The 71,885-nt window shown below is 39.5% G+C and overlaps 2 protein-coding genes across 3 annotated transcripts in view; one reads left to right on the forward strand and one right to left on the reverse strand.

Annotated features, from left to right (window-relative positions):
* The first annotated feature begins 23,658 nt into the window (after positions 1-23,658).
* Positions 23,659-53,949, forward strand: TNKS2 (tankyrase 2). Of its 2 annotated transcripts, none has more exons than XM_086751660.1 (27): positions 23,659-23,977; positions 27,996-28,220; positions 29,195-29,290; positions 29,606-29,642; positions 29,965-30,040; positions 31,383-31,477; positions 32,669-32,735; positions 34,571-34,757; positions 35,965-36,086; positions 36,608-36,699; positions 36,789-36,867; positions 37,897-38,068; positions 38,773-38,852; positions 39,287-39,432; positions 39,859-40,024; positions 40,303-40,522; positions 40,932-41,041; positions 41,774-41,962; positions 42,746-42,998; positions 43,651-43,733; positions 44,337-44,457; positions 46,940-47,037; positions 47,675-47,749; positions 48,126-48,231; positions 49,825-50,011; positions 51,259-51,415; positions 51,710-53,949. In XM_086751660.1, exons 1-27 carry the CDS (start codon positions 23,776-23,778, stop codon positions 51,770-51,772), a joined length of 3,504 nt encoding a protein of 1,167 aa, XP_086607786.1. In that variant the 5' UTR covers positions 23,659-23,775; the 3' UTR covers positions 51,773-53,949. The 2 variants fall into 2 exon arrangements, with proteins under 2 accessions (XP_086607786.1, XP_086607787.1); XM_086751661.1 differs by lacking the exon at positions 23,659-23,977 and adding an exon at positions 27,125-27,165.
* Positions 53,950-71,004: 17,055 nt separating this feature from the next.
* FGFBP3 (fibroblast growth factor binding protein 3) overlaps positions 71,005-71,885 on the reverse strand; it is a 1,220-nt gene continuing 339 nt past the window's right edge. The window contains exon 2 of the mRNA XM_086752569.1: positions 71,005-71,746. Coding sequence (XP_086608695.1) covers positions 71,134-71,667 — 534 coding nt within the window. The 5' untranslated portion in view covers positions 71,668-71,746 and the 3' untranslated portion in view covers positions 71,005-71,133. The remainder of the gene's footprint in view (positions 71,747-71,885) is intronic.

The following is a 71,885-nucleotide window of genomic DNA, read 5'->3' on the forward strand; positions in this document are numbered from 1 at the left end:
ACAGCCCCTGCTGTAGTTCCCACATTGTATCTATTACCTGCTTCTAGAGCAAAGGGACAAAAAATTGGTAGAATGCGGCCTCCGCAATGTTAGCCATAGCAATGCTGTCTTACTGCTTGTGTCCTGCCTCTCAGAAGGCCCCGCACGCACAATCTGCAAGGCTGACAAGCCCTTGCAGATGCAGAGGGGTGGACAGCCCACCGGTGGCGGTGTGCTGTCTTCTGCAGGCTGCAAGCCACCCATAGAAGGTCTGTCCCCAAGTTACAGCTCTTCAACGACCATGCCCTGGTTGCTAACTGGCTCTGTGGGCCTTCACTGTCACCTTCTTGCTGGCTCATCTGCTCTTTCCCAAGGGCAATAGCTGACTTGCAGTCACCCTATAAGATGTGATACGGAGTCTGTGAATAGTAATTTTCTGAGTTCATAGTTTTTACCAGTAGATGAGACCATATACAAATGAACAGCAGAAAGTCCTGTGCTCCACATGAAGCATGGGGGGCTTGATGAACAGTGATGAACAGATGATAAGTGATTTTTCTGGCTCATGCAAATTATTTTTATGTTCTTAGTTTGTGAGTAAAAAAAAAAAAGAAAAGCTCCACTGTTATGTGTGAGAGTTTATTAGGAGATAATGTGTGAGCATGGCAGGTGGTGACAAGAACACCTCCATTTTGGATTCAAGCTACGTAGAAGCAGAGAGGAAAAAAAACAGTCATAAGAGGGCTGGAGAGGGAAGACTTCTGCTGACTGACACACGGCACACAGATCAGAACACTGTCTCTGTACCTATATTTCAAGGCACAGTAAGAGTTCAGTTTCTTAGCTCGGACCCTTGATGACTGAAGTTCGTGCCTTTCATGCTAGCACGTGACACTAAGTGTCACACAGATGAAGCCTAAAGCACTAACTGGCAATGCAGACAAGGTTTTGGAAAGTACTTCTCTGTTCTCTGGCACCAGTTATTCAGGACAACCTGTCTCGGTCCTCTGCTTCTCCAGTCACGCCCCGCCACTCGCATCCTTTTCCTCTCCTTTTCCCTCTCCATCTTCCTTATCTCTTGGCAACTACCAGCTCCCTCCCAAAGGTAGATGATACCTTCTCATTGATTGCCATGGGAAAGTGCTAGCAAACAGTACCTGTGCTCTGGAAGCCTTGCAAGTTGCAAAGGGTTATTTCTCTTTAGGAAGAGCTACAGATACTACTAGCCCCAGCCGCCTGCCTGGCAGCAGTAAGCAGGGCCCAACATCTCCCATGGGCATGTGGGAGGACTGGGCACATGGCTGGCACTTACTAAATCTCCTCTATTTTGCCATTGCTAAAAAGAGTTCATAACTCTGGAGAAGTTTTATGAGCCTGTGCTACTTGATCTTCTGTCCATGCAGCTTCCCTGGCAGCACCGCTTAGCTGGGCTGCTGCGTTATCAGGGAGCATGTGCAGCAGCTGGGGCTGATATATCGCACTACCTACGTGCCGGGGTTAAATAAGGCCTGGGAGATTATTTTGTTGCATGTTTGAAGCCTGCACGAAAGGAGTCACCTCAAGGCTTTGCTACACATACTTCTGCTACTGTGTAGTAGCTCGTTGCACTGTTTGCCATTATAAAACATTTTGTTCCTGTTGTGTTAAAACATTTGTTTTGCCCAACTTAGAAAACACCATGAGAGATTATTTAAGGTGATATGCTTTGCAAAAAAAAAGTAGTGAGATACAGAGCCTTTCACAGGCAAATCATTGCTCAAGTCAGTAAATATGGACTGGATACAGCAACTTCATGCCTACTTGGTAACCTGGAGCACGTTCACAACCGCGGACTGGTGTCCCAGTTTCCTGCTGCCAATACAAGCAAAGAGTGTTGTGCAGAGCCAGGGTAGCTCTTTCTTCATCTGAGGAGATGTCTCTGCATCGAGGCAAACCGATGGGGTTATCTAAGGTGGCACACCAGTTTGCACTGTCAATGATGGTTCCCTAGCTGCGCTTTTTTTAGAGGAGTCAGGTTTCCAGCTATTTTGGTTCAGCAGTTCTCCTGTCATTGGCAGCTTAAAAATGTAGATCTGTCTTACCTTTCAAATATGGCTGCTAAAATGGGAGCACTAGAGGAAAAAAAATCATTGTCTTCCTGTGCATTTGACAGCACTTTGTGGCATATCAGCTTTCCTACCATTTGTAGGTGCACATAGAAGCAATGGCAGAAATATATATATATATATACAGGAAGAGGCAAGGCTGATTATAAAATCAAGCTGCATCACAGGTGGTTGTACTTCCAACTGCTTCTGTAACAAGTAAACCCAAATTGACCACCTAGACTAGTTTTTCCAAAAGCATTGCACTTTAACTGTAAGAAGATAATTGCAACAAGTTAGCTACAGTAAATATAGTTTTAGTATAGTCACCATAGTTTTGGTAAACTGTAAACGTGTGGTTTCAAAAACAGTTTGCGGCCTAGATGATCTGGAGTCAAGGTAAGGCATGGGCTCACTTTGCAAGGAGCTCACTGAGGTTGCTCTGTGACAAGCAGGCAGTTGGGTTCACACCGTTCTGTTCAAAGACAAATACATCATATTAGCTCCACAATGCATGCTTTTATACACGGACAGCCCTCCAGGTCTTGCTGTTCTTCACCTGTCTGAACTAACCAAGGCTTTTCAATCAGCAGCTCTGAGAGCAGATAATGAGTGTGCCTTTCTGTCAGCTCTCGGGCAGCAACGGGTTGCTTTGTCATTTTTTTGTTGGCTCTGGTCGTTTTATGGCAGGGTAGAATAAAAAAGTTGTGTTTTTTTTTTTCAGTTTGTGTTCTGAAATTGAGTAATTAAACAAGGTTTTTGTAGTTTACTCTGACTTTATTACTTTCAGGTTGCTGTGCTTCTCTGCTGTCCTCCTCCACAGCTCCAGGAGGGAAGAAAGGAGACAAGTTGCAGTTTAGGATATAGAAAGACTTGAACAGCCTTTGGCATTTAATTGAAGCAAAGATAAGTAAGCATTTCCTCAGGGCAAAGTTAAGTCATAATCACATTTATAGGAAACAATGTCCAGAGAGAAAAAAATATAAATCTCCGTTTCACTTGCATAGTCATGCATCCCTTGGAAAATTGTTGCTGTTGGCAGGGTGGGAGAGCAATGCCAGCTCAATGCAATTTAACCAGGAAGGTTTTTCTTTGATTTTGGGCTTCAGACTAAAATCAATGGCTAGGCCAAACGCAAAACACTGGGGTTACCAGAAAACATCCACCTTTGTTTGGCTGGCACATATTTGGTCCTGCAGCATCACTCAAACACCTGGGAATGAAGCAGAGCTTTAATGAAGAGTGTCTGATAGGAGACAGATGTGGCCCATTAGGTCAGGGGATAGTGCTGTCAAACAGCCTTTTCTCTTCTGTTTTTTTTTTTTTTTCTTGAATTGAGCTCTTCTGTTCAATATTCACTCTCTGCTATTAAGACTAATAATTTTAAATGTCTGTTATCTATGAAGTTGGGCAGCAGGTTTCTATGAATGTGACCATGATGCAAATAGTAATTATTCAGGTACATAGCAGGGCTAGTGAAGTACAAACTGAGTTGAGCCTGTGCACTTTTTAAAATTTAAAATCAGTGATTTATCTGATGAAATACAGTGAGCAGAAGTCTTATTTAGTCTTAATAGAAGGTTATTTTCTTTACTTGCTTCTCAGAGCCCTCTGGTGAACTTTGAAAATTCCTAACGGTTTACGAATATATACCAACAAAACTTGTCCTGTGAAACTCCATTGTTGTTTTTGAGATTTCTTCAGCACTGGTGCAGTCTATATGAGGAATAAATAAGTAAGTTTTTGATCTTTTTAGATTTTTTTATTACTCCATTTCTCATGATTCAAAGCGACCTAACATGCTCCAGCCTTTGGTATCCTCTCATTAGTAACTTGTAACCACTTGTTAAGAGATAAATCACAGAAAGTTTGGGGAAAAAAAAAGTATTGCAGTGCCCACAAAACTCCTCACTATCATTATGATACTGCTGTGCTTTAGGAGATTGAGAGCATTTTTTGTTGGTATCATTCAGGATTAAACTACTACTAAACCATGTTTGTTTGGGATATGCTGCTTTTGAAGTAAACTTTTAAGTTGGAATGAAAGAAGGTAAAAAATACAATGAAACATTTCAAAAAGACAAAATGACGTGAAGTTGGAGATGGGAACAGTAGGTTTTCAGAAATGTTGAACTTTTCCAGATATTTCATGATTAGACAATGTTTGAAAACTCAGACTTTGACAGGACAGTAAATCAGTTTCCTACCCAGTTACAGCTTGCTTGCAGAAATCAGGCCTTTTCGCAGATCTGCCCAGCAGAACACACCCATCCCCTGGGAAAAGGGCAAGCAGCATGCAGCCAAACTCACCAAGAAATGATGCAAAGACGGACAGGGTTTATGCTCTCTTACAGCAGCTGTAAGGATAATCAGTCTCACCAGGATACGATGTAGGCAAAACTCTTTAAGCACTGGCAGGGGGTCTAGGTCTGGTTCTTTTTAAATCAATAGCAAAACTCCAGGCCAGTACCGCCTCTCAGAACTTTGTAAGGTTAAATTCAAAGGCATTTAAATTTAAGGCATTTAAATTCCTAGAAACTGAAAGCTTTGGACTGAATTAGAAGGTAGAAATTGATTTAAAATGTCTAATCTTATTAAGACTGATTAATGACAGATTAGTCAATGGTAGATGACTCATCACTTTGGAAATGCATAGTGCAAGAGAAGTGCATTGCTTTCTGAAAAAAAACTGACATAGAAAAAGCAAGAAAATGTATCTCAGACTGCTCAAATGTTTTGTGTAATGTGATTATATTGAAGTCAGCATACTTCAAGTAAGATTCCCTTAAACAGCTTTTATGCAAAACACAGCCTTTAAAAAACAAAAAGTATAATTGCATTAGTTGTATGTAGTAAGCAACAGATGAAATAAAGACAATGTCATGTTATGTATAAATGGCTGCTACTTAGAGTAAAAAGGGAAACAAAAACTGAAAGAAGGAAGAACATTAATGTAACTATTCACTCTTGGAATAATCTGAACTTCCAATAAAGGATTCACGAGTGCAGAAAACAAAACACATACATATATTTTATACATTAGTATAAATCTGGCTTATGAATACAGACTGGTTTTTGAGAATGCAAAGGCCCTCCTAGATGTTTGAAAGAAATGTAGTATTTCACGGGGGGTTTTGAAACTACATTTCTTTTCTCATTTTTTTGTCTTTTTTTTTTTTTTACCACACCCGAGAAGGTTGAACCTTGAGATTCTGTGGCCAAATATTTCACAAATGTGAATCATGTCACTGTGTGTAGATAATCAGTGTTTATTCTCTGTTCTTTCTCCTAGGCCCAGGTGGAGGAATTACCTCTGCTGATCAGTCGACTTTTCCAAAGAAAACAGTAAGTGAAATGCTGCTTTGTGCAATTAGATTTTTGTGTAATTCTGTGTGACCCAGCAAGTGTTGGTTGAGTAGACACTTCTGTCAGTTATTTGGGAAATATTCTCATTCTTTGCAATCTTTTAAGCAAAAAATGTAATTTCTTTACCTATCTGTGAACGATTCCTTCCAGCCTTGCAGAAGCCACATATTTTTTCAATATGATTACCATTCCCATAAGACTTATACTGAATGAAAACCTTCATCCTGAATGAGCATTGCTATATCTGACAGCAGTCCAGCTAATATCCGCAATATGTTCACCCAGAGTGTTCAGAAGCCTTGGAAGGGTTTGAATAATGTTCCTTTTCTTGTTCCGCCATCCAACAGATGTCTATTCCTATATTTTAGGTTCTCTTACGAGGTTCTTTTTGTCTTGTGTATCACAAGGGAAGAACAGGGCTTGGAAATCAGTACAGTGAAATTCTGTGTCAAGTTTTTCTTGGATTTGCTATGTAGGGGGAAAAAAGCTCCCCCATGGCATAGGTCTAAGGGATGAACGAACCTTTTCTCTTTCAGATTTAGTCTTTTTAATCACTTCAGCTGTAAAATTGAAGTTTCCTGGGATCTGAACACATTATCCTTTTTGGATGCACAACATTTTATATATATATATGTACATTTCTTCAGTTTCACAAGGGTCAAATTTAATGCAGAGATTAACTTCATTTTTAGATTTGCTGGAAAGAATGAAGCTTTTAAATCCAAGTGCTGTAACAGTATCAGTCTTGTTTGATTTTGCAGTGGGAGGGGAAGTAGTTAGGGCCTCTGAGTGTAGAAAGATCTGTGGGCTACATAACGTATTTCCAATAAATTTGTTTCCTTGGGCTATTCTTGGATGCTGCTTCCCATAACACAGAGAGTTTACTGTCAAAATGTGCTTGCTCCATATATGCAATAACTCTTACAGTAAGTTTTGCAGTCTTTAAAATGGATTTAATCAGTGAGAAAAATCTTGCATGCTTCTCTGGCGAATCTACAGTCATGGAATAATGGGGGTTGCAAGGGACCTTTTGAAGTCACCTAATCCAGTCTCCTCCTCAAAACAGGACTAGTTCCAAAGTTAGATTTGGCTGCTCAGGTTGCTTGTTCAGCTGAGCTTTTAATACCTCCAAGGACAGAGAATCTACAGCTTCTATAGGCACCCTGTGCAAATGCTTAACCACTCTTGTAATTTTTTCCATTTATCTATCTGTAATTCCTTTGCTGTAACACGTGACCGCTGCCTCTTTTCCCCTTGCTGTACATCTCAGGGGAAAGTCTGGCTCCATCTTCTCTCTACTCCCTCTTTCAGTAACAGGAGGCTGCACTCTGACCCACTGTTACTTAGCCTTTTCTTCTGCAAGCTAAGCAAACTCAGCTCCCTCAACCTCACCTTGTGCAGCACTTTCCAGTCTCCTAGACGTCTTGGTGGCCCTCCACTGCATTCACCCCAGTTAGTTCCATGAGGCTGTCTTATTGAGGGACCCAAAACTGGACACAGTTCTCCAGATGCAACCTCACAAGTGCCCCATGGACAGGAATAATCACTTCCCTTGGCCTTATTTCAGGTTTTTAAACAAAATCCATGTTGTTCTCTCAGAACACAAGCACAACTTCTTTGCTTGCTGTGGCAAAGCATCTGTACAGGTTGGTACGTAGAAATTTGTGCAATTTCTTCAAGGATGTTTGGCTTGTTTAGGAAACAACAGTTATCTGTATTTTGGCATACAATAAGTTACATTTTATTTTTTCATTGAGGGATTCTCTTTTTTAACTCTTTGTTTCCAAATCTGGCAGTTTTGGAAGTAATTTTCTCACTCATATATGATTTCAGTCATCTATGGAAGGGATATTGCACTTCTGTAAACAGGCTATTGCAATCTTTCTCTCAGGCCTTCAGAACTTTTGATTTAACATCTGCCTCCATTTCCAAATGATACCTGTTCACACTTATCTGTAAAACTGAAAAAAAAAAGTTTTCCCCAAAATGCTGATACAGAAACCATTTGTTTTGCTTACTGTCATGGATAGGCCAACTTCCAACCTCTTTGGAGGCTTTTTCTCTGACACTACATCTTAAGATCTTCCACATCTTTATTTCCACACGTGTTGCTGCTTCCATCTTCCCGTCTCTTCTAATTCATTTTGGTTGTGTGACTTCTCATGCTGTCGATTTACGTTTCACCTTCTCATCCCTTCTGGCTCCAAGTCTACTAAACTGTTTCACCACACTTCCATTTTATCTCCCTTAATCTTTTACCCAAGGCTTATTGCCCTATTAGCTTAGCAAACGCCACTAAGATTTTCATTACTACTTTACCTCATCTCACTCAAGCATTTGGGCTGGCAACCTTTCAGTTTTTCTTTCTGAAACCCATTAAAAAGGCATCTAATGCAAAAACTCACAGCTGCTCTTTCACTATGCTATTCCTACACCACACCAATAAAAATTTACTTCAAACCACTGAAGGTTGCTCAAATGCTAATTTAACCCACACACGTTCTTCCTGGCTACTTCTTTTAGCCACTTTGTGTTAACCAGGCAACAGGATGGAATTCATTCATTGAGCAAAACATAGCTCATGCACTAAGTTCATCTAACTTGCACTCTACTGCAAAAGCATAGGTCTCACCTTGGTGACATCGACATACATTTACCAGTCATAATGCATTATTTAAGGGTATAAAGAGTTATTTGAGGACTTTTATCTGAAGGAGAAAGCACTGAGTGTGTTGGAAAGGAAGAGGAATTCTGTTTTCCTTCCCAGACAAGAAAAAGCTTCTCTTAACCAGGGTTAGTTAGAAATTTTTGTTACAAAATAAAAATGTTTAGAGGAATGAGTGTTCATTGGAGTGCTTCTTGGAAATGTAACAGTTTTTAAAAAGAAAAAACCCAACTTTTCCCTTTGCCTCTAGCAAGGAGTTTTACCAGAGACCCTTTCCCAGAGAACAAGATGGGACACAAAAAAAACACATGGCATGGTTGGCATGGCATTCATGTCCTTCTCCTGGGCTAGGGAAAACCCGTCTTAAAGTTGCTGATCCTTTTAAATATGCCTATATATTTTTCTGCAGTATATTTATGTATGCAAAGCTCCGTAGCTCTAACAGGAGAAGCTGAGAGATGGATTCCAGTAAAGGCAGTTCGCAGCCTATTGATAGGGCAGCAGTAGGCTATCTCCTGAGCCAGTGAGTGTCCGGCCATATCAACTGGCTGTTACAGGAGAGGACATCGTGATTCTGTCCTTTGGGAGCAAGGGACGGAATGGAGGGAAGTAAAATATTTACAAGATAAAGCTTAATATCTCTGTTTCCATCCAACCCAGAATGCTAACTTTTTTTAACTCTCCGTCCCCCAAGGGAAAGGAAAGTTGCTTCATTGTAGCTTTTTTTCTCAGGGTAGCCATAAAGACAGTGAGCCTGAGAGAAAATAAATTCTAGCTCTGTATAAAAATGGTAGTATAGAAATGATCTATCCATTTTATTACTGCCATCATGCATTACACATTTGGCTTCTCCAGATAATGGCCATATTCATAATTCATACAGTCTGTATTTGAATATGCCATGAAGAAGGTATTTAAGGAGAAACTTCTCTGCTAGTCATAGCACAGCAATGTTGAAAGCAGGATAGGGTGTTGGTCAATGGAATGTCTCTGTTTTAGAAATGACACCTTTTTATCAGGGCTGCTAACTCCAAAATCAGGTTATGAATGCCCTGCAGGAATAATACCAGAAAATAAAATGGTATACGTGGCACTTTTATGTAACACAACGTAAGTACAGATAGAGGAAGAGAAGTGATGATTCATTATCTGTTCATCCAAAAACCAAGAGTGCTGATTCATACGCTACATCCTAAAGCTTCACAAGTCTAAACGTATTCTTGACTATTGTCAAATCTCTATAAAAAGATGCTGTGCACAGGAGCGTGCCCATAGTTTCTGTCATTGATCTTATTCTAAAGGTCTAGATCAGCCTTAGACTTATGGGTATGTAATGTTTCTTCTAGTATGCCCTACTTCTAGCATCCCTTTTTATTAGCTATACAGGTAAACATAGCATTAGTTTTGTCCTCTGTGTTTTTAAATGGCATGTAAAACCTTAAAAATACATAATTTAGTCCATAGCACACTATAGCTTTTGTAAATTGCATTCCAGGCTCATGCTTGTGCCCTGTTTTTTTATGACAGCCATATACAAAAATGAAGGCAAATCAATCCCTCTTGCAGATAAAGGTCATTCTGTTCAAGGCAGGGAGGTTCCTGGACTCAGACATCTTATTTTTTTCACATCAGTTTATTGAAATTAGCAAAACCTTCTTTCTACCATTTTTATCAAAATAAGGCATTAATCTCTACTTTGTTTAAACTGTATAAACCTATTACAGTTGGATGCAATGTTGATTAAAAACAAGTGTGGCTAATGAAACTACAGATTTTCTGAAAAACATGAGACCTACCCTAGTGTAAGCACATCAAACTGGTGTGAAGTGATGAATAACTTGTTACCATATAAATATAGAAGGTCCCTGCCATGATTCACCAGCTGACATTTCTAATGACAGGTTCTCATCTAAGTCAACAGAGATAATCCTCTTGCTTTCGTGGTTCTTTGGGGTCCTCTGTTCTTAGGATCATTTCTTTCCTTTATCGATATGAATTTGAAAGAGTAATTATACTTCTGAAGATCTTTCCCTGAACAATGTTACCAATGTTACTCAGTGTGTAATCCTTACAATGCAAGTAATAACAAGGGTGGAAACTCCCACTTTAAACTCCTACTACCAGTCTTTCCTTGATGGGGCAAGGAGATGCTTAGGAAGCCATTCAATGGGATGTGCTCCGAGTTTTGAGACAATTCTACTTTCACTGTGCATCATCCCCACGGCCACAATTGTTTGCACAAATTTAACAGAGCACAAGGTTCTTTTGAATAGGTGGGTGTCTGTACTTCAGTGCCAGTATGATTCAATCAGATTGAATGGTGATAACCAACACCAATCTGTTGCAATGCTGAAAAGAAACACCATAAAAAACCTGTAATAGTTTCAATAAGTGTTGCCTAATATTTATTTCATCTGTCTGTACTCTTTATGGAAGAAGAAGTGGTTCAGCAGGCCAGCTGAGCAAATCTGCTACTTTCCCTGCAGATTAATTCTGGTATAAGTTTCACAGCTGAAAGATTATATTCTCATGCCTTATTGAAAGAGTCATATGGTCAAAGATCTGAAACAAGGAACTAGAGCAAGACTTTCTAGCAGGAGGGAAAAGAGACTTTCAGATATATCTGTACTATATACACTCCAACAACCTACAGTCAAACTACTGCAGAGTTCTTTGAGCCACAGTTATGTCATACAATATTTTAACTGTTGAGTCAGCGTACTTTTAGCAGGGTAAGACTACCGGAACATATTATGACTCCAATGCTGATACATAGCATATCTAAAACCAGTTTTCTTCCTTTTTAAGTCTTACGAGTAGATGAGTTCAATTACCTACAGAGACTTCATTCTTGCAGATAATTGACTACTCATCCACCTTAAATTTGTCTTTGGTAGCCTGGTTTGGAAGGCAGGTGATAGGATGGCTGATACAAAAAGTGTATGCATGGATTTAGAATGAGTAAGAGAGACAGAAGCATACAATCCGAGAAAATGCTTGGTTTGCTTTTTCTTTCTAATCTGAAAAATGGGGCACTGATTTCCTGCCAGAAAGCACCATTGAATAGGAATGTCTGGAACTGTCTATTAAATTGAGTCTAACTCAGAAAAGGAAGCAGACAGCTGGAGGAAACGGTGATGGAAAAAATGGATGCCAGTTGAAATAAGTTGAGTTAGAGGCTCTGTATCTTGGAGGCTTTGTTCTGCCTCTGAGCAGTGTCCCAGAATGGGTACTGACGTGGCACTTTGCTATGGTGTCCTATACTTTCCCCAAATGGGAACTGGAAGAGAGCACTGCCAGTTCAAATTGGTTATTTTCTCCCGCCACATATGTCACATATGAAATGTAACCTGTGCTAAGAAAGTACTAGGCAATTTTTATTTATTTAGATACACTGTCTAAATATGAAGGGAAACTTTAAGTCTTCGTAAATTCTGTATTTTCACTGCAGTTAAGTGTATTGTAAGTACATTTGATTTTATCCAAACATCACTACTCTGGCAGAAATTCCCCTTTGGATTTTATTTTAAAAACCCTCTCCGTGTCCTTGAGCAGTGCTAAGCACAAGGGCCCAATTCAGAGGTGATGTTGGCTACTGCCCTTCCTTTGCTCTGTTCCCTTCGCCTTGTGCCCCAAGTGATGCAATACAAATCTTAGGAAAAGGTGAGAGCTAGAACAGTATGTGACATTTTAAGAGGCACATTTTCCTGCCATCTCATTCCTCCTCCTACTGCTTTTTTTTTCTTTTTTGTCCTTGCAATTAGGGTAGCTGTGCCAGTCATGAGCATGTCTAGCTGCTGTGTGTGCCAGCCTCAGGGCTGGGCTCACACATCCACACAGCACACATTCCACAGTGGAAAACTCATCACTGAATTGAGACAGGGCAGGTTGCTGGAGGGAATATAACAGGGGACTCAACCTGCTGTTCTTGCCCTGAGGATATGAGAGAAAGGGATCAGACCCATCCTTGGCAGCCAAGAATTGATTCAGTCAGTCTTTCAAATTCATTTTGGGTCACGTCAAAGATGTTTGCTGAAGTCACAGTAGGACTTCAGATGAACTTTTTTGTCCTGAAAAATGACTAAGAGCAGTCAGATTCTCAGTTACAGCGAGAGACAGCTTTAAAAGTTAGCAGCCTGTCAGCTCCGCAGTGGTGCCTCACCGTAAGCGTGCTATTAGACTTACCATATGCTAACGTGTCAGATGCAAAAACAAGGTTTGATGTCAGTGAGTCTGCTCTGAACAAGCTCCAATTCAGCAACTCAAATGCACAACCACAACCATGAACATATATTTTAAAAGAAAGGGTTTAGATCAAATTCAGAAGCAATTTAAAAATAGGAAAGTGTTAAGTTTCGTATAGATAAACACGAGAGAGTGATAGAAGGCAGTAAAAGGCACATGGCAAAGGAAAAGAATGTACAACTAAGTCCCTGTAGGTCACCGTGGCCTTAGGTTGAATTCCTTCCGAATTCAGCCTGGAACATCACTGCCCTAAGCTGCAAACATAAAAGCCAGTTCCCCTCTCTCTCTCTCATATTTTTCCTTGTTAATCACTTGAGGATTTAAAGCCTGATAGCTGATGGAAAAATTGCTAGTTGGTGAGCTGTTTACAGATCCCTGGATTGAACGGCAGAATGTGAAATGAACACTAGTCAAGATATCAAGAAATTATGGAAGGTCTTTCTCTTCTCTGTGATCAGTCCCTGGAGGAGGTATTATTGTTTGTCTTTTTACAAACATATTTTTTCCTATAAGAGAAGCAACATATATTTTCCTATCAAGCAGCCACAAAGTGCAGATAATTGTCACGCACTGGTGAAAATATTCCTCCCTTTCTTTGAAATTCCAAGACATTTTTAATATATTCACTGTTTTTTGCTGTTTGTGATTCTTAGTTAATATTTATGCTAATGTTTCCATGCATTAATTTCCAATGCCCCAGTTTTTTTTTTTTTTTGCAAAAGATCAAGGTACAAAGCAGCCTGAATGCAGTATTACAAGGTTATTTCTGAGACATGTTTCTAAGGTAGCTGTTATCAAAATGAAGGCACCATTTTGGCCCGAAAAATCAAGGTCTTTCACTGATATTAAATTTTTTGTTTCAAACTTTTTGACACATAATGCACATCATGTTTGTGTTGGTTTCCCTTCATTCAACTTCTTTCTCCCGAACGGTGGGCAGAAGTCAGGCTTTCCAAATGGCACAGACTGTGTTCCAAGATATATCAGAGTACTTGGCATCAGGAGTTAAAAAAGCAGCAGAATTTGCCAGTACTCACAATAACCACATATCTAGCTGCTTTACACAGCTCCTCCCAATATAGATACAGAGGTGCTATATCAAGCTTTTACACAATGTGAGTTTGGAAGCTCTGTCTGGGGAGCATGGAGTCACCTAAGCCTTCCCATTTGTGCTGGGATCAGTTGGAGCAGAAGCAAGAGTTTAAAAGAGGACACTGGCAGTTTGCCTAACAAAAAATAATTGCTAATAAATCTTGTCTAAAGTACTTGGACAAAGCGTAACTTAGAAATTAAAAAAATCAGTAACCAGGCAATTTCAAAATACAAGCATAGACAATCTTGGATTCCTTCTTTCTTTGTAAAAAAGAAATATGTTTCTGAAGTAGTTCAGTAACTAAAGGTCATATCTGGTTCCTTAGGCTTCTGTTTCCTAAAGGATGAGTTTCAGTGTTGTCCCAAGCTGACTTCTGTCCATACGTACAGATCTCTAGCTTGAGTAACACTATGAGCTTGGACTGTGTGGAAGCATAGCTTGGAGTTCATGCATTTCTGATGCTCAGACCAATAATAATAGCAAGGTTATGACTACTCCGTTCTGCCGATACAACTATTTGGGTGGGTTTAATACCACTTCGCAGCACGCCTGCTTTTACTTAACTCCTCTTTCATTTGTGAGTTAACTCTTTTACTGTATCTACAGAGAACTCTTCTACCATCTCTGCAGGTGAAGTACCTCCATAAAAAAGACAAAACAGCTGTATATGTGCTGCTTTAAAGATTCCACACGGCAGTGCCATACTCCCTGTCCATCTTCTGTCCATCCTGCTGCCTCACAAGTTGTTTGCAGCCTGCAGCCTTGGTGGCCTCAGGTGCTGGACTCTCAGCACTGTTGAGGGACCAGCTCACACCATCTCTTAGCCTGTGCTTCCAAGTTGGCAAATGACTGACAAGACTGTTGCTTTAGAGAGTGGTCTCAGGGCAGCCATTAATGCATAACCAAGGTTTACCCAGTATGGTTTCCCATAGCTTTAGTCAGCAACGTAAGCAGCATGAATACTTATTTAATTTCTTACTATACTGAAGCATGATGTCTTAGATTTCATGTAAGAACTGGCTCTTCTCTTCAGGGGTTTATTAAATATGCCTTTTAAGAATGTTACGAGCTCAGCATCAAAGTACATTATAAATCTGTCTACAGCTAAATAAAACAGCATTGAGGAATGTTAGCTAAGGGAATCTATGGTAAGATTTATTTTTCTATCCCTTCTGCCAGTGCAGAATTTCATGCCTCCTGCAGTAGAACTTCCTGGCCCAGAAGCAAAGCCTTCAGTTCCTTTCCTATCCTAAAGGGACTGTCAGTTGGCTGGATTATTTAGCAAAGCATCTAGCTATGTTTCTGAACTGCGTGTATGTGGGTATCTCTGTGTAAGTCAACATGACTATTCAAAATACCATAATACTTTGCTAGACAGATCTTGGCCATCTGGGAAAAAAACACTGATTCAGCTCTTAGCCAAGGTGGCGTACATCTTCAGGACTCAGAGATCTCTCTACTAAAAGCAAAGCAATTCTCCCCCAGAAGCTGGTGCTGCTGTGCTGTCAGACTCAAGGGACGGTTTCTACTTTCTGCTCTCCAGAAGGTGAATCCACCTTTCCAGAGTTGCCTTCTTTATGTTGCCTGATTAACTGACACATGAGAATAGCTCAGAAAAATTATGATTTTATTTGGTTCCAAATTCATTTTGCTAAAAGCTATTTTGGCTAAATTGGAGGACTCCCAAGGCCTTCTGATGTTTCCTTACTCTCAGCATTCTGTCTCCAATAAAATGCTAGTAGCATGAGGACAGGCATGTATCAGTTGTTGTGATGAGAACGGTCTGCACTTTGGTCACTCAAATCTTTGCTAAAGCAAGCAGACTTCTTTCAGATTATTCAGTCTAGCTGTAAAATGGGAAAATGATATTCCTAATAAAATTGTTAGATACTGTTATAGTCTAAAGTGTCTGAATAGAGAAGGAAGTCCCTGAGCCCTTTGTGTACCCTCCTGCCTCTGCTGTCATAAGCTCTAGAGTGCTTTGCACCGCTTTGAATACATGGCTGATGCTAGGGACTTTGCTGGTTGTGTCAAACTAACTCATATTATAAATTGCCTAGAATTAAAGATCCCTAGTAACTAGCATGCATTCCATATATTTTTTTTCAAGGAATATCATTTATCTTGGAACAAATACAAACAAGGCCAACTTCTGTTCAGTGCTTATCTGTTGCAGAGGATTTTTGTTTACAAAAGCCACAAGAATGGCTGGGTGCTATGTCCTCATCTACACTGCAAGGGCTATTCTGGTCCACACTGAAAAGTTTCCATACATGGACAATATCAAGAAAGACAGCAGCAGCTCTGCTGCATGAGCTGTGCAGAAAACAAAGAAAGGATCATCAGTGAAATTATTTCTGAAGAAAAACAGTTACCAACCTACTGGGAGAAAGCTATTTCACTGCTACCTGCCTATGGGACATTTTTGTGTGCATGTATATTGTGTGCAGTGACGGCATTTCAGATGTCTTTAAGGTTTTAAGATCTTAATCGAGCTCACTACCTCCACACCAATCTAATTTTCTATTTAGCTGTTCTCTTTTCAGTTTTGAAATCATCCAGGTTATGGGGTAGATCTGAAAAGTAAAATAGGCTCCCACTGTGCATGTACTGGTGAAATGAGGTAGGAGACTCCTTCAGCTATGTTCTGTGAGATCCCATCTTGAAGATAAAAGGGCCTGGCCAGATGAGAAAAAGAAGTGAAAAGGAAAGAGAGAAGGACGGCCACTCACTCTCCTGGAGGGACTCCCGAGTGATAGAACCTGACATATATTTAGTTTTAACTCCTAGTAACCTTGCTGTTGAAATGGCATCCTATGTAACTTCATCTTAACAGCAATAGCTAGCATTTATATAACTCTGTAAAGTAAAAAGGGCTTATTTTTTAGTTTTATAGAAAATTATTTGGCCACCTCTAAAATGTAAAAGGATATCTTTTAAATACACTCCCCAGATAGCTAGAAAAACCCGTGACATTAAAGATTATCCCATACACTCAAAAATGTTGTCATCTAAAGAGGAATTTATCAGGTGTTAGGCACTGGCTGTACTGGCCAAGTACACAGCGGGTACATGCTATGCAAAATAATCACAGTCCCAGGTGAAATCCAAGCACTACTAGTTACTATTTTTAGGCACCATGTGATCTTGAGAGTGACCATCAGGCCACATTTCAACAATCTAGGTATGTTCAATCCAAGGAAAAAACAGTAATTTTCTGGAATGAATGGAAAAACTATTTTCCATGGATCAAAAAGGCATAGGACACTGTTATAAGGCTTTCTATAACCTATGCAGAAGAAACACTTCAAGTGCTTATAAAGAATTACAGAAAGAAGTAGATCACAGAAATAATCCTAGAATAAACTGTTTGAATGAAGCACTCAAAATTTTCCCTCTCTTGCTATAAAATACAAAATCCAGAAAAATATTTTCTATGTACTTAAATGAATTGTATGTTGCTATTCATGTACATCACTCAACTCTGATAGAAAGCAACAATACTTAATTTGCTAATATTTTCCCATCCTTTAAATGTATAATATTGGCAATAAACAAAGCCTACCAATTTATTTTTCAATTTAAAATAATATATTTTAAAATTGCCTTACATGTGGGTTTTGTGTGTGTGGCACTGATGCCCAAGACATTTTACTTTTAAAATGTCTTAGTGGCTATTTTTAGTAGGCAGTTGAAAGGGAAGTAATTAAATTGTCTACTTGATAATTCTGTGAGCCTGCATGTAAAAGGTAATCCAAGTGAAAATATAAAATTTACAACAGTTAAATAGTTTGAACTTTAAAATGTATCAGCACTTGTAGCTGCTCAGGTCTCTTCCAACATACCATTAATAATCTGTCAGTGAATGAATGGAAAATAAGAATTATTCTTTTCTTGCAGACTACATAGACGTAATAAAAAAAAAAACCTGCTGTAGATAAGGAGTTAGTTGGCTATTATGCTTCAGTGCACATCCTTGTGCTAAATACTCACTGAATCTTTGTAGTAATATACTCTAGTGTAAAAATCCAACAAACTCTTTGCATAGCATCAGTGAAACTGTTGGAAGATGTTTTTCTTGCACATACTTAGCCAAGTAATACATTAAAAAATAGAGACCTACATGTCAGAGTCCCAAAATAAAGCCAAATTAATAACTTTAAATTCAGTTTTGCAATCTATTTGGCTCTTAAGACAGTTCAAACATAGAAAAAATTTAGAACTTTTTGTCCACCCAGGGTTTTCAAAGTTTTGTTAGGCCCAATTATACATTAAATTTAAGGTATAACCAGCTGTTATGTTACTTTGCTTCAATCTGAGAGATCTGATAAACGGATTCTGTCTTCAATTTACTCATGGAACACATAAATTAAATAGAAGATGTCCCTTAAGTGGGGATTAGTCCCTTAAATGCAGGGTGGCTGCCTACCCTACCTTCAGGTAGGAATGCAAATATGTTTACCTCAAAATGTCTGAGTCTTTTGAGATTTATCTGTTACAGTCAAAAATATCTTTGGATGCAGATTTTAAACTTTGTTTGCATGAACAGAAGAATTGCTTTAATGGATCACAGACTTTTTTTTTTTCCCAAGAATATCCCTGGCTAAATGTACTCTACCCTTCTTGAGACACTATTACTGGTTACAATAAGTTATAAGATGTTGGAAAAATCATCCTAAAGGAGAAGTCTCTAGTTGTCATGTGTTGGTTTTGCTCCAGGATAACTTATGCTTAGCAGGACATATACATAACTGTGTTCATGTTTCATAATCCTTTCTTTAAAAAAAATACTATTTATTTTTATTGGGTTTTACTGACAATTTGTGACCATCAGAGTTTGATTTCAATAATCTTTTGAACCTGTTTCCTATATTCTGTCACTCAGTTAAAAATCTGCATAAATATATTCTTCATTTTAAGTCTTAGGATTTTAATGTTTTCATACCTGATTTTAATACACTGTAATGACATTCCTTCTTTTCATCACAATTCCTCTTCCAAATCACTGCCATGGACTACTTTTCAGTAGGAGCCTTCCATTAGAAGTGTTTAGATTCTTTGGATTTGATCATTATTACTTCATGGTGAAACTATAATTGCTTCTTGGATCAAGTAACCATGTTGCTTAGGCTTAAGTCTAGAACAGCCTCTTCTTTCTTTTTTTCTCCAGAGACTGTGGAAGTAGCTGTTCCAAGAAGTCATCATTCGAATTGTTGAGAAATTGCCTCTCAAAGATTTGTCCTCAAATATCATTTTGCCAATCTATGTGCAAGTAGCTGGAGCAGTACTTTAAAAAAAAAAAAAAAATTACATTTAGTTCCTTCTTCACTTTCCTTCACACTGCATACTCTGTATGGTATTTACATTACATACTATAGGCAACCAATCTAGGTATCCAAATTAAAAGTACAGGCTTCAGTGGTATAGTGCGTCAGAGGGCAATTAAGAGTATATCAGTGAGAAACCTGCCTGCTTTAAGTATGTGGAGGACCAGGACACTTCTGTTAAATGCCCAGGATACATTGTGAAGATGCCTGCACCTCCTCAAAGCCTTTTTTTCTTTTTTTTTTCAATTGGGACAGAAAACTAATATTGAAATCTGTTAAAATAATGTCACTTCAACTGCAATTTAAATGCATGGAGATCCTCTCACTAGTTCTTGCTCCTCTGAAACATGCTCCCTTTAAGATGATTCTTCCAAGAGAATTACTACTTCCCACCTCAGTTGGCTCTAGACAGGTTACAACCTAAGCAGCCCACTTTTTTTTTTTCTTTCAGTCAGCTTCAGAAAAGCTGAATATGACACAGTTGGAGAGACATTCTAGTTTGCCTTTATTTGTTTTTCACTTTTACATATTATTGTACCTATTTGAGATATAAATTAGTCTATTTTGCTAACATCTCTAGTCAATGCTGACCTTTGGCCCTACTACTCCTCTGCTACTAGTGTCTTTCTTCCTAACAACAAATAACAATTTCCCATGTCTCTGCCGGGTTCCCATGCTGGCAGCCCACGTAATTCTGTTTTGCATGTGTGGAGTCTATGCTTTTAAAAAAGCTCTCTGTCCGCCCAGACGTGTTCCAGGCACTAGAGAAAAACAAACAGAAGCTCCCTTCAAGCCCTCTAGACATGTGTCTGTCTAGTCATCTTTGACAGCAAAACTGGAATAATTCTAAAGAAATCACAAGGGTCCTGAACTAAAGGCTTTTTTTTTCTGTTGTAATCTAGTTTCCAGGAACTCTCGTACACTTATCTGTGCTTCTGGTGTCAGGATCACAGGCTTCCCTCTACCACTAAAAGGAATCTTCTCTAAAGGTATGATGTGAACTGCCGTCTCCACAGCTGGTCACCAAGCCGCTAAACAGTTCTCTTGGTTGTTGCATACGTGGATACAGCACTTCGATAACTGAATTGCTTATCATTACAGCTTGTCCACATGTCACAATGTATCTCCATCTCCTGGAGGGACCACTTGGCTCTGTGTTTGCTTCTCTCTGCAATGCTCAGTCTCTCCGTGTTTCATTATCTCCAAGGCGCCTTTTATTTTTTTACCACTTCATTATTCCAGAACATTTTACATTTATTCCACTCTACCCCCATCTGCTGGTAAAATAAAGCTGGCACATATAAAATGCCACTAACTACAGATGGGTGACTGGCACAGAAAAGGAACTAGCTCCTGCTTAAAATGAGTAGCCAAAGTACTTGTTAGATGGGATGAGAAGGGCAAGGGAGAAAGTAAGCTCCTTTAAAGATCTGGTTGTACAAACATTCACTGTTTTACAGCCTGTACTGCTTTGATTTTGCAGTGAGCTCTTATTCCTTAAATTGATCAGCCTCTCTTTTCATTTAGGAAAAAAAAGTAGCTTACACTGAGAAAGTTTTATTTATAGTTTCAAAAGTTTAGTAACTAAACAATAGGCCACTTCTGTTTCAAATGGAATAAATTTTCAATCATTCTTCTTTTGGAATAAGATAAATTTCAGAACACTTGAAATATCCTATTAATTCTAGCATTTTACTTTGCTTCCAAGAGCAAGGCAAACCACTGCAGGGACCAGTTAGACAGAGCTGAGAAATCCTCACAAAAAGAAGGGCTGACAACTGAAAATCCTAAATCTGATGGACTGCCTTGCAGATTGGCGTGGACGATGTCTCTGCCCATAAGCAAACTTTAATCTCCTAAGCAGAAGGGAAAGGGATTATTTTTAAGGCTGCCTTAGTCTGACATACCCAACAGTCCCTCTTTTTCTTTTTCTTCTTTTTCTTTTTATTCTTTTTCCTTTTTCTGTTAGTTTTTCTTTTCTTTCTTTTTTTTTTCTTTTCTGCCCTCTAGCGACCAACTAAGCATGTTTCTAAATAAACTAAGCACACTGCAAAAATACTTCCATTTATCTATTATGCCAGGTTGTGCCACTAGCATAAACTTGCTGCAAAGGTAGAGGCTATTGGTATATCGCAAATTACATTTAAAAAAAAAAACAGCAATTGAAGGTTTCTGAGCTGTTAATGGCTGAGCCTCTCAGGCCGTGCTAATAATAGATGCGTTCTAAGTCCTTGCCTCCTCTAGAAAAATCCCTGCCACATCTATTAGGTGGGATTTGGCATATATTTCAGCTATGGTTTTCTAACCATACTATTGTACAGAAGACTGGAGGAAAGCACTGGATTTTACAGATTATTTTCTCATAAAAGAAATAAAGGTATAAATAAAATAAAAAGTAGATTTATTTCACATGATGTGAATCTCAGAAGTCAATGTGAAGGCTATTAATACACCAGTCTTAAAATATGCTGAGAGTCTTCAAGTGACTGAATTCAAGGCTCACTGAATCCTGCTCTTACAGTGTATTTTTCACAATGATTTTCACAGACACTTGCTATAGCTTTACACTCAAGCTATCAGAAAGCCATACTGGAAAAGGAAGTCAGGCTATAGGTAATTTAGAATAATAGTATATTTTTGGTATAATGATGTGGAAAGAATGGGGAGTATGTTTATTTTAGATCATGCTTTTTATAATCCTGCTCTTTTTCTATCTCAGTTATATTTTTTTTCCATTAGCATTCAATAATTGCTTTTGCCAAGGAACAAAACATAGATAGAGTTTAGAGTGAACTAGTGAAAAATTGTTCTAGTTTTAAACGTCTTTAGAAGACCTGGGGAGCAGAATGTGTTTGTATTTACACTTCCACAGACTTTCAGATACACAGTCCCTTCGTCAGCTCTGAAATGGAAGCAGCCAAGTTAATGCATTTGCTACTTCTGCTCTAGGCTTGCAGAAGGGTTTATGAACTCAAAAGCTTGTATATTTTTTCCAGCTATGCCAATGGGGCTAATAAAAGATACAAATGGTAGCACCGCAGATCCTGTTTTCAGTCTGTGGAGCCTGCACGTAGAAAGGGCAGTTTTCATCATGCATGCTTTGGAGATGTTGGAAAGGTCTGAGGTGGCTGCAGGCCTATGAGCCACATTTGATGACAGTTTACACCAAAACATGCAAAGCAGGGATGAATGATGTATGCGTGTCAAAGCTGACAGAGGGACTCAGGTCATAGCCTGGCTTTTCCTGGCCTGCTGAGCACAGGTTGTAATTTAAGTGGTGATGGGAAGAGAAGTCTGTGGGACGACAGAAAATACACATGACCAAGGCATCACATGTTTGTCAAAGCACATGGTTTCTGTCCCTGTGCTGGCTGCATTCTTCTGTCCTGCTGCTACTGTGGCTATGTGTAAATTAGTGAAAATAAACAGTGCCAGGGCATAGACACAGGCATTGGACCTTGACCTCGTACTGTGGCATGGTTTTGGCCTGGGACACCAGGTAATTCCCCCAAAAAAAATTCCTGGGCATAGTTTAGGCACTAGCATGGACCAGGGACAGGCAACATGGATGTAACCACCTTGTTCCAGAGACAAGGATGTTTAACAGAATGGAAGTGACTAGAGTGTGGAAATTACCAGCTGCATCTCTTTCCTGGTTCTTAGGCCATTTAATTTACTAGTATAACAATAGTCTGCAACTGCAATTGAGTTTGGAGGCACGTCTCTTTCCAGCCTTTGGAACAGGAAGCTACTGACTCTACCCAACTACCTTTTCCAACGTGTTTTATTATGGCATGAGTGGAAAAATACATTTCAAAATAACAACATGAATCCTGTAGTTAGTCCCATCTGCGCTCAAGCTTCCCTATCAGGCTTGCTAGGCTTCTAAGAGGGAAAGAGATGTCCTATGTTCTCTTCCAAAACTCTGAATTTGCAAAGTCAACAAACAGCATTTTCTAATGTCTGCTTTCCAAGGTTAAGAAATAAAACTATGTAATTTATATTGTATAATTTGCATTTCATAGTATTATGCACTTCATTTTGAGCAAGGTATTTTGCTATGTAAATAACTATGTAAGGATTTTGATTACGTCGTGGAGTTACTAGCACCAAAATGCCATCTTACACATTTTACAGGAAAATAAAAAAAAAAAAATCCCTCAATAGTTGTCACTTCCTAATCTACATTTAATGACTGCAAGCAGCAAAGGAACAGTTCTCTTCTTCTGGGATGAACTGCTAGCTCTGTATTGGAATTTTTGTGCTACAAATCGTCCCTTTAAAAAGGAGGGGACAGCAGGTTAAAGACAGGCTATGTCAGTGGTATCTTTTAGCTTGTTTTCTCCTGAACCTTGAAAAAAGTTTACAGAAAACTGTTTCGCATTAAGAGGAATCTCCAGTTTCAGATCGTTCCCGCAGCAGTACGGTCGTCCCGGCGGCGAGGAGAGACAGCCCTTCGGGACAGGAGTTTCGTGAAGTGGAAACGGCCGGCAGCCCAGCAGCCCCCTCGGTTCAAGCCCACCTCCCGCAGCCCGTCCCCGCCTCCAGGCCCCAGCGATCAGCGCCCGCCCCGGCAGCGTCCGTCAGAGCGCAGTGGAACCAGGGTCCGCCGAGGTGCGGGCCCAGCAGTGCCCTGCGACCCGCGGCCCCCTCAGCCCCCGGGCCACGCCTGGAGCCGGCGGCAGAGCCCCCCCAGCCCAGGCCGCGCCACGCACCGCCACACGCGACACCACCCAATGGCCCCCGAGGCAGCGGCCCCCCGCCCCCCTGCGCATGCTCGCTGCCACCTCCCACGCGTGCGCGCTTCGCGGGTGCCTAGCCTGCCGCGCCTGCGCAGCGAGGTGGCGGTGCTGCTGCTGCTGTAGCTGCTGCGGCCGCTCCGCCCGGATCTTTCCGCCGCCACGGGCCCGGCGCCCCGCCCAGCGCGGCGTCTGTTGAGGGCGACCGCCGCCGTGCAGGGCCGCCGCCTGAGAGCAGGGCGGCGGGGGCTGCTCGGCCGCCTCCGGCGGGCCCGGCATGGCCGGGCGGCGGTGCGCGGGCGGCGCGGCCGCCTTGGCTGAGGCGCCGGGCTGCGGCGCGGCGGCGGAGCCGGCCCGGGAGCTCTTCGAGGCCTGCAGGAACGGAGACGTGGAGCGGGTCAAGCGGCTGGTGCGGCCCGAGAACGTGAACAGCCGGGACACGGCGGGCAGGAAGTCCAGCCCGCTGCACTTCGCCGCAGGTACCGGCCTGGAGCCGCTGTTACCGGCTCTGTGGGGAAGGGGGAGCCCGGGGGGCAGCCCCGCTGGGCGCCGGGCCCGCTCCCGGGCCGCGCACCTCCGCCCGCCTCTCGGCGCGGGGCCTGGGCAGGGCCGGGCCTGGCCGAGCCGCGGGGGAGCGCTCGGTGCGCTGGTTCCCCGCAGGGCCCGCCGCGGCGGGGAGGCCTGAGCGCAGCGGGGTTCGGAGTGAGCATCCGGAGCCCGTCCCGCGGCTGTGGCCGTCTCTGATGGCTTCTGAGGATTACAGGTGGCGTCTTGTTTCTTTCCTTTTTTTAAAAAAAAAAAGAAAGAAAAACAAACCTCAACTGACGTTAAGGACATCCGGACTAAGGTTTAGACTGTTCATGTTGTAGCATGTGAGCTCAGACAGGTGACACATGTCCTAGGTACTGTTTCCATTGATTTCAGCGGGCCTGCTCATTTTTAGAATTTCAGCCGTTAAGGGTGTCTGTCAGATAACACAGTTTCTAAGATTTTTGCATTCTTATCTTTGGCAAATAGACTTTGCTAATTCAAAACTTAAATATGTAAACAACTGACATCAGAACAACTGCTTTCATTGGCAGTGGGCCAGAAGATTGTATCCCACCTTTTCAGATAAAGACTTGATTGTGACTGTTGTTTTCATGTTGTTTGTCTTGATTTTGTTACAGTTTTAGATGTAGGACCCCAAGTTTGGCAGGCTGCAGAAGACAGCAGCTTCTTTTCAGCTAAACAATATGGATAGTAATAAAGATGTTTGTTTTTGCACGGAATTGTTTTGGAAGAGGTTTCTGCTTAGGTTGTCCTTTTCTCGCATTCAGTAGACTTAACAGGTCTAAGTTCTTGAAAGCCTCTTCAGGACAGCTGCATTTCACAGCTTTAAGAAACGTGATCAACGAGAGAGCCCAGAAGACAACTGAAAATATCCTAGCAGAGGAAAACAGTTTTGCAACTGTCTTTTTATATGCAGTAGCCCTGCCTGTTTGCTAATAAACTCTGAACTTCTAAACAAATGATTACGTTTTACAGCATGTTGGAGAAGTGAGGGACTTTCTGGTTTTTGGTTTTGTTTTTGTTTTTTTTTTTTTTTTAAGGAGTTCCTCGTGCAATATATACTGGTCTGGTTTATCTCTGGACAGGAGTGATCTGTCTTGACTTTAAAAACAGAACTCCTAATCTATAGAAAGCTTTTTCTTTAAAAATTGCATAGCAGTAAGTTCATGTAATTGTTAGACTTCTAATGTTAAACAGATTGGTGTGTAAAGGGGAGAGGCCGTTGCCATGCTTACTTTAGACTCGATACAGAGACATTAATTGCTCCTCTCACAAGACAGCAGGCAATGCTGAAAGTTTCTGGTTAACATGTGACATAAAATACTTGAGTAGTTTCTTGATTTAACACTCTGACGCTGCTTCAGGTAGAACTCTGCTGTTGTCAGCCTCCCTGCAATAGACTCGATGTGAAAAATGGACATAAGTAACTCCTGGATTTAAGGGTTACTGGTTTTGTTTTGGTTTGCTTTTTCTCTGTTATTCATGGTTAGAGTAATACTAGCTTCTTTTGTCTTCTGGCTCTAAAGGAATTACATCCCAGGAAGTAAAAGCAAAAAAGTCTGTTGTATTCTTGCTTTGTGTAGCCTAGGTGGCTAGATGTTCATAGAAAATACATTACAAAACTTCTCTGACTAGTTTCATTCAATTTCTGTGGCTGTCCAGATAAATTAGTTTTGCATGGACTGTCTGATCCAGTTCTCAAGTGTGCTGAGCTCCTGTTGTCTGTTAGAACAGAACAGAAAAGAGTCATTGCAGTTGGAAAAGACCTCTAAGATCAAGTCCAACTGTCAGCCCAAAGGTTGGCAAGGTGCCTTCTGTTGTAAGATGGATAACTGTAATGTTGAGACTCAAAAGTTAGTTGTTTGTACAGTAAGTATGTGGCTCTATCAAAGTCAAGGTGCTAGTAGGCTAAGATTGGTATTATTAATAACATCTTTTGAAAAATTGAAGCATATCACTAGTATAGTCTTGTGACTGTTACTTGAAAATACCTTGGAGTTCATTCTGGGATTAAAAAGTTTCACATAAAATTATTTTTATAATAATCAGACATCTGTGGGGAATGTGGTTCCTTACCAAACTTTTCAGGAAGAGGAGGAAAGATAGAATTTAACAAAGGCTTTTCTCAATACCTTTCCTGGCCTCTTTATCTTTGGCATATACAGCTTGTATATGAGATCTCCTCTCAGCAAGTAGGTCTGGAAATTGCTTAATAATGGCAATGTTTTTTGAGCTCTGAATAGTGAAGGTGAAAGTGCTTCTTGCTTCAGGATTTCAGTTGCTGTCAGTGTGGGAGAAGGATTTACTGAATTGTCAGGTTTAGTGAAGAACATGCTATGAAAAAGTTGAGTTGCAGCTAAACTAGAACTAAAAAGTTCAGTGGTAACGAAGATGTTGACACTTCTCATGCATCTGTGGGTTTGTCCCTGAAATGCTGTGTAGTTATCAGAAAGAAACATTATTTCTAGGTTATTGTTGCAGGGACTTCTACAAACCTACTGACATTCCATGGATGATTTGTAACAAAGTTTAAATTTGCTGCAATCCGAGTATCACTGATGTTGGCAACTGTGTAATGATTCAGTCTGAGGGAAAAAGCTCAAGACTTCATCCCTACCCAGTTCTTCAGGAAAAGGGTTTGCAACTCGGGTATTCAAAGCAAGGAAAGCTAAATCCTGCACACACAGGTTGTTTCCCAGAAGGTACTTGGCACAAATCTGATACATACCAAAATATGGCTCTTACCTGCCCTAATAATCCCTGAGACTGAGAGAGACCTTCATGAAACCTTTGAGGGATTTCTGTAGGCAGTGGCCTTTGGAAGGTAACCAGATGGGCATAATGGCTACAGGCAGAAGTCCTAAGTCATTCAGGCCTCTCCTGAAGATTTTGGAGAAAACATAGATACAGTTGATACGTCTAATGTCCTGGTTTATTTACTGTTATATAAATGTGCAAGATACAGCTGAAATCAAATAATAGTAGCTATAGAATTGGCTTATAGGAGCAATTACCTTATTTATTATGTGTTTCTAGCCCCAAATGTGCAAGTGGGAATTTTTTTTTGCTGTCTACTAACTGAATGACAGGATTGTGAAGAAGTGCCTCAGAATGTGTAAGAGCATTTTTGTGCTTCAGTCATGATCAAGTATTTATAATCACTTTAGGCATCACTGAAAATAGACATTATTAGTATCTTTAAGTTATGATTGTGCATACTCTTGTAATAAATCTCTTAAATAGAGAATGGTTTCAGATAAACTGCTTATGTCCCTAAGCATTTTCTTAAGTGATCATGTCAAAGATGGAAACTGTGTGCATATTATGTTAATTATTCCTTAGAAAGCAAGTAGCCATGCATCTAGTTTTACACTGAGAGTAGTGCTGCTTATTTGCTCTTTTCAAAAAAGAAGCAAAGTGTTTCTGGAAAATACTTTTCCTAGTAAAATGCTTTTCCTATTATATTAAGCTTTTTTTAAAAAAAGCTTAGGATATGAATTGTATGTGCATTGGCTTGTACAATTGCTCCTTACTGCTCCCAGGGCTCGTCTATTGGTCCATCTACAAACTGGCTGTGGGTTGGCAGAATATCGTTCAAAATACTGTTCAGTTCAATAGCCGTATAAAATTACTAAAAAAGAGGTTTTGTTGTCAGTGTTTTGCTCTTCTTTTTGTCTTTTCAAGAAGCTGTTGACTCAAGGAGCCCTATCAATATATTAATTGTTCCAGTAATCTTGAATGTTATTTTTCTACTGATTATAATCTAATTTTTAGGGCTTTCAAAAATAGCCTTAGTGTGTAAGCACTCCTTTAGTAAAGAATGCTAGTTGTAATTGTTATTTAGAGTGTTTACTGTTATTTAAGTTGGTTGGTTTAAGCTGTATATGTGGGACAGAGAATTGTCTTGCCCGACTTTGACACCTTTCCTCCCGTTATCTCTTCCAGGTTTTGGTCGGAAGGACGTAGTTGAGTATTTACTTCAAAGCGGTGCCAATGTCCACGCGCGAGATGATGGAGGCCTTATTCCTCTGCACAACGCTTGCTCCTTTGGTCATGCCGAAGTTGTTAATCTTCTCTTGAGGCATGGTGCAGATCCTAATGCTCGGGATAATTGGAATTACACTCCACTTCATGAAGCTGCTATTAAGGGAAAGACAGATGTCTGCATTGGTAATTTTCTCCCACTCTTCCTGCAACTGACTCATTTCTTTTCACTGTGAAAAATCAAGAACCTTTTAAAGGCCATTTTTACTCTGTGAATCTATGGCTAGTGTAAAGATTGAAACTAAAAATCTTTAATAAACTTAAATTCATATGCCAGTTTTATAAGAAACAAGTTTTTAGATCTGTTTTTGGTAATTGCTTAAGTATAAAGGTTCACATTGACACCATGGGGAAAGAGATTTAGAGTGGCATGATGTAGCTAGATACGCTTCTGCTTCAGCGTAGACTCTTAGACTGCCTTCTGCTGCTACTCACAGTGCAGTGGAAAGAACAAAAATGGGTTTAGTAGTGGATTCATTTTCTCTCTATGTTTAGCAGATGTGTTAAATTAGGTAAGGATAGGAGCCAGACTTCAATTATATTGACCACTTGTTTTGCCCACATAGTTCTTAAGTTAGAAGGAGGTAGAAAGTTAGCTATGTGGTCAAGAAACAAACTTTTTGATTGTGTGATTTGCTCCCGTTTACTTTACTAAGGAGCACATCTGGAGAGTTGTATATATAACATTGCCTGTTTGGCCCCAATGTCAGCACAAGATGCATGGCCTACTGCTGCTGTGTCCAGTTTAAGGCATAGTCACCTGTAGGTTTGAGACAGCATGCTCTGGAGTTGATGGGAAGTAGCTGCTGGTTTTTTGTGATGTGTCAGTCATAGTCTTTCAACTGAGATTGCCTCTGCCAGTCTGTGATTGTTCCATTTCTGTTCTGCTTTTTTCCCTCATAAAATATGTCCAGGTGTGTTTCAGTAGTTAAACCGTTCACAGCTGACATTAAGGAATTCTGACATTAAAAATTTGAGAGGGGAAGTTAGGATAAGTAACTGGCTGTTTCTTTTGTTGCTTGTGGCTTATAGTAATGATGCGTCTTATAAGCCTTGTCTTGCACAGCTGTTTTCTCATGGAAAACTTTGACATTTTGTAGTACTGCTGCAGCATGGTGCTGAACCAACCATCCGGAACACAGATGGAAGAACAGCTTTGGATTTAGCAGACCCGTCTGCAAAAGCAGTGCTAACTGGTAAGTGGTAATCTTTAGATTGCATTGTGACTAATAATAGTAGAATTAATGTAATGCATTATTTTTTGTTTGTTTTTTTCTAATACTACTTTAACTTCTCTCCATTTTATAATTCTAAATAGAAATTCCCATATGGCCTTCATCTCAGTCATGAGATGTGTTCTGGAGAAGTAGTTCATTGTGCTAGTTCAGCAATGGACTGTCAAATTTTTAGCACCTACATTCTCTAAAATTTTGGAAGAGGAGGATAAGTAGTGAACTTTACATGTGTAAATATTTAATTAACAACTGAAGAAACTCCTTTTTGTCTTCCAGGTGAATACAAGAAAGATGAACTCTTAGAAAGCGCCAGGTATGCATGTTTGGAAGATATCTGGAATTTAATTACATTTTCAGAATTGCCTGGGGGTTTGTATGTAATGAATATATTTGTAGACTTTTGAGATGGCATTCCATCTAGGTGTTAAGCTTTGACTGTTTTCTGCAAATAAAGCTACAAAAATAATTAGCTAAATCTATTTTTGCTTTCCTTTTAATGCTGACAATACAGAAGTGAATGTATTACTTCAGAACAGATCTGCTGAACATGATGGCAAGGAGAAATATAAAAACATAATAAGCTACTAAAAACTGGAATAAAAAGAATTCTACCCATTTCATATCTTGTTTTTTAGGAGTGGAAATGAAGAAAAGATGATGTCTCTTCTTACACCATTAAATGTTAACTGTCATGCAAGTGATGGCAGAAAGGTATTTTTGTTTTAGACCTGATTTTAAATTAGTTCACACTCTTGTATGTTTCACAGTTATTGTTTGATCAGCTTTTAAAAATGTTAAACATGGGATCTATCTATTTTCTTTCATTTATGTGGGGAAATAAGATTGTACCGCTCTAGCAGCTAGCTGGGGTTTTTTGTTTGCTTTTTAACCTTAGAAGGACAATGTAGGTATTTCCATCTAGGAGCAATGAACACCTTTTCAGTTTGAACTTCTATTTGACCTTCGTATCTGCAGTGATAAAGAAGGGAGGCCTTTTCATAGATTCTTGTCGCTGTCATGAAGAGACACGCCCAGGCCCCTTATTTGCCATATACCCTAGGCAAGTTATTGCTGCTGTTTCTGGAACAAGCTGTTCGTCTCTACAAGTATTGGTAAAGAACTATGTGAAAAAATGTTCAAAATCTCCATTCTAAAAGTCCTGATAGCCTCCTGGATTCAGCCCCTAGCCTACCGAAGCTTCAGATTACTGAGTATCAAATTTTAGTATCCTTATTTTTCTCATTAAGTGTGTGTACTCATTCACTTAAGTTTTGTTTGAATGAGTTTCCCTGTTTAAGGCTTTCTGGTAAGATATTGGGATCTCCATAATATCTATGCATCTCTGTTTTCTCACCTTCTAGTTATGAGACTCATCCTCCAGGAACTGTACAAACCTAGTTTAGTGGATGGTTTGTAAATGGAGAGGATAAGATTTCTCTTCACTAATCTGTAGCCTGCCCCTGGTGCTGCTGATGGGTGTGCTTGACTCTGCTGGAAAAGATCATTCAGCAGTTATCTGACTGCCCTATGGAGGGTGAGGATTTAGAAGAGAAGATTAAGTTTCCCCTACACGGCACTAACTTACTGCACTCACAGATGTGGATGACAATCTCTGTTGATGATTTCTAAACTTAAACTATTGCATAGTAGGGAGACCTCTCTATAATTTAGCAGTCATTGTTTCTAATGGCCATCTTATTTCCCCTTTCACAAGGGACATCATTTGTCCCTGCAAAGTGTTTATAGCTATCGTAGGCTAAAAGACAAAAATGGACTGCAGGGCTCAAAAATCCATTAAGAGGGCTTTTGTTGTCAGAATGTGTTGATGATGGAGTAAATTCAGGATTTGTGTTTATGACAACTGCAAGAGTAGTCAGTAAACAGTGGGTATACTTATCAAATGTCTGATTCAAGCACTCTGTTTTTTTCAATGTTACAAGTATTTTACTATTACTTCAGTAATTAGTACTGTTAACAAGTTTTGAAAAAAAAGCAATATTAAATCAGTCCTTGATTTTGTGTAACTGATCACTTCTACACTCTGTCGTTTCAGTCTACTCCTTTACATTTAGCAGCTGGGTATAACCGTGTAAAAATAGTACAGCTCTTATTGCAACATGGGGCTGATGTACATGCTAAGGATAAAGGGTAGGTTCATTTTTCCTTTGTTCAGACTAAACAGGATTTGTTAAAAATGTAGATTAAGTAAAGAATAGTAATATTATTTTAACCATTAAGAAGTTCTAACGTGAGACTGTTATACTGTGTTTAACCTTTCTGTTATGGCAGAAATGCAAAGTGTACAGGCTTAAGACTTGTGAATCAGTAGAATACAAATGGAGCTGGCCATAGAACATGCTGCCTTTCAGGTGTCACTACTATCTCCTGTTTAATAAAATATGTTCATACACCACTGTGAAGTCAGTATATATTTCGGTGATTGAATCAATCTTAATTTTCTTTCTACTTTTAAGTTTCTATGCTTCTTCAGTTTTTGTCACATTCTTTGCAAAAAGATCTGTTTTGCAGAGATTTTATTTGGACTGCATTTTCAAGCATTTGGTTGTTATGTCAGTGGTGTAGTGAAATATAGACATGCTAAGTTTATTTAATTACATAAAATATAATGGAAAAACTTATTTTTTGAAATGTGTATTTATGTATATTAAAAATTCTGGAAAGGAAACTCTTTTTTCCTCCTTTTTCCTAGGATTACTTCACAGCTACATAAATAGCTATCTGATCAGGCAGCTTTAATTGTCTCCTTGGGGTTGGAATTCACTTTTGTCATTTCTCCCTTACCAGCCCACAGTGGAATAATTTGGACAATTTCTCACTTGCTCCTAAGGCCACTGGATTTGAGAGAGTATGAAGTTGACTTTAAAACATCTGTAGCTCTGCTGTTACTGTAGAATATTGTACAGATACTTAAACATTAGCTAGTAAGACTACTTTAGTTTCCAAGGGAGAAGATAGTCTTACAGTGATGTTCTTGTGAAAAATGAAATAATAACTGTCACTCCTGAAAATCCCCTGCACATAGTTCTTCCTGCTTAGAGTTCTGAGTCTGAGCAGAACCATTTCATTTGCAGTAAGACAGTGCAATTAATTTCTTATCTTCTGATTATTTTAAATGTTTATTGTCCTGAAAAATACTGATGGGATTTTCTGGTTCTTCTCCAGCTTCTTATTTTCCCTCAACTTCATTTGAACATCTCTGATATTATTTTTGTAAAATGTCCAAGGTGCAACGTAGCACAGTTTGTAAGGTGGTAGATGCATTTGGAATTGAAATATGTGTACCAAGATAATCATCCTCTCCCTTTCTCTCCCATATAGAGATTTGGTGCCACTTCACAATGCCTGTTCCTATGGTCATTATGAAGTAACAGAGCTTCTAGTAAAGGTTAGTGTTTGAAGAGATTAAATTGCATAATATTAAATAAGAAAAATTTGTAATAGACTAATGCAAGTTGCGTGTTTTATTTTGTACTTAGATTTACAAAACTTAAAGAATGATAGATTGCTTTTGCTCTACATGTTAGCGATTTATCTGGAGCTACAGAATCTTCTGCTTGCAAGGAGGCCTTTCCTTTAAATGTGCTTTCTGTTTTTAACTCTCTGCTCTAAATTTGAATGTTTTTGTACCACCCAGTAAGTACTTCTTATCTCAACCTTTCCACCAAAACTAAGCAATATTGAGAGTCTGACAATAGAAGAATATTTCAGAAGACAGAGTATTAAGAGGTTTTTGAAAAAAAATACTGGTAAAGGTCATAAATGTTTTAACATTAGAGTAACCAGTATCTTCATAGTATCACAGAATAGTTAGGGTTGGAAGGGACCTTTAAAGGCCATCTAGTCCAACCCCCCTGCAAGGAGCAGGGACATCAACTAGATCAGATTGCTCAGAGCCCTGTCCAACCTGGCCTTTAGAACGTCAGTTCTGGCCCTGAGTTGTAGCCTTCACCCCAAAGAAAGAAAAATGTGTTAATTTTCCTAACATAAGTTAGAATTGAAGTGGCTTGTCTGGATTATGTTAATCTTGAAGATAAAGTCTGATGTGCATTAAAGTAGTGGCTTGAAGATGTGGCCTGCAAAAATATGAGTGTTGTGCACCATGGGACTTCTGAACTGTGTCCATTCTCAGTTGCTACAGCAAACCATGATCATTATAACAGCTGGGAGTATTCTGTTAGATAACTCTGGGTGTTTGAATGCTCAGGGAATAGCTGTTGTTGTTCTATCCTGTATGTCTCAGTTCTCACTAGTTCCATGTGTCTTTCTACTTGTTTAGCAAAAAATTAAGTAAAAAATTATTGAAATAAGCATATATTTTAGTAAGTATAAACAGTCAAATTTTAGGTAGGGATTTTTTTTGTTTGTTTGTTTTGTGGGGTTTTTTGGAGGTTGGTTGTTTTGTTTTGTTTTGTTTTACTTCAGATGCCAATTGTAAACTGAATGTTTACAGTTGTGGTACTAGGCAAAAAACCCCCCTCTCACCTAGACACTAATGCTTGTCGTTAACTGTTAAGCTAGAGTTGTGTTCCCTGTTGTATTTCTGCTCCAGTGAATCTTGAATTATTTTTTGCAAAGCACTACAGCTTTGACAGGAGCAATGGGAAACAGCATGTTGTATCAGACTTACTTACAGAGAGAACACAAGGTGCATACAGAATGTTACTGGAGAAGAAATACACAGATATTAAACATCCAAGAGTATCACTTGCAGAATCTTGTACTTAAATGTTTTGAATTGAAGTCAACTTTGAGTGCCTATCTCCTTCTAGATGTCTTGGCATTCATACCTTGGGGGATATTCACAGAACATGTATTTATCTTAGCGCAACTGTTCACTCTAGACTTTTTTCTAGAGCTACAAGAAACAGCAGCTTGTTCAAAGGTGATTTGGAGTATATGAATTAGGCTTTTTCTTCGATTTGACCTGTGGCAGAGCCACTCTCCTTTTAGAGATGCTGGAGAAAGCCTGAAGAGACTCACCAGCCTTCAGTTTCTTTGAATGTACGTGTGAAATACTAGAGGATTAAAAACTCTAATGTGCTGAAATGTTGTGTTATACTGAAAATTAATGTCTGGAGAGTGTCTTGGATACAGTTTGTATACAAGCATTGATTTTTTTTTTTTTTTTTAACAGTCTGCTGCATTGAAACTAATGACAGAAGTCTTTTTCTAATGATCTGGTTTTGATATTGCATCTCTTTTACTCCTTTCCCTTTCAAGCATGGAGCATGTGTGAATGCAATGGATCTGTGGCAATTCACTCCTCTGCATGAAGCAGCTTCTAAGAACAGGGTGGAAGTATGTTCTCTCTTGTTAAGTTATGGTGCTGATCCAACACTGTTGAACTGTCACAACAAAAGCACCATTGATTTGGCTCCAACACCCCAATTAAAAGAACGATTAGCATGTGAGTATAAAGTGAGGTCAGTTCTACAGTTATAGATTGTAATGTGTACTTAGGTTCCCTAGACAGTGACCTGCCAGAAGTCAGATTTGGAAAAATGCTTACACTTTCCAAGCAATTGTGCAATGTTGGACAGTACATTTCACTACTTATAATTTGACATGGCTAGATTTTTTTAATGTGGGCATTTAAAATAATTTTACTGTCAGTTTTACAGTCATATGGTTGTGATGGGTCTTGTAGCTTTTCTTCCCTGAGTACACACTTTCCCTCACAACCTTGCTGGTACACTTCCTTTTCCATACTTGCTTCTGTGATTGCATCAAGACTGTTGAAATCCTAATTTTTATTCCACTGTGTTTTGTTTGAAGAAAAGAAAAAACGTAACTGTTTGAAATACTGGATATGTTTGAGTATGCCACAATTGCTGAAAAATCAAAGAAATTGATGAAAGGCATTGATTTTTGTCCAACAAACTTAAGGAGTTGGAAAGAATGCCCTCAGATTCTGTCCTTGACTGGTCAAACAATAACTTTCTGAGATATGTATGAAAATTACCAGTATATACTGCATTATACTTCATGTTAGCATCTAGAAGTGGTTTTGCAAAGAGAGGTCAGAAGCAGAGATTATATGTGCTTGAATTGGTACATATGCGAAGAGTGGAACCTAGAACAGTGGTGAGTGAAACAGATCTTGTTCAGCCAGTTTGGGTGTCTCTGGCTTTCATTTAGAAACAAAGCGCATTCCTGTAGTGTTTTGACTTAGAATCATAGAATGGTTAGGGTTGGAAAGGACCTTTAAAGGCCATCTTAGTCGAAACCCCCTGCAAGAAGCAGGGACATCTTCAACCAGATCAGGTTGCTCAGAACAGGCCCTACTGAAGAGTTTTTCCCCCATCTTTCCTGAAGGGCCCCTTTAGGTACTGTAAGGCTGCTATAAGGTCTCCTCGGAGCCTTCTCTTCTCCAGGCTGAAGAGCCCCAACTGTCTCAGTCTGTCCTCATAGGAGAGGTGCTCCAGCCCTCTGATCATCATTTAGCTGACAAGTTCTGTCAGGTGACATAAAAGCTTAAGTGTGAGTTGGAAATGTCTACACCACGGTCTGCTGAATAAAATTAATATTTTTCTCTAACTGAGAGAAACGATCCTCTTGATCCTTCTTGAGTTAAGGAGTGTAATCATTTGATATGTATTTACTTCTTTTTAAAGATGAATTCAAAGGTCACTCACTGCTACAGGCTGCAAGAGAATCAGATGTAGCTCGTATAAAGAAACATCTTTCTTTGGAGACAGTGAACTTCAAGCATCCTCAGACACATGAGACAGCATTGGTAATATCTCAGGATTTATTAATTGTTTTGCATATATTGTGGCTGACCTAAATATAATAGGTAATAGTTTAGAATTAAAAATTTCAGTGTCAAACAGCATAATTCTGACCAATCTGGAGTATCCAGTGTCTAGTTAAACAAATAACATGGATTAATGTTTTGTTCTTAAGGTTAATGCTAAGATTAATCTAAATTGCCTGTTTAATTTAGGTTGTCTAAATTTCTGGTTTTCTTTAGAATAGTGTAGTTTTAAGCAACAGCAAACTACATGTGTTATCTTTGTTTGTAAAGCTTGAAGGTTTCCAGCAATTATTGGAGAGGGACCTCTGGAAAATACCGGAGTAAATTGAAAAGCCCATGTGGAATCTCCTGAATTAATAAGCTTCTACATATTTGTTGGGTTGGGTTTTTTTTCTGTTGACTTTGCACATAACCAGCTTTTAACTGCCAGCTGATCAGCAAACAATAAAACCTGTATATTGCTAGGTAGTTGTTAATGCTACATTTTTTAATGTTCTCAGCACTGTGCTGCTGCATCTCCCTACCCGAAAAGAAAACAAGTGTGTGAATTGCTGCTGAGGAAAGGAGCCAACATCAATGAAAAAACAAAAGAGTGAGTGGTTACAAATGATTACTTCTAAGTGTTTGTTTAGAAGTTTTTGCAAAATAAATTTTGAATTATTCTTTTTTTTTTTTTTAAAGCTTCTTGACTCCTCTGCATGTGGCATCAGAAAAGGCTCATAACGATGTTGTTGAAGTAGTTGTGAAACATGAAGCCAAGGTATAAGTTATTATTCATACTTTTTTTTTTTTTGTTGACGTTTGCCTACTATATAGGTTTTTAGACTATGAGAGTAGACAGCTGAGTAATCAGACTTTTCTAAAATAATTCATTTTGGAAGGTTGTAGATTTGTATACTTAAGATATAGGCCATCAATCCACCTGTACAGCCCTATATGTTGAAGCATCATCATTGTTTTGGTCCTATTTTATAAGTGTGGATGTAGTTCTTCTCACTGTTAACTGTGTCTTATTTCTTCGTTGTCCAGCAGTAGTTATGAAATGTTTAAGGGAAAAAAAAAAAAGGTGAGAGATGTATACAAACAACAAGAACCTAGACTGAACTGTAAAACAGGTAGACTTTACATGATGTTGTGTGCAGTAAGAATTACAGTGAAGGTAAAATGTTAAATCATAACACAGTGTTTAGTTCAAATTTCCACAAAAAGAAAAAGTGGAAAGGAGATACTCTCTGTAATGCCTGAATCCTCCAAAACTAAGAGTTGAATCCCTCTCTCATGGAAATTTGCTTACAGCCTGACTGCTGTGAAGTTTGCAAAGCAATTATCAAAACCAGAGGAACAGTAGGGAATACAAATAACATTTGGGTGCAGAGTTTTAAATTGTTAAATACACCTTGACTGAAAGACATAGAAAGTCCTCAATCTGAGAGACCGCCAACGCAGGTAAAAGTTGTTTTGTGTGTTGGCATTGAGGATTTGTACTGCCATGAGCAAAATAATGGCCTACTTCTGTATGTGGTAAAATTGCTGTAACTGACTGTTTGCACTGGAGTATTCACATGCCTCTAAAAGGAGGCTATTCTTCCTTAGTAAATGTAGTTGCAACTTTAAGACCTGCTTTTGTTTGAATTTTTATCTTTTGAAATGTCATGACCTTTGGAAATATGCTGAATATGTTCTTTAATTAAAGTAAGAATAATACTTGTGAAACTCTCCCAATCAGCAGTGAAAACAGCTTTAATATTAAGTTTTCATGGTGATATTTCTTGTCTGTGTTTATTTTTAGGTTAATGCATTAGATAATCTTGGCCAGACCTCTCTTCATAGAGCAGCACATTGTGGTCATCTTCAGACATGCAGGTTGCTGTTGAGTTCTGGATGTGATCCTTCCATTGTGTCTCTGCAGGGCTTTACAGCCTTACAAATGGGGACTGAAAGTGTGCAACAGCTACTACAAGGTACAACTGATTTAGGCAAGATCCAGTTCTGAAGTAATATGGTGCTTCATTTTGCTTGCCATTTCAAGTACTGTCAAGAAATAATAGTGAACACAAGCACAAAAAAGAAAGTACCTTCTACAAAAGATTGTACTGGGTTGTGTAGTTCTTATTCTATAACCACGTGAACAAGGAGAGTGCCTGCTCTGGCTGTAGTTAATGGCGTCATTTACTCTCTAGTATTCAGCTACACAGGTTGTCAGAGATGCTCAGAATGTTCCATCATATGGCCAGCTGGAGTAATTTTTTAAAAATCCTGACACAGGGAGGGTGGAATGTTGTAATTGGAAAATGAGTTTCAAAAGCAAAAAATTGCTGCTTTGCATTTGTGAGCAGAAACAGACAGGGTACATGAATTTTTCGCGAGTAAGGTTTGGACATTATACACATAGGTAAGCTTTTTGATATAGTCTGTTTCTGAAACTGAAGGGAGAATGTTTGGTTCCACAGTACTACAAAATGGGTAGGAAGCATGTTGGTAAAGCCACCATCGCAAATACTGTTAAGAGTTAATAGCTACAGTTGTAGATAGTAAGAAAAGGCAAAACTTGTCTATAGTTGATTACCTTTTTTAAGGGAAATCCTTGAAATACTCAAATGATTTCCTGCCTTAACAAATTCCTTTACATACCCTTACCTGTCATGCAACTTCATTTATTTTGCAGAAGGTATCCCATTAGGTAATTCTGATGCGGATCGACAGTTGCTGGAGGCTGCAAAAGCTGGAGATGTGGATACTGTAAAAGTAAGCTTAAACTTGTCCTAAAAATAAGAGGGAATTATATCCCAAACTATAATTTCTCAAAACTAGCAATTGAACAACGCTTCACTGACTACTTTAGAGTTGTGATCCATGTCCTGAAACCTTTGTATTGCACAAATATTACAGATGACAAAATTTAATGCTCACTATCTCCAGAAGTTTGTCTTACATAAAAGGCTTAAATAGAGTCACAGGTGTGTATTTGGGAGGGGGGAATATTTAATTGTTTTTTTTTTCCTTGGGACAGAACCTGTGAAAATAAAAGGTTTTATGTAAAAATAAATGAAGAAATAAACTTTCCTTTTAATGAAAACAATTTTTCAAAATTATGTATGCGTAACAACATTTCATGACTAAATTAAAAATGTGCGAATAGTATATATAGTGATATATGTTTTGTTTTGGGATTTTTCCAGAAACTGTGTACAGTGCAAAGTGTAAACTGCAGAGATATTGAAGGACGTCAGTCTACACCACTTCATTTTGCAGCTGGATATAATAGGGTATCTGTTGTCGAATATCTTCTTCAGCATGGAGCTGATGTACATGCAAAAGATAAGGGGTAAATACTCAAATGTGTATTTTCTTGGCGATTGTAGTTGCTAATATCTGTCAACTTTTCAATATTGATAGCTGATAAGCATCCCATCTTTCTTCAGACATTGAGTTTTTTTAATTTTCATGGCAAGTTATGTCAGAATTAAGCTGCTCAGAATCTCCACAGAAGTATTTTGCGGTACTAGAAATTAGAGCGTCAAGAATTTCTCTGGCTCTGTGTTTTTACTTCTCTTCAGTGACACTGCTGATTGCATTTTTACCACTTCGACAGTACATATTATATTAGACTATTGTGGCAGTTTTATTTTTTTAAAGTTTTTTATTATGGATTGATTGTTGAAGGTGCACTGTCTTTTAAGCTTATATCACTTTGTGAAAAAAGACCAAATTTTTGAAGTTTATTTTTATCTTTTTTTAAAATTGTTTTCAGGGGACTCGTCCCTTTACATAATGCTTGCTCATATGGTCACTATGAAGTTGCAGAACTGCTGGTTAAACATGGTGCAGTTGTCAATGTAGCTGACTTGTGGAAATTCACTCCCTTGCATGAAGCTGCAGCAAAAGGAAAATACGAGATTTGCAAACTCCTGTTACAGGTATTACACATGCTGGAGAGAGGTTACTTTCTTTTCTTTCTTGTTCAGTCTGAAATGTGATTGGACTTCTTTGACAAATTGATTTGTGGTTTGTGGTTTGGACTGTGTGTTTTCAGTAACAGAGATACTATTAGCAACTATGTTGTCCTTTCTCACACGGTAGATGGAAGGCTCTCTGAAGGATTTAAATGCATGTCAGAGTATTTGTTCAATAAGGCATCAGATGCCTAAGATGCAACATGTTTATTCTACTTACCACCTGTTTTTGATGTGCACAGCATGGAGCTGACCCTACAAAGAAAAACAGAGATGGAAATACTCCTCTAGACCTCGTTAAAGATGGTGATACTGATATTCAGGACCTGCTTAGAGGAGATGCAGCTCTACTGGATGCTGCAAAGAAAGGTTGTTTGGCCCGAGTAAAAAAGCTGTGTTCACCTGACAATGTCAATTGTCGGGACACACAAGGACGGCATTCAACACCACTACATTTAGCAGGTCAGTGTTTTAATTAACTGGTTTGATCAGAGTTATTAGTTACTGTGGCAAACTTTCTATGTTAAGCAAGTTTAAAGGGTAGCCTCAAGCTAGAGGATTCCATATTTTCTCTTTAAAAAAAAAAATTGGGATTTTATACATATTAATCTTATGTTCCTCTTCTAAGCTCTTTAATGACTTTAATTTCCTACTCTCTCTAGCCGAAGAGGATCTTTTGTTTATTGACAGAGATTTTAAAACCAAATACTCTTAAACAGGGTGAAGCTGTCTTCACTGATAGATAACACTGTCTTCACTGGAATTGACATCTGAACTTTCAAGTAATTTAAGTGAATTACTACTTCTCTACAGCACGTTGAGGATGTTTTTTAATACGTTCTATTTATTCTGTCTTTTTGCAACCTGCCAGCTGGTTATAACAACTTGGAGGTTGCAGAGTACCTGTTACAGCACGGAGCAGATGTGAATGCACAGGATAAAGGAGGTTTGATTCCTCTGCATAATGCGGCATCATATGGGGTAAATATTTCACATTTTCTGAAGCTTTATTTCTTTTAAAAATAAACAAATAAAAGTGATAACATGTCATTGACAACATTGTGAGCCAATACTCTCTAGAAAGCTTTTGCTATTGAGTTGTAATGTGATTTTATTTGTAAAATGAAAAAAAAAATCATTTTATCATAGTCAGCTCATTGTAGAGGTGAAGACCCTTTTGAATTTTTAAAATCATGGTTGAAGTTTACAGAATTGAGTTTTCTAAACATGAATGCTGAGAAATCCAGCAGCTTGAAAGGTATTCCATAATGCATTTCCTTACCTGTGCCAGTCAAATTTTATTATCAATATCTCATTTTCACTTATTTGTCTGACATCGTGACACTGATTTTCTTTGTGGACTTCCTGGATCTTTGTACTTGGATCAAGTCTTTAATCAAAACAGTTGGAGTACGTTCCAAACTGGAAGTTCAAATCCAGAGTTTTTTTCCTTCAATTCCTCTGGATTTGGGATTCTGTTGTATTCTGTCCTTTTTTCACAAGAGAAAAAAATCTTAACTTTTTACTGATAATTTATAGATGAGGAAGAAAACACCTTATTTTAATACTTTTAAAAATCATAATTAAAAAGTAAATGTATTCTACGAAAATTCAGAATGATGATTACAGAGAGGTGTCAGTAATAGTTCTGAGGTAGTTTAATATACTGTGGTACCTTGGAATTTAACAGATTTTTTTTTTTTAATTTTCCAGCATGTTGATGTAGCAGCTTTACTTATAAAGTATAACGCATGTGTGAATGCTACAGACAAATGGGCTTTCACACCTCTGCATGAAGCAGCACAGAAAGGAAGGACACAGCTTTGTGCCTTGTTACTGGCACATGGGGCTGATCCTACTCTGAAAAACCAGGAAGGACAAACACCATTGGACCTGGTCACTGTAAGTGGTGGGGTTCTTCTTGGGAAATCTGTACTTACCTGGCATTTGTGGCAGCTCTTTTAAAAAAAAAAAAAAAAAAAAAAAAGTAATACAGCAACTTCTGCAAAATTTAAAATACTCTAGTTTCTCTGGTGTTTATACATGCCTGGTAAGGAAAGTCAGTAGAGCCTTTATAAACCTTCTTGAGATATTTTCTTGCCTAAGACTACTTGTTTCAAGATGGAGTGGGGAAAAAAAAACATGCCAACAAAAGTCATTCATGCCTATAATTTGATGCTTTTAATTCAGTACTTATATTTTGACCAATACAAAAATTGTGGCAATAAAATGTAAGCAAACATTGTAGCAATATAAATTTAGGAAACTATCTTGTTAAGTTTTTGGGTGGTTTTTTTCGAGTATTATAGTATAATTTCAGGCTACACTCAGAGTAACTGTTTTGTTTTATGAATTCTGGCTGCCAGTAGAGGCTTTTGTTCATTTTTCCTGGAAGATTAATTCTGTTTAACTGTCCCTAAAGTTTTTTTTGAAATATTGAAGTCTTTACTTTTTATCTTATTACAGTTTTTATCTACAAACATTTCACAGTTTCATGTGGAATGTTCCTATTGGCACAAAGGGCCATTTGTAAACTGCATTGTAAAATACATATTTTTCCAATATGCATTTATTTATTTTGCAGTATACTGAAGAAGTCTAGAATACTGATAATGCATTCCAGGAAAAAAAAAACATTGTGTAAAAGTGTTCCTCCATTTTAATAATTTGTTTTCTACTATTTAGGCAGATGATGTCAGCGCATTATTGACAGCGGCAATGCCTCCTTCCGCCTTACCAACTTGCTACAAACCTCAGGTTATAAGTGTGTCTCAGACTACAGGTTCTGCGGCCGATTCCCTGTCTTCTGTTCCATCCAGTCCATCCAGCTTGTCTGCTGCAAGTAGTCTTGACAACTTGTCTGGTAGTTTTTCTGAACTTCCTTCTGTTGTTGGTACAAACAGTGCAGAGGGAGCTACTGTCCTGGAGAAGAAAGAAGGTGAGAATTTTCTCAGTTAGGAATGAATAACATTTTCTACTGTATGGTAAAAAGTACAACTAAGTGTTAAGTTTCCCAGATGTGCACACAGTTACTGTGACATATGCAGTATCCCTGTTCCTTATGATGTTATTAACAAGGAACAGAAGTCTGAAAGTATTGTAGTATAAGATTTTAGTACTTTCCCCTTACAGAATCTTTAAAATGTTCCCTTTTTTTCGCAGTACAGAAGCAAAGTAGTGAATTGTATTTTGAAAGAGAAGTCAAATAAAATTTTACTCCATACCAAGCAGTATTTTACTACAAATTTTATCTGGTTATGAGAGATCTTATATCAGCTATTTTGAAAAGGTTAATTCTATAATGTTTTAGTCCTCAAAATATTTTCTGTTTGAGCATGCGTTTCTGGTAGCTAGTTAGTTGCTTATTTCGTGGAAGCACGAAGACTGCTCTTGAGGGGGCTAGAAATCTTGGAGTACTAGGGTAGATTAAGTAGTTGTTGCCACTGGTTAGTGATACAGATGTTTATTCCCCATCTTCAGAAGACCAAGAATTTCTTTCTCTTGTTATTGCCACAGACAGTGTGAGATGTGTATACTTTATTTTACTATACATGTATGAATGTTCATTGTGAGTTTTTCTTCTTACTCAGTTTCAGGTGTAGATTTTAGCATAAATCAGTTTGTGCGAAACCTTGGCCTTGAACATCTAATTGACATATTTGAGAGAGAACAGGTAAGGAGCTATATTTATTTCCAGATACTCACCTGGAAAGCCACAGAATAAATACTGTTTGTTTAGAGTAACGTAAGGAGACAGATTTAAAATGAGTGAATGTTAAAATGAGAGGAACGAAGGAAAGGAGTGTAACTGTGGATTTTTTTTAAACTGATATATAGTATAAATATATATATTTATATATTAGAAAACTGGGAACAATAATGTTTGTGTCAGTTTGAGAGTGTAAGCATGTTTCCTTTAAGTAGTGTAAATGGGGGAGTAAATAAGTAGTCAGTGTTGATTAGTAGTTTCTGGTTTTGTTTCTGTTGGCTTGAATACATATAGAAAATTGTATTTCTCAATTGGAAACAAGATCCTTGCAAGCAATGCAAGTTACACAATTGCAGTTTATATCATATTTATTTAAAGACAAAAGTTTGGAAAAAACCATTGAGTAAAAGTAAAGTACATTAATAATATACCAAAGTCTCCAATGTTCGTATTCTTTTCACGTTACTTTTTATATCAGCTATTGTGAGGTGTATTTTCATTGTCATTGGCAGCTGTTCTAGTCTGCTTACGCTATTATACAAACAAATGGTGTTGCTTTCATTATAGATAACACTGGATGTATTGGTTGAAATGGGACACAAAGAATTGAAGGAAATTGGAATTAATGCTTATGGCCATAGGCATAAAATCATTAAGGGAGTTGAAAGACTCATTTCTGGACAGCAAGGTATAAACTTGTTTCAAATTATTATGTAACACTGCCTTTATAGAATCCATTTTTATGAGTGCTTTAGATTATTCCAAATTTTATCTCATTAAAAGAACTGATAATAAAACTTGTCCTAGAAAATGACACTTCAAATAAGAATGTCTTCTGACTTGAATCATGAGTGCTTTTATTTGTGCTGTGAATTTCTATGAATCTTGCCTTTTAGTTCTCTTATTTTTTTTTTCTTCATGATCACTGTTTTGTGTTTGTTTAGGTATAGTGTAGATCTAGTGCAAAATGATTGTAAGCTTTCTGAGGTAAGGAGTATTTGTTTTCATCAGAGCACTCTGGAAAGCAGAGCACGTTCTCTGTTGAGGGGTTAGGACCTGTTATGTACTGTTCCGTTGGGTTATGCGAAAGAATACTGTGTTTGCTATCTCAAAAAGCCAGCTGAAATTCTTTATATATACTTTCTTCAAAAAACCAGTTTTGTTTCCAGTGAACCAAAATTAATATCATTGCTTTGTTTCACAGCTTCAGCTTGTCTTGAAGTTTATGCTAAAGCCTCTTTATTTGTGCAGCACTGTTAATAGCACAATCTTGGAATAGTACGCATCATTTAACTATGACTGCCTAAAAGACAAAAAAACAACAAACTTTTTTTTCTCCTTGTCTCACTGAAACATCACTTACTATTGTTTTGCCATGTTTCATAGAAATGGAATAAATTAATTACCATTAGTAGGATTTTTTTTCCCTCTTGAGACACCATCTGTGAATTCTCAGTCTAGGATCTGCACTCCGTAGTAATCAGTCACTATGCTAAGCTTTAAATTATTTTTTTGCTCCTTAAAACAGTATTAACCAACCCTTAAGGTAATTCTTTTCCCAGTAATGAAGTATTTAAGCAAATCTTCATCATTTTCTTGTAATTGTCAGATAGTTTTTGACAGATTCATGGAGTATTTTGGATAGAAGTTACTTTTAAGGTGTCATTTCAGCATCATGTCCTGTTTGAGTTTTAAGTTTACACAACCAGTAATCATATACTGGTTTTGCCTTCCAAGTAGATCTGATGTATTTTTGAACATATGTATATTTGTACATATTTTAATATGTCTGTATGCAGACAGAATGTCAAATGTCTAAATCCTTCACCATTCCCACCCTACTCTTGCTGTCTTGCCATAAAAGGCCTGACATTTTCATTTGTAACATTAACCGTAGGCATAAGTACTTAAACTGAATCTTTCAACAGCTCTTAATTTTTTTCCAGGATGTATTTTTGGGACAAGGAGGATTGTTGTTATCTAGCTGTTTTGTCAATTTTCTGTATCTTACTGTTATGCTCTTGCACGCAAGTATGTTTGCATTGGTATTCTGGCATCTCTTCCTAAACACAGTATAGCCATTGTTTCGAGGTTAGTAGGGCACCAATTTTCTTTTGGTGCTTTCTTGCCAGAGTTTCTTGCTCCTGAATGCTCTATTCCAGTTGCACACCGCTACATGTGGCTGAACCTGTAATTTCCCTTTTCCCCACATCATTCCTTTCTAGAGAGATTATGACAGACCCAGCATCTAACTCTGGTCACCTGTTAGTTGATGGGCAAAAAGACACCTGATACACATTGCCTTTGTATTCTTATGGCCAGTAATTTCATTCCCATTACTTGCCAGTTGTGACTGAAGTCTGTATGTAAATTGACAATAGATTTTGCATAAAATTCCAATTTAATTTTTTACGTACTTTGAATGATAGAGAAGTTTCCTTTAAGCATTCACTATGCTTTAAGCATTCAATATAAGGCTCCTGCCTTTTACGTTCACAAACTATCTTAGTTCTTTTGTCAGCTCATTCTGCATGATCCGTGGGAAAAATATTCCTACTGAATTAGCACTTCAAGTCACTTCTCTCTTTCATTATGCCATTGCTATCAGTAGTCGTGGATTCTGTACACAGACAGGTTGTTCACTGTTTCACTGTCTAGAGTTGAAATGAACCCTGAAGTAAGCAACTGTTTACATATATTTTCCATCATATATGTTAACATACTGAGCTAAGCACTGAAAAATGGGTTAGTGTGTCTGAAATGTTTGTTCTTGTGAGAGAATGATTGATCAGTATCCACAGATCAATGAAAATTATTGCTGTTGAGCTGCATCCAGACCCAGGTGCTGTGCTTCTCATGGCATTTATTGTGTATGCATGGTAACGTATGGGTAGAGGTTATAAACAGAGATGCTGAAAAAGATTGTTTAACACTAATGAAATTATTTGAGAGATCACACTTTGATATCTGTAAAAATGTGTGTGGCTGATGGAAGGCAATTAAAGTAATTGATAATCTCTGCCCTCTGAGGAGCTAACCTCCTTCATCTTGTAACTGAGTTTTGAGAAAATGATCACTTTAAAAAGAAAAATCTCTTCATGTTTATCATTCCAAATTAGCAGTTTTAAAGCAGTTTCTGAAACTTGTGTTGTGTTTTTTTATATTCACAGGACTTAACCCATACCTTACTCTCAATACTTCTGGTAGTGGAACTATTCTCATAGATCTTTCCACTGAAGATAAGGAATTTCAGTCAGTAGAAGAGGAGGTATGCCTTTCTTTGTATTCTCTCAGTATTTTTGTTATTTTTAATAAAGTAATAGATAAAGAAGTATTGCTAGAGAATTTAACAGTGCAATAAATATCTCTAAGCTGAAGAAAAACTTGCATAAGGATACTTAAAATTTCCAACTTTAACTGCACCATTTATAATCTGTGCTTGTGACATACTTTTTTTTTTTTTTTTACTTATGTTATAACATAACTGCTGTAGTATTTTTAAAACCTCTACTATATAGAAGAGCTCTTTGATATAATGTATAAATTCTATGCCACCAGTTGCCTGTCTGTTACACACGGTTTTAAGTCACTTCCTTCAAAAGTGTCATAATCACACAGGACAAAATTCTGAAGAAACAATATTCTAAATAAATTGTTGACAGTCTTTTTCCATTATAAAACTCAACCATGGACTACTCAAGATACGTTTTTTTTAAAAAATCATTAAAGCTGTTCATATACATCCACAAAATCTGGCATTACTTAACGTACAGTCATTCCCGAAAAATCTCTTGTGAAATTTTTTTAAAACAGAATTAGTTCCTTTGATTATTTTACTGTGTGAAGCTTATGTGTTTTGAATGTGTTCTGAAACAGTGATCTTGCTTAAAATTCTCAATCTTCAGATGCAGAGTACTGTCCGAGAGCATAGAGATGGAGGACATGCTGGAGGAGTCTTCAATAGATACAACATCTTAAAGGTAGATGTTGTATTTTTAGGGTCAATGGTTATGCCATTAGAGTTTTGGCTGAAAATAAAATGTCCATAAAAATGTTCTACGCTTGTTTGTTGGGTTCCATTATCTCATTAGATAAGAACTATTTCTTAACAGATGTTTAAAATTGATTGATTATTAATTAAGCATATAATTATGATTTGCTTAAGTTATGCTACAGCAATCAACTTCTGCAGGATAAGTAGCGAATTTGTGTTTCATTGAGTTCTAAGGAAAGTATTCTTGTGAAGTGGCAGTGTAAGTATACTGTAGTATAGCTGTTACAGGTTAAATATCTGTCAAGTAAAGCAAACAGAAGTTTTCCATTTCAGAGTGGAACTTAACGTTTTGACTGTTTCAGATTCAGAAAGTGTGCAACAAAAAACTATGGGAAAGATATACTCACAGGAGGAAAGAGGTCTCTGAAGAGAATCATAACCATGCTAATGAAAGGATGCTGTTCCATGGTGAGATATTGAAATGCACCTTATGAATTCGTTTCACCATCAACACTCTGTTGAAGGGCTTCTACTGGCTCAAACAAAGTACACTTTTGCAATGGAAATAAGTTCTAGGTTTTCTATGAGTTCTATATGAACAAGTGTTTGTATATGTCACAATAGTGACATACGACGCACTGCTTCTTTCTTCTGAAATTTGCATCTCCTTGTCTCTCCCTAAAAGAGACTTCAAAGTTCTAAGTGAAAACATGTTAGCAATTATGAATGGAGATTAAGGGGTCTGCCTCCTCCTTGGTTAAGTTACTAATTCTGTTTTGTCAGCTGTATGACCAAAATTTTTAAGGATCGAACTTTATTCTGCTACGGGTTGTTTTGGAGTGGGATATTTTTGTGTTCTTGTTTTTATAATTTGGTAAGTTAGTTCTTGTTCATCATTCCAGAAAAGATAGCTTGTAATTAGCAAATTCAAGCCAATTGAAAGCTCTCCTGTGCACAAATACACAGTTTGTCCTGACAAGCAAATTAAGCAAGTACACTGTATGTCCTGCAGTGAAGGCTACATAGTTCCTAACATGATACATTATTGTTGAAAGCAGCAATAACACAACAACTAACTGCTTGCACAGACTTGTAGATATCTAAATTCTGTCTTTTGACTGTGGTCTGTACCCCTGTAAGAGGAAATGGCATCTTAATGCATGCCATTTACAGGAAAAAGATTTAAAGGAAAAGTCTTTTAAATTAGTTACATAATAACAAAATTATCCCTGGAACAAAACAAGCAATGCTTTATGACTGTTCTTTTTTTTTATAAGTCTTTTTATAGGTTTTTTTTTTTTTAAGCATTAAAGTATGTGTTTAACCACATATGTCACTTGCAGAAGATGCCGAGCAATTATTATAAGTTTTTCGTATTTTCATCTGGAATGTTCTTCTGCTTCATATACGGTTTTATTATCTTTAGGCTGAAGGATAAGGCTTTGTATTATTTGCACTGTAATTCCCAATGTAACTCTGAAATGCCATGTTCTCTTAGAACAGCTTTTCTCTGAAGGTACTTTCATATTTGTGTATACTTTTATAAAATCTTTACCAAAATACCTGCACTTTTTTTTGTGAAAATTAATGGGTATCAGGTGTCTTGAGATGCAGAATCCAGCCATTTTGAACAGATTAATTTTTAAGGCTAAATTTTATGACCACTGCATGTAAATAAATATTGGTTTATGTGTATTGCTTTTTAAATGCAATCTGCTTAGTATTAGGACGGGATTTGTGTAGCAATGCATTCAATGAATTTTGGTTAGAATGGAGCTCTGCCAAAGGGAATGCAGATTCATAGAGCCTTGTCTTGCAGCAAGAGTTGTCTCAGATATTATTCTTTGTAAATCTTTGTTAAAAATGTACACTTATTGGCTACTGTCATTTGTATAATACCTCTAGCAAATTGTAAATCTGAGGTCAGAATTTCTGGAGATTGATCTCCTTGTATGTGTAGAAAACTGAACAAAAAAAAAAAGCTGGGAGTGGAGGATGAAATTGTGACACACAAAAAAATCTGTATACTGTATTTTAAACATTTTACTTCCTTTCTCTTAGGCTCCCCATTTGTGAATGCAATCATTCACAAAGGCTTTGATGAGAGACATGCCTATATAGGTGGCATGTTTGGAGCTGGTATTTATTTTGCTGAAAATTCTTCCAAAAGCAATCAATACGTGTATGGAATTGGAGGTGGCACTGGATGTCCAGTTCACAAAGACAGATCCTGTTATGTTTGCCACAGGTAAATCATTCAAAAGAATCTGGTTTTGCCTTTGTATATTGTGTTACAGACCATCAAGACAGCAGAGTCTCTCTCCATGGAAAGATTCGCCTGGTAACCAAACCTTCTCAGCACTCTCTATATGCTGGGCCTAATAGAGAGTTTCAGAAAACTTTGATGTTTAAGTCTTAAAGAACCTTTAACCATTTAGCCAAACCTTTGCTCTTAATTTATTGTATAAATCAGACTTGGGTAGCCAGAGAGTGAAGAGGATCTGCCAGACGCTTGTGAGAGATGTAGCAATATGAGGGTTTAGTCTGTTGCCTGTTACAGAGAAAGGAGAAATTCAGTGACATTCAGATGTTGTGTTTCTTTGAGGAGGATGTACTTTGTAGCAGTCAGCCCCCACGTCACTGCTGCTTCACACACACTAAAATATGGATGTGGATTTGTGGACTCTCTACCACTAATTGAGTTCTTAAATCCATTTTTCTGCAGAACACGTCTTATTGACACCATCAGTTCAGAATAAAGTTATTTTATGGAGTTAATTGTAGTGGCTGTCATTTCAACTAGGAGAATATTTTGTGTGTTTGTGTGCATACTGTTTCACAGGGATAAGGTCATTCTTCCAGTTTCCTTCTTGGAGTCTCTGCCCCTTTTCGTATTGCTTGCTCTTTTCTAACACTCTCAAATAACAAGAATAATCTTGTAGAGTTATATAGGATGACAGAACCTTTTCATGCTTTCTAAAGTTTTGAGTAACAATGGTATTTTTCATTCGTCTTGTGTGAACAGTTAGAAAAGCAAAAGTTTTGGCTGAGCAAAATGTCATATAATATTGGTCTACAAAAATGCTGAGATTCCTTTGCAGTAGTACATGTGTAAAGGAAATAAGTGCCCTTGCGCAGTCTTTTTGTAATGAAAACAGTATGAGCTATTTCGTGTTGACCTAGAAAAAACAAACATGAAAAGGTAGTGACAGTCTTTGAGTACATTGCTAAGCAATGCTGTTTCCAGTAACTAAGGTAATCTTTTTTTTCGATGTTATTACCAACCCTTTCCTCAGGCTAAACAGCTTTTCCAGAGGGAGTGTAGCTGTTGTCCTTCAAAACAGAACTTCAGAATTTTGTGAACTATAAAGAGTGACTAAAGTGGCTTTGAAGTTCCACTGTTCTCCTCAAGCGAAAGTTTCAAATCATGAAGGCAGTCTTCCTGGAGCTCCACAAGCATTTTGTACTCATGGTCTTTTTTCCCTTTTAACGCAGGCAATTACTGTTCTGTCGTGTAACGCTGGGCAAGTCTTTCCTGCAGTTCAGTGCTATGAAAATGGCTCATTCTCCCCCAGGACATCACTCAGTTACTGGGCGACCCAGTGTAAATGGATTGGCATTGGCAGAATATGTCATTTACAGAGGGGAGCAGGTAAATAGCTTTTTCATTTCTCTTTTCAGACTTTTTTTTGAAAGGCATGTAATGTGTTGGGGAAGCTTTTTTTACTTCCAAGCTTCTAGGACTTGCTTTTGTCTTAAAACAAACTCCAGCTGTGGTTGCAGGTGAAAGGATCTGTGTTTCTTTGAATGCTCCAGGCATTTTACCTTTGACATTCTGCCTTTTTTTCTTTGGCATAAATACTTTTTTTTCCCTTCTCTAGCAAACATTCTGAATTTGAAATGAAAAATGAAATCATAATAAAGAATGTATGTGTCACTCTTTCAGGCTTATCCAGAATACTTGATTACTTATCAGATCATGAAACCTGAAGTCACTGCTGAAGCTTAAGACAAATTACTTGTGGGAAACCATCAGACTTTGGATGCGAAGATACCAATGGCTGCCATCCTCTTAATTACGACGAGTTGTTGAAAAACTTTCATCCACAGGTGGTGTGGTAGCAAATGTGAACAAAATACACCATTTTTGACTTGATAAAGCTTTAATAATGTACAGTATGTTTTTCTAAAATTTCAGAAACGTCCTCTTTTTCAGCACTTTAACAGATACCTTTCCAGGCATAAACTGGGGTTTGGCTGTACTAAATTATAAACAAAAAATAACTTGAAACAATGGTTTTATACAATACTGGATTGAAATATATCAGAAATCATAATGCTCTATATGGGAACTCATTTTACTAATATTGTGTTCTTTAAAACACTGCATTTACACTGAAAATGTTTTCATTTGTAAAACTGTAAATAAGAGCTTTTGTACTAGCCTGGTATTTATTTACATTGCTTTGTAATATAAGTGTTTTAGAACTGCGACCTTGTACAAAATGTTTTTTCCAGATGTTGGTTTGTTCATCTGTGTTCTCTCACGCACGATAGATTTGAAAAGCCAATTTTTTCAGGGTTTATCATTTATTTGTGAGGGAGAAAGCAAATTTTATCTGAAGAAGTTTAGAAATATCCAACTTTAGATTGAATATGCAAGTTTTTGTTCTGTATTTTTATTTATGAAATATACATTCCTGAGAATGATGGGCTATGAAACAGAATGTTCCAGCTGAATACTGAAGTGTTTTTCCACCTACTTCCTCGAGTTGCATATTTTATTTCTGTAAAATATCTTCTGAAGTTTTTTTATTTAACTATAGGTATAGTTAACCTGTATCCTCACTTCAAGGCTAGTAGACCTTGCAAGTTACAGTTTTAGTAAATTATTTTCTCTGAATGTAGTTGGGAAATTAACCTCAAGGAGGTCTTTCTTGAGTTCTTCTTGCTTACATTTAAGCCAGGAAGTTAAATAGTTTATTCCTAATACAAGGGCAAGCAACTTGGTCTTTTTTGTATGCTTATTTTGGTAAATTAATCTACCTTTTGGTGCCCTCAGGATATGAGTATTGCGAGGTGGAAATGTTAAAAACCATCCTGTCATCTCCTGTGTTTCTTCTGTGTTAACATTCAAGCTATAGTTGAAGCAGGTGTGTAGAAGTGTGTTTATCTGCAGTGCTTTTGGCTGAGTGGAACTGGTCAGGGTGCAAGGTTCTGCTCCCTGTGCTTAGGCGACTGCGTGAGGAGTGTGTCAGCGGGACGAGCAGCTCTTTCATGGCAGCAGCTGCCTTCAGTAGCCCTGGTAAGACCGTTTGGGTGGAGGAAGAGTACAAAAGGTACAACCCCCTGTTCAAGTCTCATTCGGGGTTACTGAATGCACTGATCAGTTCAGTCAGCCTTATCATAGCTCTCCTGTGTATTCTGCTTCTCTTCCATCTGCAGTTTTTACCTACATATTTCAAAAATATGTAAATACAAATTATAGTTCATTTGGGGTTAAGGTGATTAGGAGTATATTTTAGTTGTTTTATATTTCTACATACAGAACACTGTCCCAGAAGACAATTTGTTTGCAGGGCATGTTGTCATACCATGGTTTTAAATGTAGTAACTGGTCAAGATAATGAAATCGTCTTGCTGATGTAGTGGTTATGTGATTATGCTCTATGTAAAAATGTATTGAACCTTACCCAGTTATGTGGGCAATCTGAATAATAAGATTGAGTAACTATTGCAGAAAGTAATATTGGCTATGAATGAAAACGGCTTGGATTTTTAGGTACTTTTTCCCAGCATGTTGCCTGTTCCTTAAGTATAGTAATGCTGGAATTGGTGTTCATGCAAAATCTGTTAAGTATGTTTAAAACTTTTTTGTTATTGCTAAAATGCTTCATTCTCTATGAATGATCACTTAATGTCTTGTAAAATACTGTGGTATGATAGCATTTTAAGTGGTACCACGATGTTGGTTTTATCTGTTTGGGGATTTTTTTGAGCTGTTTTTTTGCATGACATACCTTGCACTCTGGAGATGGAAGCTGTAATGATTTGATAATACTGACTATTGAGTGAACCTTTAATCTCTTGTGCAATTAGTTCTGCTTTACTCATCTTGAAGTGTCTATACATGTACTGTATAACATTCCATATCCATTTAACACTAAATAAATTTAATTCACTGGTTTTCTGGTAGTATGGGAGTAATTACAGATGTAGTATGTCAGCCCATTCTTTTAAATCTAAGCATGCACAATACTATAACAAACTACATCATTAGAGGGGAAATTAATTGCATTAAGTAGAAAAGCTTGTAATGTGGATGAAAACTTGTAAATACTGTGGAAAATTGTAGTTTGGTATATAGCTGACAGCTTTAGCTATCAGTGAAAATGTTTTAATAATAAATCTAGAAGTAAGCTTCAATTTGTACATTTAAAACTCCATGATATGGTCCAAAACTGAAAAAGAAAATTGCCTTACATTGGCTTTGTAAAATGAAAAGTAACCTGGAAAGTCGTATCTTTCAGGAACTGCATAGGTAGCAGTATGATCCAAACATGAGCAACAACAAAAGTACTGCTTGGATCACTTGTAGTATTGCAGTAAATAAATAATTTTATTTCAATAGGACCACTCGTATGGTAGGAGGTTTCCAAAACCAGACTTGTATAGAAGATTTAAATAGATATGAGCACTAGAGGGCAGGAAAGCAAATGTTTAGCAAGATTGAAGCCGCTGAAAATCTTTAAAGTTATCTTGGGAGTACAACTTCTGATAAAATTGCTTCTGAAAATTCCACCTATCTAGGTTGTAAAAAAAACTAAAATTAACTTTCCATTCTGCTTTTTTTTTTTTAAATAAGTAATTAGTATAAAACCAACTGCCACTAAGCAACTTGAACATGTTAGGATTTTTTCTTAAAAACTTTATTCATAACTTAGATCTTAGATCTTAGAAATTAAAAAATAATTTAGCTAGACTCTTCTGTCATATATAACTGAAAAACTTGAGATTTTTCCATACAGTGCATGTTCAAGAGGTGTGCTGGCACTAATTCTGAATGGAAATAACTGTGTATAAAAGGAGTTGCCACTGCCTTTTCTACCCTGAACTTGCTCATGAAACACCATGCTCTGTGTGTGTACATATGTGTATATATGAGTTCACACACCCTCACTCACTCTCACTTCATTCACCAAGAATCTGAGAAAAAGTGAAAAAAGTGACTTCTCCAGCAGACTGCCATTGTTAGTGAGAGTGCTGCAGCCTGGGAGCCATTTCCCCTTCTTCTGCCCATCTCCTGAACTTAATGTAATAAAATAGTTTTTCTCTTTTGCTGGAAACAATTCCATGGGTGGCTTGTGCTCTGCCTTCCAGTAAAAAAAGTATAAAGGCTTGATTTCTATGCATCTAATGCAATAATACAGCAAAGACTGATTTTTTTTTTTTTTTTCTTTTTCTTCTCCTTCAGTGAAGTAGAAAATCAGACTGCCTGAGGTCTGCCCCTCTGTGGTTCTTGGAGTTGTGCTTTTCCTGCACCCGCTGAAGTAGGTGGAGATAGTGTCAGCAAGGGAAGTGCTACAGTTGAGGGTGTGGAGGGAGGTGTGTGCCTCTCTTTGCCCCTCTCCAGCAAGATAAGCAATGGTACTTCTGGGAGTATCAAGGGGTTTCTTCCCTCTGCCTGTGGCTCACTGGATCAGAAGAAGCTGCAGGCAGCCAGAACAGAACGCAAGATAACAAGAAAAAGCATGTAGATGACTGGCTTGAAGTTAACATGTTCTGCCCTAAAAATGGGCAAGGTTGGTAACAGAGAGAAGACAGACTGGAGGGGAGCGATAAAGAGAACTAATAACAACCTATAAAGAAAGAAGGGCAAGTTCTACAAGCACTGAAAAATTATGGTAGGAATAACTAATTTAATTATTAGGAATGGCCAAGATAATTGTCGTACATCAACTTCCCAACCTATGTCAGGAATAATTTCTGCCCATTTTGAGTTAAAACGGCAAACAAGCATTGACGTGTAGACATTACAGGGATTTCAGAATAGCTTCTCTTGAGGAGCACATACATGTTTAGAAGGGGAAAGTTGCAATCAGTTCTAAACATTAACATTAGACCTGGGAAATATCCAACTATGTCACATTAAATTATCTACCTGGATCCTGTCTGGTGGTAGGATGCATATGGGGAGGTGGGGGTGGGGATTTTAAGGTAGACAGAAAATTCAAAGAAGGAAGTGGAGGTTGGATCCATCTCTCCATCTGTACTTTTGATAAAACTGCTAAATTTATTCAGCCATAACTCTAGTATTAGTTTCAGCTGGGGTCTTAATGAGTGGCAGAAGGGGTTTGGGGTGGTTTCTTACATGGTACAATTATGGTGCATGCAATGCCATTGCACAAGGCACGTGCAGTGACGCAGCTACGGGAACAGTTACTTGCAATGTTTTTAAGGATGGACCAGGACAATTAAGAGTTTTCAAAAGATCATAGTAGTAGTATTTGCAAACCTCAATATTTAAAATAGATGTAAATTGTTTAAGGAGCAAAAGAGAATTGTACTAGTGCCTAAGAATGTATGATTGAGACTTTTTATAGTTGGGAAAGTAGCTTCACATCAGCTGATAATACTGTTTACAGGTCTAGGTTGGTACATTTGAGAAAGGATTAATATTGAATGAAGCTAATGGAAATAGCCTGAGAAATGGAATTGAAAGTAGTCACTTATTTCTGGGCTAGTGGTGTATAGTTTTCTGTTGTCTAGCTGCTCTTCAAAAAGGTAAACGTTTTCCAGCATTATATTTGGAAGCTTATTTCACAAAAATAAATTTATTCAGTTTTGTGAGACAGTGGGCATCATGGATCCAATAGACAGGTACAGAAGTATAACTTCTTTGTAGCCTATCTTTATTATTAGCCAGTAAATAAATTAAGCAGGTAAATAGGATTGACCTGTAAGTAAAAGTGAAATTACATGAACAAAGGAAAAAATTGATTTTGTAGCAAAAATGACTGTCAGTAAATCAATTGGTGTTTAATACTTATGACCCAACTGAGGAGGATATTGTATCTAGTAGTTTTTAGTTATTGAAGTATTCAAAGTGGAAGCTGACAGCAGTTGTATTAAGTATTGTTTTAATTAATGATAGAATTAACTACTAAGCAGTCCAAAAGTGTCATCCTTAAATAAATAATCTGTATATGATGACTAATGCCTGATAGATAGTGGTTCCCTATTTGGAAGTATTCTACTGAAGCATTGCAAACATGCAACTGAATAAATGAGATTTGGGTTGTTATTAAAAGGCTTCATTTTGAATAATTAATATTTGTTAGGACACCTGATTTCATAAAACAAAGTCTAAATTGGGATTTAGAGAAAGAACTAGGAGAACTTAGCAGTAGGTTACTAAAACCCAAAGATGTATAAATAATTTAAAAAAAACTATATAAATAACGGCAGTTTTACAGATAGCATAGTCCTAGGAATAACATGAGGCTCCTGAAGCATGTGGTGTAGGTGGTGGTGTTTAATGCAAAATTTCTAAAACCAGTGATCAGACAAAGAAATAAATCTGACTTCAAAACAAAATGATTAATGGTAAAGCTTCTTTCAAAATATTAGGAATGTGATAATGCACTAGACGCTGCAAAAACATAGGTTTTAAGAGACAAAAAAAGTTCTATTTGGATTAGAGCTCTGTGAATGGAGAACAGGTTAGTGCATTACTAGTAAGATGGATTTCTAAAGGTGCAGAACAAACAGACCTTGAGGAAAAAAATAGGGTTAAAAAGGGGGTGGGGTGGAGGGGAAATTGAGCATCTCTGAGCGTGGTGGCAGATACCTTAACAGAGGTATACCAGATACCTTAACAGAGAAAATCTGGTCAGTAGTATACCAGAAGATCTGAAATAGCCTACACAAAATTAGAATGAAAGCCACTAAGTGTCTTGATAAGGAGACAAAAATAGAGAGAAGTGCTGCTATTATCCAACATCCTATTCATATATGCCACATAAGCATTTTAAATACCTTTAAAAGCCTCTGAGCCTTTGTGTAATCAGACTCAAAATGAGACGGAGTGGCAGAATGATGAGCTGGTGCTAGCACATTTCAAGCTATCCTCAATAGTGGCACAGAGCAGACTGGTCCCATGGGGGAATCCTAATGGGAATAACCCATTATGGATAGGATTGGACAAAAAAATACGGAAACCTGCTCTTTTTGTGTATTAGACCATATTCTAAGGCACTTCTGAAATATCACCTGCTATTAAAAGCGCACTTAATCAATTGTAATTTTGGAAACACCTATGAAAAAAATAGATGTTTGTGAAATTCAGTAAACAAATAGTAGTAATTTTAGACCTGGAACAAATAAAAGCAATATTTCACACTTACTGTAAATTGAAAGACTTATTCAGGGACGTGCTTTAAAACCAGTTTTGAATTGTTTTATATATACAAGTATATATACAAAGTGATCCATAAACAAATAGTTATGGATTTCGGTGTGCCTCCTTTCTGTCTTCTGAGACTCCTCCCATTCCCAGAAAATGCCAGCTTTTCAGTAAAGGAGTTCAACAAAATGTATGAGTTAAATATTTCAAGTTTTGGTTGTGTTTATTTTTTTGAAAAGAAGAAAGAGTAATGACGCAATGTTGTACAATTAATAGCTTAAATATTATTAATTGTGTAATAGGGTGCATTGTTATGTATTACAGATGTTTTATTATAATATCAATAAATAACATATTTTCCTTATAGAAAAAAAGGGAAAAAAAAAACCTAAAAAATAATGCTTATATGTTTCCTTGACTGGACTGATTTTACAATACAGATTTTGGGGAATTTGTGGTTCAGCATCTTTAACCTACTTGAAATTCTGTAAAAATGGTGGGTTTGGACTCGCTGACCTACTAGTTTTAGCATAATTAATTTTCTCATATCTGTAAACACAATGAAATTGCATGTACTTGCCTCAGAATTCTGCTATTGTCAGAAAAATTAATCAGAACTCTTACATACCCTAATTTAGCAATACGGGTACTTTAAGGTTATTACCTGGAACAGTTGGCGTCTCAAACTCTGACACAAGTCATTCTCCCCTGTTGTATCTAATTCTGGAGGCAAAACATACCCAGGATTTCCCAAGCAAATTCATAAGTATGTCCTTTAGTTTTAAAGCTTACTTTATTCTGATTTCTTCTTTTTCATAGCATGTTGTCTCATTTGACCCCATGGAATTACTTTATTTATTTAACTGTGGCTACCTAAAAAAAGCCACACTTCATTTTTGCTAGTTCTCCCTTCTACTGAGATCAGAATGGGGTTTGGTGTGTAATAATATAGGGAAAAGGCTGTACGCACATTTTGTCTCTAAAATGTACTTTCTGATCTAAGATTTGGCTTATTCACACCAGGAGGGGCTTGTGGGTAGTTCAGGTAGGTTCAAGCAGCCAGGTGATCTGCCTGAGCGATACTGCAGGGTCCCTGTTGCGTTCTCCATCATCACTGATACAGGTGGCTCCAGAGACCCCTGCTGTCAGAGATGTCACTGAACAAATAGTGTTGCAGCCTGCGTTCACATGAAAGACTTGCACTGTCGTCGGTGGAACTTTTGCACCTTCTCCCTTGTTTCAGACCCCGGGGACTTGCTGGTGTTAGGGACCTCAGGTTCTTGGTTCAGAGCCTGCCTTGCTGTAGACTCTACCTGATCTGAAGGAGCACGAGCAGCCTGTTCTGTGTGCCCGGAACTCCATGATCTAAAATGTGAGTGATGTTTTGGATGGCACATGTCAGGAATGTACATGTCCTAAATAAACAGCCATTTCCATCAGGGTCTCTGTGCCTACAGATAGCAGACAGCCCAGTATCATTTTTATTGCTAGAAATTCCTGTTTCTCTGCAGATATTTCTCTACAGCATTCTCTTTAATTTTGCCTGGTTTCTTTTTTCAGCCCAACTCTGTAATAAGGTGATTCGACCTGGAGTTCTGTCATAGCCACAATATCCACTGAGAAGCTGAAAGATGCTTCAGTTTAGATAAAAATGAGGTTTGTCCACCTTGCTCCCAGGTAACTTCACACAAAAATATCTGCTGTGGTGCTTTAATGTACACCCTGTGAAAGCAGATTTGATTAATCCTGGTTGATACTAAAGAACCTAAATTGCAACTGGTCATTTTAAACCTTGTATTTGAGAAGGATAAAGTGAGTTATATTTGTAGGGGTCTTGGATTTAGAATGTTTCTGTTCTCAATGCTAAATTGTGAGAGTAACATCACATCATAATAAAAGCTGTTTGCCATTTTTAGTAGTTTCAAGTAAATAAGGAGTATCTGCCTGAGAGAAAAGGAACTATGTCCAGCCTGTATTTACAGTTTAGGATTCAAGAAATTAAGCTGAGGAGCCTGTACTGCTAATTGTTAAGAACAAGATAGATTAATCTGCATACTAACAACATAAAATGCATGTGAAATCTCTGCCTCTGTCTGTGGAAAGCAGCACGAGCGAGACCACCAGTTCTGCCGATCCGTCATTCACATTTCCCACTGTTATCCTCTATTGTACCAAAATGTGAGAAGCTGCTCTCAGGCCACACAAACAATGCTCTTCATTGGTCTTTACTGAGGCATGATCGGGTGTCTGTGCTGAGACTGCCAGCCTCAAAGAAGTGCTGCTGGCTGACATCTGGCAGCCTGGCTTTGCTACCGATAGATTTATGAGCTGTGAAAGATGGTCAAATTAACGTCTTCTGCATTCTTGATAGGATTAGAGTTTCTGGGACACGCAGCCATTTGCATACTGCCCTGACTTACCACATCAGTATTGTGTTCGTGGCTCAGTTTAATAGATTTGGGGGCGGGGGGGCTTTCTCCCTTTACATCCTACTGGTTCTCTGTCGCTATGCTATTGGCAGTGGCACAGCTGTGTTGGTTTAACAAACCTAGCAAAAATCATACTTCTTGCTCTGAGTTCTTCAAGTTACAGTCTTGATGCAAAGCAAGAGCAGCAGCAGCTGTAATGAGCTCTTTCGCTCAGGGCAGGATGCTCTTCACTGGGGATGAGCACACACACACGAAGTTGAATGACAAACGCACTTTTCTGTAGGAGTCCACAAAAGTTGTCCCTAGGAGTTAAAGAGAGATCTGACCCAACCTGCCTTTCTATAGCCTCAAGCCATTATTGAAGTTCTTGGAAAGCTTAATTTCATCAATAAAAACTTAACTTAAAACCCTGCTAGCATTAAATCCCTGTTTCTTTCCCTTTAACCCCCCTCCCAAATACACACAAGACTCAGATCACCTTTTTTTTTTTTTCCCCTCAATGCTGGGCATCCACCATTGCTAAAATATAGCCCATGCTTGTCACTAGACTGGAGATGGCTTCAGATTGCTGAGAGACGATGGCCACACACCCCTCAGCAGCTCCTCAGTGGGCTAATGCCTGCCTGGGTGGTGGCACAAGACAAAGCCCCTATTCCTGGGGGACAGGGAAGGGTCTGGGCTGGAGACTGAGCCCTGAGCGTCAGTGAGGCCGTGATTTTTGTCATCACAGAAAAAAATATCCCATTCTCCTCAACACTCTAACTGGTTGAACTTCTCTGAGTGATCAACCCCACAGCTATTTTTTCCTGCCCTCCAGCTTTGTTTTGCAGGTAGAAGTAAGCGAGGCGTGCTGTGGCAGGGTGCTGGGAGGGTGGTTTCTGCTGCACAGGCAGCTCACTGCCTGTGGGGCTTGGAAACAACAGCAAGCAGCTGGCCCAACCCCAGAAAATACAACTCGGAGCATTTACAGGTAAAAGGCAAACAGAACTGCAGTTAATTCTGTGTAACTGCATAGATTTCAAGTTTTTTGCGATCTTTGGAGCCAGAGATCCATGGCCTTTCTGTGCTGCTGCTGGGACAGCCTGGCCCCCTCAAGATGCTCCGGCAAGTGTGCTTGGGGAGCTCGGTAGTTACACTGGGTCATCTTAACTCTGCTGTGTAATTCACTGTACATGACACTAAGTGAAACATTGCTGTTAGCTGGTTTGAAATCACCCTTTCTTCAGACCAGAAATAGGGAAACATACATAAATGGATCTTTGTGGACCTTTAATTGCATTCAGTTGCAAGAAACAAACAGCTTATGTGGCAGACTTACAGCCATTTCAAACAAGATTTCGCCAGTCCCATCACTGAAAGAGCCAGGCTCGCCTGCCCTTGGGCACTCATTTCAGGTCCTGTGCCGCCCCTTCCCTGATGGAGATATAACCATCTGGGGGAACTGACCCAGCTGAAACCTCTCCCGCCCCAGAATGCTTCAACCCAGACTGGTTCCCTGATCTCGTTTGCAATGTGGCTGCATAAAGACTTGCACTGGTGTAAAAACATGAGCTGTAGCAAAAAAGGAGAAGGACAAGGCTGCCTCTTCCAGCTCCAAGGCCAGCTTCTGTCGACTACAGTTGATGGCGTAAGCAACGTTCCCCAGCCTTGGCATGCTGGTGTGAGATAACCGGGTTAACTGCACGAGCACGCAGTGAATGGGATTTCCAAGGTGCATAGGAAAGGGAGGGTATCCAACAAATCACCATTTCAAATTTACAAAGAGTACTTACATGTACTTAGTCCTTACCTAGACTATGTCATAATAATGAAAAAAAGAAGAGCTATTCTTCTTTGGGAAATGTTGATTTTTCCAGCCTTATCCTTGGAATTTTTCACACTCCCTTCCACTCTGATTTAGTGTTAGGTGGTGCCAATTACTTTTGCTGCAAGTGATGTGTGATGGAAATATTTTCATTAGCCTCATTCAGGACTTAGCTCTGAATTTCCAACAAGAAGTCTACTCTGCCCCAAAATCTTAGTTAAATAACTTGAAAGGATTTAGCATCTCTGAGAGTCCCACCACACTGTGAAGTTGTGGGTGTAGAGGAACTTCAGAGGCACAAACATACACCATCATCAGAGTCTAATTTCTCTGGGCAGCGAAGAGCATGAAGGAGGCAATGAAACATCTTCATGACCATGGCAGGTGAGGACCCACACAAAAGGCAGAGCAAGCTGTGGCAGATTATATTCTGGTAGCATTGGCTGTGTACTCCGAATTTTTTTATATTATTTTGTTCTTAAGCCACATTTGCCACGTGGGCACATTAAAAGGAAGAAGGCAGCCAGTGCAAGGCGGTTTGGGGTCTCCCCACCATCCTGGTGCTGGCAGAGAGGCTCAGACGGAGCCTCTTGGTGGCCCAGCGACATGTTGTCCCCACAGCTGCCCCCTGCACACGGCTGGCCCTGGCCCCAGGGCTGCTTTGTCTCCCAGAAATGAAAACCGGAGCCTTTATCTCCCTTAGATCTATAATAACTTATTTTACCAAACTATTTTTTTGTTTCCTGGTGCTATTTTCCTACATGACTATGGCACCGTAAATTTCCTGGCTCAGAGACGTCCATTGAAAGCAACTGTCACGTTACTGCTCCTATTTACAGTGGACTAATAAAGCTTTAAAAAGCCCCCAGAGGCTATTAGGATGCTGTTGATGTGTACGTGTGTGGCGGAGCCAGGCACCAGAGGACATTCATTGGCCCCACGCTGGGTGGGATGACATCAGGCCCCACTTTCCATAGGGCCTCCAGCGTGCCCCAACGTCTGCTGAGGGCTGCCAGAGAATAGAGCTGAGGGGAGAAAACCCTCATTACACCCTCTCGGCTCCAATGAGAACGCAGGCAGCCTCAGCTGGGCATAAAAGACCGTAAAACAAAACAAAACAAAACAAAACAAAACAAAAATGAAAGAAAGAGTCTGTAGTCTTGGAGCTGCTATTAAGAGGAGATGAATCGCAAGAGACCGTTTCATGGCGAGGGACATGGAGAGGGACTTTTAAAGAGCAGCATCCCCACGAGCTGTTAGCTCTCAGTGAAAGCTGTGCCACAGCCCTTTGCTGTCAGGACAGAAGCATGCATATAAATTTTATACCATTTGTCTTTGAGGAGAGACAAAAGATCAATTCTAAATCCTCAACATCTCGTCTGCTGCTTTTCACTAAACTGCCTCTGAGGATGATGCATGTCACAAATTTTCTAGTTACAAGTGCTGTCTGAAAAAAAAAATACTGTAGGATTTTTTTTTCTCTTTTTCAACTGAAAATTCAAACCCTACAGACATTCAGGACCTAAGACCTTCACTTATCCATGCACAAAAATCTGCTGAATCCAGTAATGAGACTAAGTAGGGGCTCTGAATACAATTTGCAGAATAAAATGCTGTAAGATATTTTTATTAAATTAACAATGTGTGCTGCAAATAGATATTACATACAATTTTACATTTTAGGATTTAGATCTCTTTTATTGGACTAGATTTTGTTCTATGTATTTCCTTTGTTAAACAGATTTTTTAAGTTCAGTACTTTATGAACATGTAATGAAAAATTATTTAATCCTATGTTCAACATGACCCTCTCATCAAACTCCTTCTCATGTTATGATAGTTTAAATAGAAAATAATGTCATATTAGAGCCTGAAATTAATTACAACTTAATCCTAAGAAGCCTTACTTTACAAGGAGCAATTATTCCTAGATTTCCTCTGAGAGGTGAATGTACCACTTCTCCAGCTGATTCAACAGCTGTACAGTGGGCGTACAATGGGTTTCCCTAGGGCAAATTGCAGGACGCAGGTGCCAGCGTGGTGACGGTGCTGTGCATCTCGGGCACTACCCAAGCAGGCAGCAGAGTCCTCTGCTCTGAAAAATATATAAAATATAGATTTTGTATCTAAATATCTATAACTTATATATAAAAGTACATACTTTTTTTTTTCCCTGTCAGTGGAACATCCGTGTATTTCCCTGGTGTGCTGAGACCCCACGGGCCGACCCTCAGTGTTCGTCCCTGCCAACTGGGACTGCGTGGGACCCTGGGGGGTGGTGCAGGGAGGGGTCTCTCCCATGGGAAGGCTGGAGGAGATGCAGTCCTGCAGTCGGGCCATGGCTGCTATTCAGGCAGTGGGACGTGGGCTGAGCCCAGGCTGCGCCTTGCAGCCCTTCTCACGCGCTCTCCCCTCGCAGAAACATGCATCATTAACCTTGAAATCAACTGGGCACAGTATTTGCTTTCCGAGAGGCCAGCGCAGACTGTACACACTTCACAAAGCACAGCACATACTGAACAAGGTTAAGCCCTAAAACACTGAATTATTTCTAAAGCTGTAGATATTTCACACGTGCTCGCACTGAACAGATCCCTTCCATGTAGGGAAGGAGTGCGAGGGCTGGGAGAATTAACCTAAACTCTGTAGTACTGGACGGTTAAAAGCCTCTTTCATGTAACTGCATTTATGAACTAAGCTTGGAATTCTTAAAAATCCAAATTATTAGAAGGGAAGGGGGTTGGTGTTTGGCAAAATGACAAAGCCTGCCATTCACTCGCCTCTTGTGTTGCTTGGCCATACAGCACATCTCAGCCAGGGCTCGCGGCACAAGGGAGATCCTAGAATATGTCAGAGGCATTTAAACAGAAATTCCCAACGATTTCAGGTTCCATTATCCTACTAGCTCCCACTTAAATGGTTGTTTTGGGTTTTTTTTTTTTTTTTGTGCCTCTGCCTTATTTTTATTTATTAATAGCCCAATAGCTCTTTAAATTGCACCACAAATCTCCAAAAACACAGCATTCCTTTGTAGGCCCCCCCAGAACAGGTTGGTCTTCAACTCGGGTAGAAAACATTAATGTCAAATGATCAGGTGTGGCAATACTAAATATGCAAACACAGGCATGTAGAGGCAGTAGAGCTGATAGTTGAACTGAGATTATCTGACCAGATTTCACGTCTAGAAGCTGTGAAGTGTTCAGAGGAATTGCAAAGGCATAAATGAGGTGGAAATTTAGCTTTCCTCTTCCTACGGTGATGGAGGAAAGCAAGTTAAATCTCAGTTTGTGTAAAACATCTGACAATTAAGCTCAGTTTGTGACAGATTATCTTTAGCTCTTGTTATCTCATAAGAAATTGATTACACACGTGTCCTCCCTACTTGTACAGGACCTCGAGCACTGGTGCTTGGAGGCAATGCTAAGGGTTCCCACAGAGAGATGGGGGGACGTGAGGGTGCCAAAGCCTGGACCTGGGCAGTCACCAGCACCCACCCCTCGGCCAGGGCACTGGGATACTGGGGGCAGTCTGCGGGCCGGCTGGGACCAAATATGCTGCATTTTAGCACCCCTGCACGTGTAAATAATGGCGTCTTGCTCAGGTAACTCTCTCTGCATTCCATCCTCCTCTTTTTGCCTAGTATCAGGCATTTTCCACGTGGAAGTGCCTAGGCAGAAACTGGGTAAGAGTGATTCCTGTTGCACACTGGGACAAAGGACTGAACTGCTCAAAATCTGGGGTCTGCATCCCCAGACCCCTCCCGTAAGCAGCCACCTCGGGGCTGGCAGCTGTGCCAGGGATGTGTGTGCTGCCGGTCCCCTTGCCATGTCTCCTGGCAACCTCCTCCAACAGTCCCCCACTTGTTTCTGGGTGAAACTCTCTGAGCCTTAGCTGTGTCAAGGATTTTTTTCAAAACTGACCTCCATAGACTGCTTCCCACAGTACTGTGCTGCTTGTGCTGGCAGCGACCCAGTGCCACTTATGGGAGCATTGTCGGTTAGCTGACTGCACTGAGACAGCACAACCTGCTGCCTTCGGTACTGGGCGGCCCAAAATGGGTTGGGAAGAGGGGAGCCGGGGCAAAGCTGGGCGCTGTTCCTGCAGATCTTGAGGATATGACAAATGAAAAAAGGACAGCGAAAGTAATTTGCAGAGTCAGCATTAGTAATGTAGGTGTGTGCGAGGGTACTCGTGTGCTCTGCTGCAGTAAATGGTCCACTGAGGACGTACAGCAGCCGGTGCCCTCTAAGCCAGAACTATAAGCATTTAACTATAGTTATGACAACTCAGTAACACTGTGGCATCTTCAATTGCAGTAGGTATACTATATGCGGCAGTATATTGGCATGCGTTGGCTTATTTAATTTCAGTTTGCCTTTACCAACCAAGAATAAACGGATGGCTGGCCCTTAAGACCAAGAGCCAGTCTCACCAGCACTGGGCACAGAAGCCTTTTGTGGATACTGGACTTTTCTCCCACCTCGGTCCAGCGTAACTCACAGGTGGGATAATGTTGCAAACAGCAAGACAGCTTACTGTCTGCTTTAACCTCACAAATTAGAGCAACATCTTGCAACTGTCCCCTCAAAATCAGAAAGCAGTGAAAGAGAGATTATTAGTTTGCTATTTATTAAGGTCAAGGGTTTTCTATGTGTAAAAGGAGTAATTAAAGCCAACTGCACTAAAAACATACCTAGATTCAGCATTACTGATTTTTCTCCAAAGGAAAATGAAGAAATGTTATTGCCAGATCTTGAGATTCTGTTGGAATCTCCAGACACTGAGATATCTGTTTGTATGGTCTCATGAATATATGACGAACTGTGAATTCAAACTGGCTGCCATCTCTACTGAGCAGCCAAAGGAAAGAAAACAATGCTGACTATGTGCAACACGGCATAAAGCTGATTTTTTTTTTTACCCCTGAAAACTTCCAAAGAGTTAGAGCTCCCAGAATTCAAAGTCTAGGAGCAAAAAAAAGTAAATTGATTTTTTTTTTTTTTTAAGGTAACCTTTCCTTGAAAGACAGAGCTAGTATCCTGATACACTGAGCTGGCAGCACCCTTGTGATGACAACCCAGCCTCCAGCTGCAGGTGGGGAAGGTGCCCTCTTGTTAATTATGCCCAGAACCACCTGCCCCTGGCATGGGAGAGCATATCAGGCCTGGGGGCATGCACTAGGGCTGGCTCCTGGCAGGTTGGCTATGCTGGCTCTTTGTGGTGAGGATGTTGGGTGGCCAGCAAGGAAGGATGAGGTGACAGGAGGCAGAGAAGTGGTGAAGAACCACCACAGCTGCAGTGGGAGAGCAGAGGTAAGGCTGGCTGCAGAGTGGGTGTGTGGGCAGATTTGGGTGGCTGAACTAAATCGAGGGTGGGGTGACCAGCATGTGTTGTGGTGAAGCTGTCATAGGGCTGAGAAGGAACAGATTCTGCTGGAGGTGAAGATTGTGGCTACAAAGCCTCCCTGTGTTTGGTTGGCTTAGCTGACAGTGTCAGCTGTTCCCTAATGATGGGAGAGGGTGAAAATGTCAAGTTAAGAGGCAAAAGGATGTGGTCTTGCCCCTTAAAAACAAATCTGAGGATCTGATTGTGGTTTTCCAGCCTTTGGCATCTGCAATACCCAACATGCAAAAACTGAATATTTGCTTCCATTCAGTTCTAGGCATTGGGGTTATTAACTACAGTAGGTGGAATGAATACAGTCTGTTGGGTTGCTGTGTTTCATTACTCGGTGGTGCTACAGGAAAGGCTCTGAGCTCTTTTGGAGAGTCAGGGGAGTAATGTGGTGAAACACGGAGCAAGGGACACTCTTCTCCCTCTTGGGTAAAACAATGAATTTGTTCAGAGTTCCTAGTTGGGTTTTTAAACCCAGGGTGATGTGGATGATCAAGTCAGTTGCCATGGCGTTCCTCCTTTGCATGTGATGGTGTGAAATGCAAGCTCTAACGGCACTGCACAAAGCTGCTGTGCGAGTGCCATGGAGGTAAAATGAAGCTGTGTGTTATTGCAAGATACCGTGCGATGCTCTGGCCAGCAGCCTGCTGTATGCCTGTTTGTGTGACACGTACATGAAGGAAAAGGGAGCTGTCATTAAAAAAAAAAAAAAAAAAAAATTGTGTAAGTCACATACATTGGATCAAGCTTTTGCACAGTGCTGCTGAGGATTATCCAAACTACTCACTGTGAAGGAAAATGCCTTGGCACTAACAGCTGTATGCAACAGTCCAGGTCTTCTGGACAGACAGGTCCTTATTGCCTCTTAGTGGCCACCTTACAGCCATCCATACACAAAGAGTCTGCAAGTGCATGCAGTCATGGGCAGGCATCTGGGCCTATGTAGGACCACAGGCACCTAAACGTGCCAGGAGGGCTGGTTTGCAGAGTGGGGCATGCTTGTGTCTTCCCTTCTGCCACCCCTCACCTGCACAGTGACCGTACTCAGGCAAATCAGTGGCACTTGACATATAAACCAGGTCCAGGGACTGCAAGCAAAGTATTCAACTCAAATATTCCTTCTTTATTAAACGTGGTGATTAATGGTGCAAAAGAAGGGCTAGAGGACAGATTGCAAAGGTACATGTGCATTTACAGAGCTGGGCAAGCAATGGTTCCATTTTGGTGCTCTTGTGGCTTTTCCCCTTTGCATATCAATTTCTTCAGGCACACTGAGTTGTAGGCTAGGTGCATTTAGAGATTGTCTGAAGGGGCCTCAGGATTTTATAATTTAAGATGAGCAATAAGCAGCTCACATTGCATAACCTTTCTGAACACCCTGTAGTTCAGCTTAAAAAAAAAAAATAATAACTTCAAAACGAATGCTGAATTTGTCCCTGGGAAGTATTTAATCATTCTCAAACAACTCTAATCAAACAATTACCAACTCTAATAAAACAATTACATTACGAACTTGCTTAGGGAAAGTGAACACTACTTGTTATCTTGCCAGATTTTGAGCATCCAAATTGCAAGGACTGTAAGTCAGAAACTTTCTCTCTTGTCTGGATTAAGTTCAATTTGAAATAGTTAAAATTCTGGTTTAGCTTAGTCACATCATGTCTGTAGGCTGCTGTGCTTACCTGTGAGGCTGCGTAACACTTTTTTCTAATAAGCTTGCGGACGGCTTAGCTGTGAAATTCAAGCTTTTGCAACATGTTGTTGAAAAGATTAAGTTCTGTAATCCAACAAGGTAAATAATGCTGCCCTGAGCATATATATTACATGGCTAATCACTCGTCCATCTGCAATGCTAGAGCTTTGTCAGAGGTGTATTTAGAGAGCTGGTTAGGCATGACCGCTAGCCTTATAAAACCAGTGCTGGCTTTCTCTTCTAACCCCGCTGCTTCCCCAAGTGAATCTTCAGGTTAAAAAGAAAATATATCTGGTGCTTGCAGAAGTGACTGCTCCTTTGAACACTCTTATTTGAGGGGGAATGGGTTTTATTTTTGACACTGCTCTGTCTACTTAATCCCTGGCTTATGTGGTTGTTTTACTGCACCTGTCAGGGATTTGATGTTTAATGACTGGTCCTGTCTCATCTGAAGGGCCCACGATGGGTGCTCTGCTGCTGGGACACCGGTGCTTTGTGCGTGGACTGCTGACGCACCAAAGTGTTCTGGTTGAGGAATAATGTACAAGAACCTGGCCCCTGAGTGACTGCAGGGGTCACCTTGACATATCTCTGTGGAACAATCAAATTAATGCAAACTTTAATCAAACACCTCTCTGCAGATGGGTATCGTTCCAGTTTCTGCACAAGTGACTCCCCAGGAGCTGCTTTTTCTTTTTTTTTTTTTTTTCTTTTTTTTCTGATGAATTAAGGTGCTAGGTCCTTTCCACATTTCCCTGAAGTGCAGCCCTGCTTTCTGCACAGCTGCACTGGGCAGTGGGGCAGGGAAGCTGTTAGTGCACAGTCAGGTTTGTGCTGTAGAAGCCACCATCACTTCTTTTAAAATGAGTGGGATGTGTTTGTATGAAAGAAATCAGGACTGAGGAAAATTTACCAAAATGCACCTCAGAACTCTGCTTCGGTAAGCAGATAAAGTGTTCAATATCTCAAACCCCTCTTCCTCCTCTGTGAAACAACTTGCCTACTTCAACAGCGGCTAGCTGCTGCTGAGTTCCTCAGTCTTCCCACAGCTGATTTCTCACCCCGTTCTGCTCACATTGATGTCTGAAGTCAGTCAGTGATCATCTGCTCTGCCGAAACAGAGCTGGACTGGCTTGTTTAGCTGTGACATCTTTGAGAGTAAAAGTGTGTTGGGTTTTTGTTTTGTGGGGGGTTTTTTTGTTTGTTTGTTTTTTATGTTAGGACTTGCTGTTTAATGAAGTCTTAGTTGTTCCTTGTTTTGATATAAACGTCTGTTTTTGTAGTCGGAAGATTTCAGTGTAACTTTAACCTGTAGGTGTTACAGAAATTTATTTTGGGGGAATGGAATAGCTGTCCCTTGGGGTTTATGCCCCTTGAAAAACTTTCATGTACTCGGACACAAGAACTGCCCCTAGATGCCCTCATCCGTCAGCTGCCAGGTGCCACACAGGCTGCTCAGCAGTGCGACAGTGCTGCGGGTGTCACGGGCCTCTGGCGAGAAAAGAGTTACGTGAGCTTCTTGTTATAAAACAGACACCACTTTATTGGAGAGGAAAGGAGGAAAGCCGTCGGGGTCGAGGGACGCCGCTGGCGGGCGGAGGAGGGCAGGCGGTGCCGGGCCAGCCGCTGGCGGGGCGGGGGCGGCTCAGCCCTCCCAGAAGCCGACGAAGAAGGAGCAGAACGAGTGCCAGCGCTCGGCGCAGTACCTCTCCGCCGACTCGGCGGGTGCGGGCTCCGCGGAGGTGCCGGGCCCGGGACTGGGGCTGGGCCCGGGGGCGGGCAGCAGGCGGAGCTGCGCCTCGGGCGGCGCTCGGCCCGGGCCGCAGAGGCGGGTGCTGAGCGGGCCGCCCTGGGCGCAGGGGTGCGGGCGGCGCCGCCGCAGCCTACCCAGCACCTGCCGCCAGTACTGGCGGCTGTGAGCGCCGTAGGCCGGGCAGCGCCGCGGCTCCCCGCGGTAGGCGCAGCTCCGCGCCGCCCTGCCGCCCGCCGGCGGCCGGCAGCTCAGCCGTAGTTCGCTGGCCCCCGCCGCCGCCGAGCGCAGCTCCCAGCTGCAGCGGTGCCGATCCGGGGTGGAGAACCGTCCAGCCTGGGCCGCCGCCGCCTCCCGGCCCGCCCCGCCGGTGGCGGGGACCCCTAGGACGGCTAGGGCCAGCAGGGCCAGGGGCAGCCTCAGCCTCATCTCCTCGGCGCCGCCGGAGCGTCCTCCGGTGCCTCAGCGACGGAGCGTCCCCCCGCCGGCCCGCCGCATCCTCCGCGCCCTGTGGAGACACCGACACTGACGGGCGGGCGCCCCCGCTGCTCCCGCCCGCTGCCCACCCCGGCAGGAGCGCAGCCCCCGCGGTCGGGCCAGGCTGAGCCGGGAGCGGTTTGTCGCAACCCTCGGAGCTTTTCGCCTGC

The sequence above is a fragment of the Chlamydotis macqueenii genome, chromosome 7, assembly GCF_036417535.1.
Source record: "Chlamydotis macqueenii isolate bChlMac1 chromosome 7, bChlMac1.mat, whole genome shotgun sequence".
Classification (NCBI taxonomy): Eukaryota; Metazoa; Chordata; class Aves; order Otidiformes; family Otididae; genus Chlamydotis; species Chlamydotis macqueenii.

Coding starts and splice junctions, on each gene's coding strand:
- TNKS2 (XM_086751660.1), top strand. CDS start 23,776: ATGGCCGGGCGGCGGTGCGCGGGCGGCGCGGCCGCCTTGGCTGAGGCG. Junction 32,736..34,570: donor TAACAGAGCTTCTAGTAAAG/GTTAGTGTTTGA, acceptor TTCCCTTTCAAG/CATGGAGCATGTGTGAATGC. Junction 36,087..36,607: donor AGACACATGAGACAGCATTG/GTAATATCTCAG, acceptor TAATGTTCTCAG/CACTGTGCTGCTGCATCTCC.